Source organism: Pseudophryne corroboree, chromosome 5 (genome assembly GCF_028390025.1).
Source record: "Pseudophryne corroboree isolate aPseCor3 chromosome 5, aPseCor3.hap2, whole genome shotgun sequence".
Taxonomy (NCBI): Eukaryota; Metazoa; Chordata; class Amphibia; order Anura; family Myobatrachidae; genus Pseudophryne; species Pseudophryne corroboree.
Genome location: NC_086448.1, coordinates 626,307,798 through 626,379,886, shown reverse-complemented (window position 1 = coordinate 626,379,886; position 72,089 = coordinate 626,307,798).

The window sequence follows — 72,089 nt, the reverse complement described above, 5'->3', positions numbered from 1 at the left end:
ATCCATGCTCCGGCCATTAACAGATGCAGCAGGGGATCCACTAGTAGGCAAACTAGGAGCAGTCTTTGCAGGATCAGGGAACACTGGTGTAGATAAACCAGCTGTTGTAGATAGGTCAGTAATTGTAGTTAAACCACAGGCTTTAGACACACTGCTGGGGCTTTCCACAGTGACCTCCATAGCAGACTGCATGCAGGATGATTTTACAGCAGACTGGGACACTGGACTTGAATCCCCAGCACCAGAGCCTTTGCACAGTATAGGTTCCCCTGGGTGAGGCTCCATAACCGGGGGAAACTGCTTCTCCTTACCCCTGGGAGGCTCCATCCCAGCTGGGAAGGGCTCCAGGGATCTTGGGTGTAATCCGACACTCGAGTGGAACTCAGGAGCTCACACACACACACGTCTGACCAGGCCCATCTAGGAGTGGCACTGCAGTGTCAGACAGGATGGCAGATTTAAAAAATAGTCCCCAAACAGCACATGATGCAAAGAAAAAAAGAGGTGCAATGAGGTAGCTGTGTGACTAAGCTAAGCGACCCAAGTGGCTGACACAAACACCTGGCCCATCTAGGAGTGGCATTGCAGTGTCAGACAGGATGGCAGATTTAAAAAATAGTCCCCAAACAGCACATGATGCAAAGAAAACAAGAGGTGCAATGAGGTAGCTGTGTGACTAAGCTAAGCGACCCAAGTGGCCGACACAAACACCTGGCCCATCTAGGAGTGGCACTGCAGTGTCAGACAGGATGGCAGATTTAAAAAATAGTCCCCAAACAGCACATGATGCAAAGAAAAAAAGAGGTGCAATGAGGTAGCTGTGTGACTAAGCTAAGCGACCCAAGTGGCCAACACAAACACCTGGCCCGTCTAGGAGTGGCACTGCAGTGTCAGACAGGATGGCAGATTTAAAAAATAGTCCCCAAACAGCACATGATGCAAAGAAAAAAAGAGGTGCAATGAGGTAGCTGTGTGACTAAGCTAAGCGACCCAAGTGGCCGACACAAACACCTGGCCCATCTAGGAGTGGCACTGCAGTGTCAGACAGGATGGCAGATTTAAAAAATAGTCCCCAAACAGTACATGATGCAAAGAAAAAAAGAGGTGCAATGAGGTAGCTGTGTGACTAAGCTAAGCGACCCAAGTGGCCAACACAAACACCTGGCCCGTCTAGGAGTGGCACTGCAGTGTCAGACAGGATGGCAGATTTAAAAAATAGTCCCCAAACAGCACATGATGCAAAGAAAAAAAGAGGTGCAATGAGGTAGCTGTGTGACTAAGCTAAGCGACCCAAGTGGCCGACACAAACACCTGGCCCATCTAGAAGTGGCACTGCAGTGTCAGACAGGATGGCAGATTTAAAAAATAGTCCCCAAACAGCACATGATGCAAAGAAAAAAAGAGGTGCAATGAGGTAGCTGTGTGACTAAGCTAAGCGACCCAAGTGGCTGACACAAACACCTGGCCCATCTAGGAGTGGCATTGCAGTGTCAGACAGGATGGCAGATTTAAAAAATAGTCCCCAAACAGCACATGATGCAAAGAAAACAAGAGGTGCAATGAGGTAGCTGTGTGACTAAGCTAAGCGACCCAAGTGGCCGACACAAACACCTGGCCCATCTAGGAGTGGCACTGCAGTGTCAGACAGGATGGCAGATTTAAAAAATAGTCCCCAAACAGCACATGATGCAAAGAAAAAAAGAGGTGCAATGAGGTAGCTGTGTGACTAAGCTAAGCGACCCAAGTGGCGACACAAACACCTGGCCCATCTAGGAGTGGTACTGCAATGTCAGACAGGATGGCAGATTTAAAAAATAGTCCCCAAACAGCACATGATGCAAAGAAAAATAGAGGTGCAATGAGGTAGCTGTGTGACTAAGCTAAGCGACCCAAGTGGCCGACACAAACACCTGGCCCATCTAGAAGTGGCACTGCAGTGTCAGACAGGATGGCAGATTTAAAAAATAGTCCCCAAACAGCACATGATGCAAAGAAAAAAAGAGGTGCAATGAGGAAGATGTGTGACTAAGCTAAGCGACCCAAGTGGCGACACAAACACCTGGCCCATCTAGGAGTGGCACTGCAGTGTCAGACAGGATGGCAGATTTAAAAAATAGTCCCCAAACAGCACATGATGCAAAGAAAAAAAGAGGTGCAATGAGGTAGCTGTGTGACTAAGCTAAGCGACCCAAGTGGCCAACACAAACACCTGGCCCGTCTAGGAGTGGCACTGCAGTGTCAGACAGGATGGCAGATTTAAAAAATAGTCCCCAAACAGCACATGATGCAAAGAAAAAAAGAGGTGCAATGAGGTAGCTGTGTGACTAAGCTAAGCGACCCAAGTGGCGACACAAACACCTGGCCCATCTAGGAGTGGCACTGCAGTGTCAGACAGGATGGCAGATTTAAAAAATAGTCCCCAAACAGCACATGATGCAAAGAAAAATAGAGGTGCAATGAGGTAGCTGTGTGACTAAGATAAGCGACCCAAGTGGCCGACACAAACACCTGGCCCATCTAGAAGTGGCACTGCAGTGTCAGACAGGATGGCAGATTTTAAAAATAGTCCGCAAACAGCACATGATGCAAAGAAAACAAGAGGTGCAATGAGGTAGCTGTGTGACTAAGCTAAGCGACCCAAGTGGCCGACACAAACACCTGGCCCATCTAGGAGTGGCACTGCAGTGTCAGACAGGATGGCAGATTTAAAAAATAGTCCCCAAACAGCACATGATGCAAAGAAAAAAAGAGGTGCAATGAGGTAGCTGTGTGACTAAGCTAAGCGACCCAAGTGGCGACACAAACACCTGGCCCATCTAGGAGTGGTACTGCAATGTCAGACAGGATGGCAGATTTAAAAAATAGTCCCCAAACAGCACATGATGCAAAGAAAAATAGAGGTGCAATGAGGTAGCTGTGTGACTAAGCTAAGCGACCCAAGTGGCCGACACAAACACCTGGCCCATCTAGAAGTGGCACTGCAGTGTCAGACAGGATGGCAGATTTAAAAAATAGTCCCCAAACAGCACATGATGCAAAGAAAAAAAGAGGTGCAATGAGGAAGATGTGTGACTAAGCTAAGCGACCCAAGTGGCGACACAAACACCTGGCCCATCTAGGAGTGGCACTGCAGTGTCAGACAGGATGGCAGATTTAAAAAATAGTCCCCAAACAGCACATGATGCAAAGAAAAAAAGAGATGCAATGAGGTAGCTGTGTGACTAAGCTAAGCGACCCAAGTGGCCAACACAAACACCTGGCCCGTCTAGGAGTGGCACTGCAGTGTCAGACAGGATGGCAGATTTAAAAAATAGTCCCCAAACAGCACATGATGCAAAGAAAAAAAGAGGTGCAATGAGGTAGCTGTGTGACTAAGCTAAGCGACCCAAGTGGCCGACACAAACACCTGGCCCATCTAGGAGTGGCACTGCAGTGTCAGACAGGATGGCAGATTTAAAAAATAGTCCCCAAACAGCACATGATGCAAAGAAAAAAAGAGGTGCAATGAGGTAGCTGTGTGACTAAGCTAAGCGACCCAAGTGGCTGACACAAAAACCTGGCCCATCTAGGAGTGGCATTGCAGTGTCAGACAGGATGGCAGATTTAAAAAATAGTCCCCAAACAGCACATGATGCAAAGAAAACAAGAGGTGCAATGAGGTAGCTGTGTGACTAAGCTAAGCGACCCAAGTGGCCGACACAAACACCTGGCCCATCTAGGAGTGGCACTGCAGTGTCAGACAGGATGGCAGATTTAAAAAATAGTCCCCAAACAGCACATGATGCAAAGAAAAAAAAGAGGTGCAATGAGGTAGCTGTGTGACTAAGCTAAGCGACCCAAGTGGCGACACAAACACCTGGCCCATCTAGGAGTGGCACTGCAGTGTCAGACAGGATGGCAGATTTAAAAAATAGTCCCCAAACAGCACATGATGCAAAGAAAAATAGAGGTGCAATGAGGTAGCTGTGTGACTAAGATAAGCGACCCAAGTGGCCGACACAAACACCTGGCCCATCTAGAAGTGGCACTGCAGTGTCAGACAGGATGGCAGATTTTAAAAATAGTCCGCAAACAGCACATGATGCAAAGAAAAAAAGAGGTGCAATGAGGTAGCTGTGTGACTAAGCTAAGCGACCCAAGTGGCCGACACAAACACCTGGCCCATCTAGGAGTGGCACTGCAGTGTCAGACAGGATGGCAGATTTAAAAAATAGTCCCCAAACAGCACATGATGCAAAGAAAAAAAGAGGTGCAATGAGGTAGCTGTGTGACTAAGCTAAGCGACCCAAGTGGCGACACAAACACCTGGCCCATCTAGGAGTGGCACTGCAGTGTCAGACAGGATGGCAGATTTAAAAAATAGTCCCCAAACAGCACATGATGCAAAGAAAACAAGAGGTGCAATGAGGTAGCTGTGTGACTAAGCTAAGCGACCCAAGTGGCGACACAAACACCTGGCCCATCTAGGAGTGGCACTGCAGTGTCAGACAGGAAGGCAGATTTAAAAAATAGTCCCCAAACAGCACATGATGCAAAGAAAAAAAGAGGTGCAATGAGGTAGCTGTGTGACTAAGCTAAGCGACCCAAGTGGCCGACACAAACACCTGGCCCATCTAGGAGTGGCACTGCAGTTTTCTATCGAGAGGATTAGTGCTTCCATCCTCATGTGAATCTGAACCACTAGCCATGAACATAGGCCAGGGCCTCAGCCGTTCCTTGCCACTCCGTGTCGTAAATGGCATTTTGGCAAGTTTACGCTTCTCATCAGATGCTTTTAATTTTGATTTTTGGGTCATTTTACTGAACTTTTGTAGTATACTTGACGACACAGGGGTAGAGCAGTGGACTACTGTACCGTACTGCTATATATATACTGGTGGTCAGCAAAATTCTGCACTGTCCTCCTACTATATACTGCGCACAACTAAAATGCAGCACAGGTATGGATGCACAGTATACTTGACGACACAGAGGTAGAGCAGTGGACTACTGTACCGTACTGCTATATATATACTGGTGGTCAGCAAAATTCTGCACTGTCCTCCTACTATATACTGCGCACAACTAAAATGCAGCACAGGTATGGAAGCATAGTATACTTGATGACACAGAGGTAGAGCAGTGGACTACTGTACCGTACTGCTATATATATACTGGTGGTCAGCAAAATTCTGCACTGTCCTCCTACTATATACTGCGCACAACTAAAATGCAGCACAGGTATGGATGCATAGTATACTTGACGACACAGAGGTAGAGCAGTGGACTACTGTACCGTACTGCTATATATATACTGGTGGTCAGCAAAATTCTGCACTGTCCTCCTACTATATACTGCGCACAACTAAAATACAGCACAGGTATGGATGCATAGTATACTTGATGACACAGAGGTAGAGCAGTGGACTACTGTACCATACTGCTATATATATATATACTGGTGGTCAGCAAAATTCTGCACTGTCCTCCTACTATATACTGTGCACAACTAAAATGCAGCACAGCTATGGATGCATAGTATACTTGATGACACAGAGGTAGAGCAGTGGACTACTGTACCGTACTGGAAAAAGGATTTGGTAGAATGAAGGAGGCGCTCCTGGTGATTGAATGTACCTGCTGCCTTTCCCTTGCACCACTGGATTAATCCCAAATATAATCCAAAGTGGTAAAACTGAACAAGTGGTGTGGGTGCAGGGAGTGGGTGCTGGAAAAGGGGTAGGGAGTAAAGCTGATGATTCAGCTGGGGAGTTATGGTTTTTTAGAGTGATGAAGAAGGATACTTTATACCTACACTTTTTATTGTAAGTTAGGTACGCTGAAAATTCCAGTATTATTTTCTAAAGAAACCTTTACATGCTTTCAACCTCACTCACCTTTGTAAGTGAGGTACGATTATTCTACCTGAGACCCCTCTCCACTTGTTTTTAAAAAAAGTGCTTATTATCCCCATTGAGGCTCCCCAAAACCCAAAATTTGCCATTTTGTGTTTTTCATAATACCACGCCATATGACTGCATTATTCCTGGAGAAAAAAATCATCCTTCTCTCAGAAATCAGAAATCCACTGAAAACACCCAAGATAAGTATCCTTCTTCATCACTCTAAAAAACCATAACTCCCCAGCTGAATCATCAGCTTTACTCCCTACCCCTTTTCCAGCGCCCACTCCCTGCACCCACACCACTTGTTCAGTTCTACTGTACCGTACTGCTATATATACACTGGGGGTCAGCAAAATTCTGCACTGTCCTCCTACTATATACTACAATGCAGCACAGATATGGAGCGTTTTTCAGTCAGAGAACGTAGATATTTTCAGCACACTGAGCACAGATATTTGCAAGCACACTGAGCACAGATTTTTTACAGCACACTGAGCACAGATATTTGCAGCACACTGAACACAGAAACTGAGAGAACGCAGCCACGTCCTCTCGCTATCATCTCCAATGCACGAGTGAAAATGGCGGCGACGCGCGGCTCTTTATATGCAATACGAATCTCGCAAGAATACGACAGCGGGATGATTACGTTCGGGCGCGCTCGGGTTAACCGAGCAAGGCGGGAAGATCTGAGGCTGCCTCGGAACCGTGTAAAATGGGAGAAGTTCGGGGGGTTCGGATCCCGAGGAACCGAACCCGCTCATCACTAATCCTTAGTCAATCAAAATATGGAGATTCCAGTAAAAAAAATGTTTTATCAATCTTTTCTGACTCTGAGAATTCATTATACATTCCTTTACTTCATACTTAATAACTAGGTGATTCACCGTGCCCTATGGGAGCTCTTCACACTGTCATAAGGGGCTACGCCCCCTTAACCCTTGCACGCCCTAGTGGCATGCAATATTTTTATTATATGTAGTATTACCTCCAATCATAATTGTGTGAGTGGTTAAAGATTGCACGGACAAAGGGTGTACAATGGTTTAGGGGCCGTAGCCCCTTGCCACAGCGTGAACAGCACACGCAGGGCCTGATGAATCACCTAGTAGGTGCTGTAGTTGGGGGAGTGGCAGGTGCGGGGCAGACGTGGATAGGGAATGGGTCTGGGGGTGCCGCAAGTGGGGGAGTGGCGGTTGCAGGGGTGCCGCAGGTGAGAGAGGGGTTGGTATGGTGGTGCCGCAGGTGGGGGAGGGGCGGTGCGTGGGTGCCATGGGTGGGGGAGGGGGTCTGGAACCATGCAGGTGGCGGAGGAGCGGTTGCAGGGGAACCACAGGTGGGGGAGGGGTGGGTGCGGGTGGGGGAGGGGCGAGTGTGGGGGAGGGGTTCCAGAGCCATTGCAGGTGATGGAAGGTGTGTGTGGGAGTGCCATGGATGGGGCCCGGAGGTAGTGCGAGTGGGGAGAAGGGTGGGTAATGCTTCTCTTGCATCTCCTCCTGGATGCAACTAAGCTGCTGTCCTCCCTTTGCAAGTGGCTCTCCCAGAGACACACTGCAGCCAAGCTGCCAGTCACTATTGTTAGCACCGGTGTCCCAATGCCCCGCATTACAGGGAAGAAGATGCACTCAATAAACTACAGCTCCCAGCAGCCCTTAGTGCCGGAATGCTTCGGTGCTAAGGGCTGCTGGGAGCTGTAGTTTACTTAGTGCGTGTACTTCCCTGTAATGCTGCGCATTGGGACACCGGCACTAACAATAGTGACTGGCTGGCAGAACTGACTGACTCGCTCAATCAGTGTAAAAGGTGAGAGTGCTGTGCAGTATTAGTGACACTGCACACCCACTGCACAGCACTATCACCTTTTACATTGATTTAGCGTCCAGACATTACCCTCCGCGATATCACCCACTCTATCCATTACATTAACCATCTCTGGACTTCTAGGCCGGCAGCCCAGATGCTGTGTTATGGAGTCAGGGCCTCTGGGGATCTGGGCGTGGCTGTGGTGGGGAGGCACTTCTGTGACATCACGCGCACTGAAGGCTTCGGGGCTCAGAGAGTATGCAGCACAGGGAGGGCTATGAAAGCCTTCCGCTGTGCCGATTTCATACACATCTATGCCATACCTAAACGGGACTGTCCCGCGAAAATCGGGACAGTTGGGAGGTATGCTATGCCGGTGACCACAGCAGCTCTTGTTCCACCTGCGCTGCAGCTAGGGAGTGGGGATTGTTGATGCCGGAGGGGGCAGGCGGACTGGCAGCAGGACATAGGACGCTGCAGTAAAAATATTGTTTTTCCCTCTCTACAGCGCAGAGACTTGCTGCAGATGCAGTGGCATACCCTCCAGCTGTACCTTTTTGGCAAGTACAGTACCTTTTTTTATGGTCTGTACCGATTTTTGGCTCTCCAAACTTCCATTGAAAGTATAGGAAAAGGGATGTGGCCACGCCCCTTTACCAGTGGCCACGCCCCCTTTTCGAAGTTGAAGCAATTTTTATGTGTAAATTGTTGGAGGGTATGTTGCTGCAGACAGAGCCGGATTAAGGGGGGGATCCTGGGGGTAAGTACCCCAGGCCCCCCTTTCTAAAAGGGCCCCCTGCCATTGGCCAAAGGTCGGATCTTTACCGATCCGATCTGCAGCGCTCCAGGATCCCCTCAGCACTGGCAGGCATACTCGTAGTCGCCGGCGCCGCATAGAAGTCAGGACAGGACAGGCTGAGTGCAGCAGGAGGCGGAGGAAGTGGCCAGCCTGCTGTGCTTATAGATACTGCTCCTGTCCCTGCTGTAGCTCCGCAGGACGCCCACGTGCGATGCGCCCAGCACTCATATCTACTGCTGCCGGCCTCCCACGGTGCTTCTTGTTCTTTTTCCTGCTGCCGCCGGGCTCTCACATGGGGTGCACGGTGCACCCGGTTCCTGCCGCCACTGGAGCCACACAGTGAACTTACTGGTAGGCTTTAATATTAAATCAAAAACATCATATATGTTCCTCTCCCATCCTGCACCCCCCCCTATCACCCTGCATCTTCTCCCAACCTGCACCCCCCCTCTCACCCTGCGTTCTCTCTCACCCTGCACACCCCACTATCACCCTGCACACCCCGCTATCACCCTGCATCCTCTCCCACCCTGCACACCCCCCTGTCACCCTGCGTCATCTCCCACCCTGCACACACCCCTCTCACCCTGTGTCATCTCCCACCCTGCACAACCCCCTCTCACCCTGCGTCCTCTCCCACACTGCACACCCCCCTCTCACCTTGCACACACCCCTCTCACCCTGCATCCTCTCCCACCCTGCACACCCCCCTCTCACGCTGTGTCCTCTCCCACCCCTCTATCACCCTGCGTCCTCTCCCACCCTGCACACCCCCCCTCTCACCCTGTGTCCTCTCTCACCGTGCACACCCCATCTCTCCCCCTGCGTCCTCTCTCACCCTGCACACCCCCTCTCTCCCCCTGCGTCCTCTCCCACCCTGCGTCCTCTCCCACCCTGCACACCCCCCTCTCACCCTGTGTCCTCTCCCACCCTGCACACCCCCCTCTCACCCTGTGTCCTCTCTCACCCTGCACACCCCCTCTCTCCCCCTGCGTCCTCTCTCACCCTGCACACCCCCTCTCTCCCCCTGCGTCCTCTCCCACCCTGCACACCCCCCTCTCACGCTGTGTCCTCTCCCACCCCTCTATCACCCTGCGTCCTCTCCCACCTTGCACACCTCCCTCTCACCCTGTGTCCTCTCCCACCCTGCACACACCTCTCTCACCCTGCACAACCCCTTCTCACCTGGTGCCCCTCTCCCATTCTCTTCCTCTTTCCCTCTCCCCAATATGTCCTATTCACACCCTGCATCTCCCCTCTCACCTGGTGCCCCTCTCCCACCCTGCAACCCTCTCCCACCCAGTGTCCCTATCCCCAATATGTTCCTCTCCCACCCAGTCTCCCAATCCCCCACAATATGTCCCTCTCCCACCCAGTGTCCCTATCCCCAATATGTCCTCCCACCCTGTATCCCCCATCTTAGCCAATGCCCCCTTCCCCCTCAGTCCTTCCTCTGCCATGTGTCCTCCCTCTCATCCAGTGCCTCTTAAGGACACGCCCCTTTTTCAGAGCGCACCCCTTTGATGTGCGCAACAGTACACCCTGGAGAGGACACTATACCCCAAACATTTTTCCATACCCTCACTTCAAAATTCCCACTTCGACCACTGTATATGTGTGTGTGTATTATATATATATATATATATATATATATATATATATAATTCATCTGCCTGCCTCTTTATTAGGGGCCCCATTGTCTGAAGTGATCCCCCCCCCCCCCTCCCACCCCATAGCCTTAATCCGGCTCTGGCTGCAGATGCAGTGGACCTATTTTGGGTTGTGGATCTGGAGCTGCAGCTCCATCAGCCCCATTGTTAATCCTGCTCTGGGAACACATAGCAGCCAAAGGGCAGAGCCTCCCATTGGATGTAACCTGTGTGGGAGGGTGTTTCTTGCCCAATCAGCTGTGGACTGGGTGTGACAGATCTGCCGCTAACCCAATGAGAGCTCCTAGCCACGCCCAGCGTTATACACACAGTCAGAGTCACAAATCTGGGCTATTATATAGGAGATTTTTTTGGTGCAAAATAAGTGGGTTCAATTAGCATTATAAACCCAACGAAGATGAGTTATCATGTTCCTTTTTTGTTTAAATTGAACCTTAAAGTATACTTTAAAAGGCTATGAAAGAAAAATAATGTGAATTTGATTGCCTGTATTAGTATTTAAATGTTTAATTATAATTATCTCGTTAAAAACAAAAATTACCATTAGGTATAAATTTGCCTGCCAGGGGAGTATTTTAATTTGTATATTTTTATGTATATGTGCCGATTTCTAATTACATGTAGGGTGAGTATTCAGTTAGCTGTGATAACTCGGTTTTTTTGCTTGAGAACCCCCTGAGACACCCCTTCCTCCCCTAATGACTAAGTAGGCACTTAGACATTTTTAATTATTTTTAGCTGGCCATTAATGACTATGTAATTTTTGGGGTGAAAAAGTGCAAAGTGACGGAATTCATGTTCAAGGTATGGGACAGGTATATTGGGGTGCTTTATGAGTGGGACAAATGTTTTTAGGCTTGCAGATGGGAGTAGTCAGTCTTTTTCCATTTTTTTTTGTTTCCTAAAATGGCTGAAATATATACTTATACCAATTTTTAATTATGTACCCCGAATTTAATGAGAGCACATATTTTGCTGAAAAAATAGTTTTTAGAATTTGTCATTTAAAAAAAATGCATATAAAAGCCATTTGATTAATTTTAAGTACCCCAAATCTATTTAATATAACCTCTGATACATGTCTATACTGTTATCCTATTATCCTATTTTAGTTTGCCATTTTTGGGGGGTACAAGCTTATTTCCCCATTTTCACCTGCAGTTTTTACAGCAAGAATTTTCATGCAAATCGTGTTTTCACCATTTTTTAATTCACACCTATTTAATTCTAAAATCGCAAAAACAGGATTTTTATCGTGAAAAGTGTATGTGAAAATGGGGAAATCATTCTGTTCCCCGCAAAATCGCAAACTAACACAGGATAATAGTATAGAGGAGTATTAGAAGTCATATTAAATAGATATGGGGTACTTAAATTGAGTCAAATGGCTTTTATATGCATTTACATTTTTTTTTTAATTAGAAAAGCTGCCCCCCCAGCAAAATAAGTGCTCTCCTTAAATTCGGGGTTCATAAAAATGGGTATAAGTTTATCTTTGGGTCATTTTAGGAGACTTTAAAAAAAAGATGAAAAAGACTACTCCCACCTGCAAGCCTAAAACATTTGTCCCACTCATAAAGCACCAGAATATACCTGTCCCATACCTTGATCCCCGAATTCCATCACTTTGCACAGCAAAAATTAATTTAAAAAGTGCCGTTTTAGTCATTAGGGGAGGGAGGGGTGTCCCAGAGAGTTCTGGACCAAATCCTGACATTTCCTAAAAAGTAAAACAGATTTGAACTACCTTAAAATAGAGATTTACACCAACTTTGCACTTGCTCAGAGTACAAAATTATCGACAATACACTATGGCGGCTAGTGAGTAGGGGTCTATCACAATTTGCACTGAAATCACAGTTTTTCACGCAAAAAACAGGTTATTGCAGCTAACTGAGGGGGTAATTCAGATCTGATCATAGATGTGCTAAATTTAGCCCATCTACGATCATTTACTCTGACATGCGGGGGGACGTGCAGCACAGGGCTAGTCCGCCCCGCATGTCAGGCCCTACCCCTTCCGCATAGGTGCAAAAGCATTGCATGGCAGCAATGTTTTTGCACCTGGTGAGTAGCTCCTTGTCAGCACAGATCCTGGGTGGCAGCAGCTGTGTGTGACCCCTGCAATGGTACGGACACGCCTGCGCTGTCCGGACTGCGCCCACCAACGGCATTCTAACACCGTCGGCATGACCCCTCCCGCCCCACAATTGCCTCTGCCTGCCAATCAGGCAGAGGCAATATCAGCCCTGGGATGCTTTTAGCATCTCACAGGACTCCAGTGGGTGAGCACGCGCGGTGGGCGCATTCCACAAAAGGATTCAGAATGCGATCGCTGCCGCTGCAGCGATCCAGTCTGAATTAGCCCCTGAATACTCCCCTACATGTAATTAGAAATCTTCACAAATACATAGAAATATACAAATGAAAATACTCCCCTGGCAGGCAAAATTATACCTAATGGTAATTTTCATTTCTCATACGTCCCAGAGGATGCTGGGGTCCACTTCAGTACCATGGGGTATAGACGGTTCTGCAGGAGCCATGGGCACTTTAGGAGTTTTTCAGAGTGTGAACTGGCTCCTCCCTCTATGCCCCTCCTCCAGACCTCAGTTTAGAAAATGTGCCCAGGCAGACTGGCCGCACTCTAGTGGAGCTCTACTGAGTTTCACTAAAAAGAATTTATGTTAGGTTTTTTTATTTTCAGGGAGGCTGCTGGCAACAGTCTCCCTGCTTCGTGGGACTTAGGGGGAAGAAGTAGGAACCAACTTCCTGAATAGTTTCATGGCTCTGCTTCTTGCTGACAGGACACCATTAGCTCCTGAAGGGTACTGAACACTAGCTGTGGCTATACGCTCACTCCCACAGCACGCCGTCACCCCCCTTACAGATATATAGAAACAGGTGATCTCAGCTTGCGTTTACAACAAAACAGTGACTGCCAGTGATATCAATACAGAGCCTTCACCAAAGAGCCCAAAATACATACATGAATTGGAAAGTGATATCACACGGCGCTACCATTCAGGAAATGAATATAAATATTAGTGATGAGCACCGGAAATTTTTCGGGTTTTGTGTTTTGGTTTTGGGTTCGGTTCCGCGGCCGTGTTTTGGGTTCGAACGCGTTTTGGCAAAACCTCACCGAATTTTTTTTGTCGGATTCGGGTGTGTTTTGGATTCGGGTGTTTTTTTCAAAAAACCCTAAAAAACAGCTTAAAGCATAGAATTTGGGGGTCATTTTGATCCCAAAGTATTATTAACCTCAATAACCATAATTTCCACTCATTTTCAGTCTATTCTGAACACCTCACACCTCACAATATTATTTTTAGTCCTAAAATTTGCACCGAGGTCGCTGGATGACTAAGCTCAGCGACCCAAGTGGCCGACACAAACACCTGGCCCATCTAGGAGTGGCACTGCAGTGTCACGCAGGATGGCCCTTCCAAAAAACACCCCCCAAACAGCACATGACGCAAAGAAGAAAAAAAAGAGGCGCAATGAGGTAGCTGTGTGAGTAAGCTAAGCGACCCTAGTGGCCGACACAAACACCTGGCCCATCTAGGAGTGGCACTGCAGTGTCACGCAGGATGGCCCTTCCAAAAAACACCCCCCAAACAGCACATGACGCAAAGAAAAAAAGAGGCGCAATGAGGTAGCTGTGTGACTAAGATAAGCGACCCAAGTGGCCGACACAAACACCTGGCCCATCTAGGAGTGGCACTGCAGTGTCACGCAGGATGGCCCTTCCAAAAACTACTCCCCAAACAGCACATGACGCAAAGAAAAATGAAAGAAAAAAGAGGTGCAAGATGGATTTGTCCTTGGGCCCTCCCACCCACCCTTATGTTGTATAAACAGGACATGCACACTTTAACCAACCCATCATTTCAGTGACAGGGTCTGCCACACGGCTGTGACTGAAATGACGGGTTGGTTTGGACTCCCACCAAAAAAGAAGCAATTAATCTCTCCTTGCACAAACTGGCTCTACAGAGGCAAGATGTCCACCTCATCATCATCCTCCGATATATCACCGTGTACATCCCCCTCCTCACAGATTATCAATTCGTCCCCACTGGAATCCACCATCTCAGCTCCCTGTGTACTTTGTGGAGGCAATTGCTGCTGGTGAATGTCTCCACGGAGGAATTGATTATAATTCATTTTAATGAACATCATCTTCTCCACATTTTCTGGATGTAACCTCGTACGCCGATTGCTGACAAGGTGAGCGGCGGCACTAAACACTCTTTTGGAGTACACACTTGTGGGAGGGCAACTTAGGTAGAATAAAGCCAGTTTGTGCAAGGGCCTCCAAATTGCCTCTTTTTCCTGCCAGTATAAGTACGGACTGTCTGACGTGCCTACTTGGATGCGGTCACTCATATAATCCTCCACCATTCTTTCAATGGGGAGAGAATCATATGCAGTGACAGTAGACGACATGTCCGTAATCGTTGTCAGGTCCTTCAGTCTGGACCAGATGTCAGCATCAGCAGTCGCTCCAGACTGCCCTGCATCACCGCCAGCGGGTGGGCTCGGAATTCTGAGCCTTTTCCTCGCACCCCCAGTTGCGGGAGAATGTGAAGGAGGAGATGTTGACAGGTCGCGGTCCGCTTGACTTGACAATTTTCTCACCAGCAGTTCTTTGAACCCCTGCAGACTTGTGTCTGCCGGAAAGAGAGATCCAAGGTAGGTTTTAAATCTAGGATTGAGCACGGTGGCCAAAATGTAGTGCTCTGATTTCAACAGATTGACCACCCGTGAATCCTTGTTAAGCGAATTAAGGGCTCCATCCACAAGTCCCACATGCCTAGCGGAATCGCTCTGTGTTAGCTCCTCCTTCAATGTCTCCAGCTTCTTCTGCAAAAGCCTGATGAGGGGAATGACCTGACTCAGGCTGGCAGTGTCTGAACTGACTTCACGTGTGGCAAGTTCAAAAGGTTGCAGAACCTTGCACAACGTTGAAATCATTCTCCACTGTGCTTGAGACAGGTGCATTCCACCTCCTATATCGTGCTCAGTTGTATAGGCTTGAATGGCCTTTTGCTGCTCCTCCAACCTCTGAAGCATATAGAGGGTTGAATTCCACCTCGTTACCACTTCTTGCTTCAGATGATGGCAGGGCAGGTTCAGGCGTTTTTGGTGGTGCTCCAGTCTTCTGTACGTGGTGCCTGTACGCCGAAAGTGTGCCGCAATTCTTCTGGCCACCGACAGCATCTCTTGCACGCCCCTCTCGTTTTTTAAATAATTCTGCACCACCAAATTCAAGGTATGTGCAAAACATGGGACGTGCTGGAATTTGCCCAGATTTAATGCACACACAATATTGCTGGCGTTGTCCGATGCCACAAATCCACAGGAGAGTCCAATTGGGGTAAGCCATTCTGCGATGATCTTCCTCAGTTGCCGTAAGAGGTTTTCAGCTGTGTGCGTATTCTGGAAAGCGGTGATACAAAGCGTAGCCTGCCTAGGAAAGAGTTGGCGTTTGCGAGATGCTGCTACTGGTGCCGCCGCTGCTGTTCTTGCGGCGGGATTCAATACATCTACCCAGTGGGCTGTCACAGTCATATAGTCCTGAGTCTGCCCTGCTCCACTTGTCCACATGTCCGTGGTTAAGTGGACATTGGGTACAACTGCATTTTTTAGGACACTGGTGAGTCTTTTTCTGAGGTCTGTGTACATTTTCGGTTTCGCCTGCCTAGAGAAATGGAACCTAGATGGTATTTGGTACCGGGGACACAGTACCTCAAACAAGTCTATAGTTGGCTCTGCAGTAATGATGGATACCGGAACCACGGTTCTCACCGCCCAGGATGCCAAGGCCTCAGTTATCCGCTTTGCAGCAGGATGACTGCTGTGATATTTCATCTTCCTCGCAAAGGACTGTTGGACAGTCAATTGCTTGGTGGAAGTAGTAAAAGTGGTCTTACGACTTCCCCTCTGGGATGACCATCGACTCCCAGCAGCAACAACAGCAGCGCCAGCAGCAGTAGGCGTTACATGCAAGGATGCATCGGAGGAATCCCAGGCAGGAGAGGACTTGTCAGAATTGCCAGTGACATGGCCTGCAGGACTATTGGCATTCCTGGGCAAGGAGGAAATTGACACTGAGGGAGTTGGTGGGGTGGTTTGCGTGAGCTTGGTTACAAGAGGAAGGGATTTACTGGTCAGTGGACTGCTTCCGCTGTCGCCCAAAGTTTTTGAACTTGTCACTGACTTATGATGAATGCGCTGCAGGTGACGTATAAGGGAGGATGTTCCGAGGTGGTTAACGACCTTACCCCTACTTATTACAGCTTGACAAAGGCAACACACGGCTTGACAAATGTTGTCCGCATTTCTGTTGAAATACTTCCACACCGAAGAGCTGATTTTTTTGGTATTTTCACCAGGCATGTCAATGGCCATATTCCTCCCACGGACAACAGGTGTCTCCCCGGGTGCCTGACTTAAACAAACCACCTCACCATCAGAATCCTCCTGGTCAATTTCCTCCCCAGCGCCAGCAACACCCATATCCTCCTCATCCTGGTGTACTTCAACACTGACATCTTCAATCTGACTATCAGGAACTGGACTGCGGGTGCTCCTTCCAGCACTTGCAGGGAGCGTGCAAATGGTGGAAGGCGCATGCTCTTCACGTCCAGTGTTGGGAAGGTCAGGCATCGCAACCGACACAATTGGACTCTCCTTGTGGATTTGTGATTTCGAAGAACGCACAGTTCTTTGCTGTGCTTTTGCCAGCTTAAGTCTTTTCATTTTTCTAGCGAGAGGCTGAGTGCTTCCATCCTCATGTGAAGCTGAACCACTAGCCATGAACATAGGCCAGGGCCTCAGCCGTTCCTTGCCACTCCGTGTGGTAAATGGCATATTGGCAAGTTTACGCTTCTCCTTCGACGATTTTATTTTAGATTTTTGAGTCCTTTTTTTACTGATATTTGGTGTTTTGGATTTTACATGCTCTGTACTATGATATTGGGAATCGGCCTTGGCAGACGACGTTGATGGCATTTCATCATCTCGGCCATGACTAGTGGCAGCAGCTTCAGCACGAGGTGGAAGTGGATCTTGATCTTTCCCTATTTTTGGAACCTCAACATTTTTGTTCTCCATATTTTAATAGGCACAACTAAAAGGCACCTCAGGTAAACAATGGAGATGGATGGATACTAGTATACTTATGGATGACGAGCGACTGCCAAAACAGAGGTAGCTACAGCCGTGGACTACCGTACTGCGACTGCTAGTATAGACTGGATGATAATGATATAAAAAATATATATATATCACTACTGCAGGACAGGTATATATTGTATAATGACGGACCTGCTGGACACTGTCAGCACTGCAGACTCCTAAACTACTAGTATGAAGAAGATAGAAAAAAAAAAACCACCACAGGTAGGTAAACAATTATGGACGAGCGACTGCCAGTGCCGACACAGAGGTAGCTACAGCCGTGGACTACCGTACTGCGTCTGCTAGTATAGACTGGATGATAATGATATAAAAAATATATATATATATCACTACTGCAGGACAGGTATATATTGTAATGACGGACCTGCTGGACACTGTCAGCACTGCAGACTCCTAAACTACTAGTATGAAGAAGATAGAAAAAAAAAACCCACCACAGGTAGGTATACAATTATGGACGAGCGACTGCCAGTGCCGACACAGAGGTAGCTACAGCCGTGGACTACCGTACTGCGTCTGCTAGTATAGACTGGATGATAATGATATAAAAAATATATATATATCACTACTGCAGGACAGGTATATATTGTATAATGACGGACCTGCTGGACACTGTCAGCACTGCAGACTCCTAAACTACTAGTATGAAGAAGATAGAAAAAAAAAAACCCACCACAGGTAGGTATACAATTATGGACGAGCGACTGCCGACACAGAGGTAGCTACAGCCGTGGACTACCGTACTGCATCTGCTAGTATAGACTTGATGATAATGATATAAAAAATATATATATATATCACTACTGCAGGACAGGTATATATTGTATAATGACGGACCTGCTGGACACTGTCAGCACTGCAGACTCCTAAACTACTAGTATGAAGAAGATAGAAAAAAAAAACCCACCACAGGTAGGTATACAATTATGGACGAGCGACTGCCGACACAGAGGTAGCTACAGCCGTGGACTACCGTACTGCGTCTGCTAGTATAGACTGGATGATAATGATATAAAAAATATATATATATCACTACTGCAGGACAGGTATATATTGTATAATGACGGACCTGCTGGACACTGTCAGCACTGCAGACTCCTAAACTACTAGTATGAAGAAGATAGAAAAAAAAAAACCACCACAGGTAGGTATACAATTATGGACGAGCGACTGCCGACACAGAGGTAGCTACAGCCGTGGACTACCGTACTGAGTCTGCTAGTATAGACTGGATGATAATGATATAAAAAATATATATATATCACTACTGCAGGACAGGTATATATTGTATAATGACGGACCTGCTGGACACTGTCAGCACTGCAGACTCCTAAACTACTAGTATGAAGAAGATAGAAAAAAAAAAAAACCACCACAGGTAGGTATACAATTATGGACGAGCGACTGCCGACACAGAGGTAGCTACAGCCGTGGACTACCGTACTGCGTCTGCTAGTATAGACTGGATGATAATGATATAAAAATATATATATATCACTACTGCAGGACAGGTATATATTGTATAATGACGGACCTGCTGGACACTGTCAGCACTGCAGACTCCTAAACTACTAGTATGAAGAAGATAGAAGAAAAAAAAAAACCACCACAGGTAGGTATACAATTATGGACGAGCGACTGCCGACACAGAGGTAGCTACAGCCGTGGACTACCGTACTGCGTCTGCTAGTATAGACTGGATGATAATGATATAAAAAATATATATATATCACTACTGCAGGACAGGTATATATTGTATAATGACGGACCTGCTGGACACTGTCAGCACTGCAGACTCCTAAACTACTAGTATGAAGAAGATAGAAAAAAAAAACCCACCACAGGTAGGTATACAATTATGGACGAGCGACTGCCAGTGCCGACACAGAGGTAGCTACAGCCGTGGACTACCGTACTGCGTCTGCTAGTATAGACTGGATGATAATGATATAAAAAATATATATATATCACTACTGCAGGACAGGTATATATTATATAATGACGGACCTGCTGGACACTGTCAGCACTGCAGACTCCTAAACTACTAGTATGAAGAAGATAGAAATATAATGAATGACGGACCTGCTGGACACTGTCAGCAGAATGCGTTTATAGAATAAAAAAAAAAAACACCACACGAGTGTTTAACTTTTTCAGGCAGACAATATACTGGTGGTCACTGCTGGTCAGTCACACTGGCACTCTGGCAGCAAAAGTGTGCACTGTTAAATATGTACTCCTGCTATAACTGCTCCCCAGTCTCCCCCACAATTAAGCTGTGTGAGCAGTGAGCACTACTCAGCACAGTCAGATATACATAGATGATATTATCATGCAGCACACTGAGGCTGAGCACAGATATGGTATGTGACTGTGTATCGTTTTTTTTCAGGCAGAGAACGGATTATATTAAATAATAAATAAAACTGGTGGTCACTAGTATAACTATCAGCAAAACTCTGCACTCTCTGAGTACTCCTAATGCTCCAGTAAATCAAGTGTCTCACTCTCTATCTAAACGGAGAGGACGCCAGCCACGTCCTCTCCCTATCAGTCTCAATGTACGTGTGAAAATGGCGGTGACGCGCGGCTCCTTATATAGAATCCGAGTCTCGCGATAGAATACGAGCCTCGCGAGAATCCGACAGCGGGATGATGACGTTCGGGCGCGCTCGGGTTAGCCGAGCAAGGCGGGAAGATCCGAGTCTGCCTCGGACCCGTGTAAAAAGGCTGAAGTTCGGGGGGGTTCGGTTTCCGAGAAACCGAACCCGCTCATCACTAATAAATATACAACCATTTACATAGATATAATCATATCTTTAAGCCTCCAAGGTCTGAAATTCAGTACAATAGACAGAGTAAGAAAATAATGAGTTTTATTGGTCCCACTCACAGTTGAGCAAAAGATTATTTGCATGTCATCCTCATATGGCATATATCTTCAATCTTTAGATCGTCCTCTTTAGAACTGAAACTTTAAACGAGTAAATAGTGCAATACTGTTTTTTATAAAACCCTGTATTTAATATCAAAATGCACTCACATAGATAAAAACAAATCAGACATATCACCAATATGGGGCACCAAATGATCCAAATTGACACTAGATGTATAAGGTCACAAGAAAGTCCCTCTAAGGCTCCGGACACCATAGAAAGAAAGTCCCACTGGATACCGCTGGTGCTGCCACTGGATAAGTCCAAAGAAGAATCCCTGCTGCTTTAACGCGTTTTCGGACACCAATGTCCTTCCTTACAGAGCCAGAAGTCAGAAGACAGGTGAGTGTACTGAAGAGAGGATCTTCAGTCATCGTGATGGCTAAAAGGTACCACGCAGCGGGTGGGAACGCTGCGCGCCATGCTACCCATTACACAGGCACAGCAGGGGGGGGGGGGGGGCCCTGGGCAGCATGAAACCTACTCAAAACTGGCTAAAAGGGGACATAAGGTGCTGAGGCACAGTCCTAGCCCCCGCCAGTATAAAAAATAGTGTTGAAATTGCTGAGGAGAAACGCACCATTACGGGGGCGGGGCTACGTTCTCAGTCAGCCAGCACACTGCTCAGCGCAATTTTCTCCACACAGGCTGCAGGAGAAGAAACGCTGGTCCTCCTCCACTACTGGACCAAGTATCAGGGTGTAAATAAAGGGGGGGGGGGGGGGGCACAGTGCATTTGGTGCTGTATTTGTATAATTTGACATTATAAAAGCGCTACAGGTCTCTGTGGACATTTTAGATTACACAGGGATTTTATATTGGCGCTGAGTTGTGAACTGGCAAATCCTTTCTGTGTCCTTCTGATAGATTTTACTGTGGGTCTGTCCCCTATTAGCCCCGGAGTGTCTGTGGTGTGTTTGTGCACGTGTGTGACATGTCTGAGGCAGGGAGCTCTTCCCCTGAAGGAGCCATTTTAGGGACACAGAGTTGTAATGTGGTGGTGCTGCTGGCACACCACGAGCCTGAATGGGTGAAGGAATTACGTGATAGTGTTAAACATATCAGTAAGAGATTGGATAAGTCTGAGTCTCATGCAGAAACCTGGAGAAAATCAGTCGAAGATGTGTTTTTTCTCTGACGTCCTAGTGGATGCTGGGAACTCCGTAAGGACCATGGGGAATAGACGGGCTCCGCAGGAGACTGGGCACTCTAAAAGAAAGATTAGGTACTATCTGGTGTGCACTGGCTCCTCCCTCTATGCCCCTCCTCCAGACCTCAGTTAGAATCTGTGCCCGGCCAGAGCTGGGTGCTCCTAGTGGGCTCTCCTGAGCTTGCTAGAAAAGAAAGTATTTGTTAGGTTTTTTATTTTCAGTGAGATCTGCTGGCAACAGACTCACTGCTACGTGGGACTGAGGGGAGAGAAGCAAACCTACCTGCTTGCAGCTAGCTTGTGCTTCTTAGGCTACTGGACACCATTAGCTCCAGAGGGTTCGAACACAGGGCCTGACCTCGATCGTCCGTTCCCGGAGCCGCGCCGCCGTCCCCCTTGCAGAGCCAGAAGACAGAAGAGAAGCGATGAAATCGGCGGCAGAAGACTCCTGTCTTCATTAAGGTAGCGCACAGCACCGCAGCTGTGCGCCATTGCTCCCACAGCACACCACACACTCCGGTCACTGTAGGGTGCAGGGCGCTGGGGGGGGGGGGGCGCCCTGGGCAGCAATTATAATACCTTTTGGCACTTAAATACACATAATACAGTCTGAAAACTGTATATGTGTAAAAACCGCGCCATTAAGTTACATAAAACGCCGGACAGAAGCCCGCCGCTGAGGGGGCGGGGCCTTCTTCCTCAGCACACCAGCGCCATTTTCCCTTTACAGCTCCGCTGGTAGCAGCTCCCCAGGCTCTCCCCTGCAGTATCCTGATACAAGAAGGGTAAAAAAGAGAGGGGGGCACATAAATTTAGGCGCAAATAAGATATTTAAGCAGCTATTGGGTAAATCACTTTTTATAGTGTAAATCCCTGTGTTATATAGCGCTGTGGTGTGTGCTGGCATACTCTCTCTCTGTCTACCCAAAGGACTTTGTGGGGTCCTGTCCTCAGTCTGAGCATTCCCTGTGTGTGTGCGGTGTGTCGGTACGACTGTGTCGACATGTTTGATGAGGAGGGTTACGTGGAGGCGGAGCAGGGGCAGATAAGTGTGGTGTCGCCCCCGACGGGGCCGACACCTGATTGGATGGATATGTGGAAGGTCTTAACCGACAGTGTCAACTCCTTACATAAAAGGTTCGATGACGCAGCAGCCTTGGGACAGCCGGGGTCTCAGCCCGCACCTGCCCAGGCGACTCAGAAGCCGTCAGGGGCTCATAAACGCCCGCTGGCCCAGATGGTAGACACAGATGTCGACACGGAGTCTGACTCCAGTGTAGATGAGGATGAGACAAATGTACAGTCTACAAAAGCCATCCGATGCATGATTACTGCAATGAAAGATGTATTGCACATTTCTGATATTAACCCGGTTACCACCAAGAGGGGTATTATGTTTGGGGAGAAAAAGCAGCCAGTGACTTTTCCCCCATCTGATGAATTAAATGATTTGTGTGAAGAAGCGTGGAGTTCCCCTGATAAGAAACTAGTGATTTCTAAGAGGTCACTGATGGCGTACCCTTTCCCGCCAACGGATAGGTTACGTTGGGAAACATCCCCTAGGGTGGACAAGGCGCTGACACGCTTATCTAAAAGGGTGGCACTGCCGTCTCAGGATACGGCCGCCCTAAAGGAGCCTGCGGATAGAAAGCAGGAAGCTATCCTGAAGTCTGTGTATACACACTCTGGTACTCTACTGAGACCTGCTATTGCTTCAGCCTGGATATGTAGTGCTGCAGCAGCATGGACTGATACCCTGTCAGACAACATTGATTCCCTCGACAGGGATACTGTTTTGCTAACCATCGAACATATAAAAGACGTCGTCTTATATATGCGGGATGCCCAGAGGGACATTTGCCTGCTGGCATCTAGAATTAATGCAATGTCCATTTCTGCCAGGAGAGTATTATGGACTCGGCGGTGGACAGGTGATGCTGATTCTAAAAAACACATGGAGGTTTTGCCTTATAAGGGTGAGGAATTGTTTGGGGACGGTCTCTCGGACCTCGTATCCACAGCAACTGCTGGGAAGTCGACTTTTTTACCTCAGGTTCCCTCACAGCCTAAGAAAGCACCGTATTATCAAGTGCAGTCCTTTCGGCCTCAGAAAGGCAAGCGTGTCAGAGGAGCATCCTTTCTGGCCAGAGACAAGGGTAGAGGAAAGAAGCTACACCAGGCAGCCAGTTCCCAGGAACAAAAATCCTCCCCTGCTTCCACTAAGTCCGACGCATGACGTTGGGGCTCCACAGGCGGAGCCAGGTGCGGTGGGGGCGCGTCTCCGAAACTTCAGCAACCAGTGGGTTCGCTCACAAGTAGATCTCTGGGCTGTACAAATTGTATCTCAGGGATACAAGCTGGAGTTCGAGGCGACTCCCCCTCGCCGTTACCTCAAATCAGCCTTGCCAGCTGCTCCCAGGGAAAGGGAGGTAGTACTGGCGGCAATTCACAAGCTGTACCTCCAGCAGGTGATAATCAAGGTCCCCCTCCTTCAACAGGGCAGGGGTTACTATTCCACAATGTTTGTGGTACCGAAACCGGACGGTTCGGTGAGACCCATTCTGAATTTAAAATCCTTGAACACTTATATAAAGAAGTTCAAGTTCAAAATGGAATCGCTCAGGGCGGTTATTGCAAGCCTGGAAGAGGGGGATTTTATGGTGTCGCTGGACATCAAGGATGCTTACTTGCATGTCCCCATTTACCCACCTCACCAGGAATACCTCAGGTTTGTGGTACAGGACTGTCATTACCAATTCCAGATGTTGCCGTTTGGTCTCTCCACGGCACCGAGAATATTTACCAAGGTAATGGCCGAAATGATGATACTCCTTCGGAAGAAGGGAGTTATAATTATCCCGTACTTGGACGATCTCCTCATGAAGGTGAGGTCCAGAGAGCAGTTGTTGGTCAGCGTAGCACTCTCTCAGGAAGTGTTGCAACAGCACGGCTGGATTCTGAATATCCCAAAGTCGCAGCTGATTCCTGCGACGCGTCTGCTTTTCCTGGGCATGATTCTGGACACAGAACAGAAGAAGGTGTTTCTCCCGGTGGAGAAGGCCCAGGAATTGTCATCTCTGGTCAGGGACCTCCTGAAACCAAAACAGGTGTCGGTGCATCACTGGGAAAGATGGTGGCTTCTTACGAAGCAATTCCCTTCGGCAGGTTCCATGCAAGGATCTTTCAGTGGGATCTGTTGGACAAATGGTCCGGATCGCATCTTCAGATGCATCGGTTGATCACCCTGTCCCCAAGGGCCAGGGTGTCTCTGCTGTGGTGGCTGCAGAGTGCTCATCTTCTCGAGGGCCGCAGGTTCGGCATACAGGACTGGGTCCTGGTGACCACGGATGCAAGCCTCCGAGGATGGGGGGCAGTCACTCAGGGAAGAAACTTCCAAGGACAGTGGTCAAGTCTGGAGACTTCACTACACATAAATATACTGGAACTAAGGGCCATTTACAACGCCCTGAGTCAAGCAGAGCCCCTGCTTCAAAACCACCCAGTACTGAGCCACGGGTGGACATGATGGCGTCCCGCCTCAACAAAAAGCTAAAAAAATATTGCGCCAGGTCAAGGGACCCTCAGGCGATAGCTGTGGACGCACTAGTGACACCATGGGTGTACCGGTCGGTTTATGTGTTCCCTCCTCTTCCTCTCATACCCAAGGTACTGAGGATAGTAAGAAAGAGAGGAGTAAGAACTATACTCATCGTTCCGGATTGAAGAACTTGGTACCCAGAACTACAAGAAATGATCTCAGAGGACCCATGGCCTCTGCCTCTCAGACTGTTATGATACCAGTACGTCTGACCAGAGGTGATCTTATGACGGAGGTCAGAGTACTGGAATGGAATGCTGGTTACGGGAGCAGGAAAGCCTAGTAACCCCTGGCGCCCTAACTCCGTTGTCTCGCCCGTGTTATCAGAAATCCCCTGCGAGACTATGGTTGCTTGAGCCCATGGCAGCCGCGTTTGAAGGGCGGATTATGTCTGCCCAACTCCGATGCCCCCTCAGGTCTTAATGGGAGACAAAGGGAAATCCGAGACAGGGTGATAACAAGGGGCCCTCTGACTAAGCAACCAGGCCAGGGGCTACAAGCTAACTAACTTAAACCAGAAGTATGTGCGGACAAACCGCCAGGGAAAAGGACAACCAAAAATCCACGAATCCGTTACTCCTATCCAGCACCGCTGGATACCAGAGTGGATTTGTGGGAGCGGAATCCTCCGCAAAAGCTCCGAAACACAATATAACCAAATAATAAATAGTAAGCGGTCAAGCCGCAACACACGGCTACGCCGCGACTCACGAACACCACAGGATGTTAAAGGTGCTCGGTCAGGACTCCAGGAAAAGATGACAACTTCCGAGTATTGGACCACTGAGGACAGGAACGACCGGATAGACAGGACTGGAAAACTCTCTGCAACAGACACAGCAAACAGGAAGCTATTACCGGCGTCTGTGAGAAGTCCAGAGAGTGCTTTTAACTGGGAGCTCTCCAATCAGGAGCCAGACAGGGTAATTAACAATCATGCCGTGCAGCTGCATGCTGCACGGCCAGGATACCAATGAGGTGATTAATCTAGACCCAGCAACGGGGAACGCGGTCCGACAGTGGCGTCCCCGTTGCTAGGGTCTGAGCGGCTCCGTGCGCCCGGCGTCTAGCGTTGCTAGGGAGCCGGCGGCTGTCCGCATGCGGCGTCCCTAGTTGCTAGGCGCCGGGCCGCACTGACGGGCGGACCCTCGGCGCCTAACAGTACCCCCCCCCTTGAGGAGGGGTCAAGGAACCCCTAAGGCCAGGTTTCTGAGGAAATTCTCGAAAAAATGCCTTTTTGAGCCTCGGGGCATGGAGATCCTCATCCAGGACCCAAGACCTTTCTTCTGGACCATAACCTCTCCAATGTACCAAAAAATAAAGCCGACCCCGGGACAACTTGGAATCGAGAACCTTCTCCACCAAGAACTCCTGCTGACCCTGTACATCTATTGGTGATTTCCCCTGAGAGATCTTCCGAGGAAATCTACTGGAAGAAACGTATGGTTTCAACAGGGAGCAATGGAAAGTATTTCCGATCCGGAGAGTTCTTGGTAAACGTAACCGGAAAGCAACTGGATTGATTTTTTTTATAATATGAAATGGTCCAATAAATTTAGGGCCCAATCTGGCTGAGGTTTGTCGAAGTCTAATGTTGCGAGTCGACAACCACACCCTATCTCCAACTTTAAAAGTGCATGGCCGCCGGAGCTTCTTCGGTTCCATACAAAATCCCCGAGGGGAAATAATGTACCCTAAAAAGGATACCTCCGTGACATGAAATTCACACTTCTCCAGCTTGGCATATAGGTGATTTTCACGTAATTTTTTTAGAACCTGACGCACCTGGGTAACGTGTTGTTCAATAGAGTCAGAATATATCAAGATATCGTCTAAATAGACTACTACGAATCTTCCAAGAAAATCACGGAGCACATCGTTAATGAGATCCTGGAAAACTGCCGGAGCGTTAGACAGGCCGAATGGCATAACCAGATACTCATAGTGACCCGACTGAGTACTGAATGCCGTTTTCCACTCATCCCCTGACTTGATTCGGATGAGGTTATATGCTCCTCTCAGGTCAATCTTAGAAAAAATCACAGCCGAACGTAGCTGATCAAAGAGGACAGAAATCAGCGGCAAAGGGTAAGTATTTTTTACTGAGATTTTATTCAAGGCTCTAAAGTCAATGCAAGGTCTGAGTGATCCATCCTTCTTCTCCACAAAGAAGAAGCCTGCACTTAAAGGGGATTTAGACGGCCTGATAAATCCTTTCCCTAGGCTTTCTTTAACATATTCATTCATGGCCACAGTTTCTGGTCCGGACAATGCATATAACCTTCCCTTAGGCAAAGTGGCACCAGGAATTAGCTCAATAGCACAATCATAAGGCCGATGGGGAGGCAGAATGTCCGCATTGCCCTTGGAAAATACATCAACAAAATCCTGGTATTCCACAGGAATGGGTGCGGGAATGACAGCAGCTATTCTGATGGGAAGCGTAATACATTCCTTATTACAGATGGTACCCCACTGTGAGATCTCCCCCGACTGCCAATCAATGATGGGATTATGAAAGGCCAGCCAAGGGTGACCCAGAACCACTGGAACTGCTGGGCAATGGGTAAGGAAAAATTAAATTTTTTCGGAATGAAGAGCTCCTACCGAAAATAGTACAGGAGGTGTACAGAGAGAAATAACCCCATTGGACAAGGGACTCCCATCTAAACCATGCATGGTGATACACCTACCCAAGGCTAACTGAGGAATACCTAAGGCCTTGGCCCACGTTAAGTCCATAAAGTTCCCTGCAGCTCCACTGTCAACAAAAGCCGACACCGAGGAACAGAGGCTGCCAAAGGAAACTTTAGCTGGGACTAACAGTGAATTATTTGAGGAGATAAGCTGCAGACCAAAGTGAACCCCCTCACAATTCACTTGGTCGAGGCATTTCCCGACTTGTTCGGACAATTACGGGCAAAATGTCCCTTACTCCCACAGTACAAACAAAGACCAGAATTTTGCCTTCTGGTTCTTTCTTCAGGAGACAGCTTGGAGAGACCTATCTGCATGGGCTCCTCTATGTCCACAGGAATGGAAAAAACACCAGGAGTAGACCCGACAGATGCTCCTTTTTCAGCCCTCCGCTCTCTGAGACGACGATCAATCTTAATAGAAAGCTCCATGAGTTTATCAAGAGTCTCAGGAGCGGGATACTGAAGGAGACTGTCTTTTATAGACTCAGATAAGCCGAGGCGAAACTGACTGCGCAGGGCTGGGTCATTCCATCCACAGTCGTTCGACCAACGGCGAAACTCCGTACAATAAATCTCTGCGGGATTCTTACCCTGTCTGAGAGCACGCAAATGACTCTCGGCGGATGCCTCTCTATCAGGGTCATCATACAATAGCCCTAAAGACCCCAGAAAGGCGTCTACAGACAACAATGCCGGATCGTCAGTTCTTAAACCAAAAGCCCAGGTCTGGGGATCCCCCTGAAGTAAAGAAATAATAATTCCGACCCGCTGAGATTCCGTACCTGAGGAGACTGGTCTTAAACGAAAATAAAGTTTACAAGACTCTTTAAAATTAAAAAACTGCTTTCTATCCCCAGAAAAACGGTCAGGCAAATGCATTTTTGGTTCAGGAACGACCCTCGGGGAAGTCCGTAACAGATCTTCCTGTGACCTCACCCGAAGGGATAGATCCTGAACCATCTGAGTAAGTTCTTGAATCTGACTAACTAGAAGCTGGCCAGGATTTGGCCCTACACCAGTGGGATTCATGAGGCCGACAAATCTTCCAAACTGAAATAAGGGAAAAAATCAAACCCTGTTTAATTTTAAATTTTAGTCTGGCCGGTAATAATGTTATGATACCAGTACGTCTGACCAGAGGTGATCTTTTGACGGAGGTCAGAGTACTGGAATGGAATGCTGGTTACGGGAGCAGGAAAGCCTAGTAACCCCTGGCGCCCTAACTCCGTTGTCTCGCCCGTGTTATCAGAAATCCCCTGCGAGACTATGGTTGCTTGAGCCCATGGCAGCCGCGTTTGAAGGGCGGATTATGTCTGCCCAACTCCGATGCCCCCTCAGGTCTTAATGGGAGACAAAGGGAAATCCGAGACAGGGTGATAACAAGGGGCCCTCTGACTAAGCAACCAGGCCAGGGGCTACAAGCTAACTAACTTAAACCAGAAGTATGTGCGGACAAACCGCCAGGGAAAAGGACAACCAAAAATCCACGAATCCGTTACTCCTATCCAGCACCGCTGGATACCAGAGTGGATTTGTGGGAGCGGAATCCTCCGCAAAAGCTCCGAAACACAATATAACCAAATAATAAATAGTAAGCGGTCAAGCCGCAACACACGGCTACGCCGCGACTCACGAACACCACAGGATGTTAAAGGTGCTCGGTCAGGACTCCAGGAAAAGATGACAACTTCCGAGTATTGGACCACTGAGGACAGGAACGACCGGATAGACAGGACTGGAAAACTCTCTGCAACAGACACAGCAAACAGGAAGCTATTACCGGCGTCTGTGAGAAGTCCAGAGAGTGCTTTTAACTGGGAGCTCTCCAATCAGGAGCCAGACAGGGTAATTAACAATCATGCCGTGCAGCTGCATGCTGCACGGCCAGGATACCAATGAGGTGATTAATCTAGACCCAGCAACGGGGAACGCGGTCCGACAGTGGCGTCCCCGTTGCTAGGGTCTGAGCGGCTCCGTGCGCCCGGCGTCTAGCGTTGCTAGGGAGCCGGCGGCTGTCCGCATGCGGCGTCCCTAGTTGCTAGGCGCCGGGCCGCACTGACGGGCGGACCCTCGGCGCCTAACACAGACAGGACCTGTTACAGCAGGGGCCCTGTCTGTTCCAAGACTTACTGCGGCTGCGTGTGACGGCATGCGGTTGAACGCCGGATCCTAACTGAAAAGGGCATTCCAGATGAAGTGATTCCTACGCTGATAAAAGCTAGGAAGGATGTGACAGCAAAGCATTATCACCGCATATGGCGGAAATATGTCGCTTGGTGTGATGCCTGGAAGGCCCCAACAGAGGAATTCCAGCTGGGTCGATTTCTGCACTTCCTACAGTCAGGGGTGACTATGGGCCTAAAATTGGGGTCCATAACGGTCCAGATTTCAGCCCTATTTATTTTCTTTCAAAAAGAACTGGCTTCACTGCCTGAAGTTCAGACGTTTGTAAAGGGAGTGCTGCATATTCAGCCCCCTTTTGTGCCTCCAGTGGCACCTTGGGATCTTAACGTTGTGTTGGATTTCCTGAAATCACACTGGTTTGAGCCACTTAGGACCGTGGAGCTAAAGTATCTCACGTGGAAGGTGGTCATGCTGTTGGCCTTAGCTTCAGCTAGGCGTGTGTCAGAATTGGCGGCTTTGTCATGTAAAAGCCCGTATCTGATCTTCCATATGGACTGGGCAGAATTGAGGACTCGTCCACAATTTCTCCCAAAGGTGGTATCAGCGTTTCATTTGAACCAACCTATTGTGGTGCCTGCGGCTACTCGGGACTTGGAGGATTCCAAGTTGCTGGACGTAGTCCGGGCTTTGAAAATTTATGTTTCCAGGACGGCTGAAGTCAGGAAAACTGACTCGCTATTTATCCTGCATGCACCCAACAAGCTGGGTGCTCCTGCTTCAAAGCAAACTATTGCTCGCTGGATCTGTTGCACGATTCAGCTGGCACATTCTGCGGCTGGACTGCCGCATCCTAAATCAGTGAAAGCCCATTCCACAAGGAAGGTGGGCTCTTCTTGGGCGGCTGCCCGAGGGGTCTCGGCTTTACAGCTTTGCCGAGCTGCTACTTGGTCGGGTTCAAACACATCTGCTACATTCTACAAGTTTGATACCCTGGCTGAGGAGGACCTTGAGTTTGCTCATTCGGTGCTGCAGAGTCATCCGCACTCTCCCGCCCGTTTGGGAGCTTTGGTATAATCCCCATGGTCCTTACGGAGTTCCCAGCATCCACTAGGACGTCAGAGAAAATAAGAATTTACTCACCGGTAATTCTATTTCTCGTAGTCCGTAGTGGATGCTGGGCGCCCGTCCCAAGTGCGGACTCTCTGCAATACATGTATATAGTTATTGCTTCACTAAAGGGTTATTGTTATGAGCCATCCGTAAAAGGAGGCTCAGTTGTTGTTCATACTGTTAACTGGGTATGGTTATCACAAGTTGTACAGTGTGATTGGTGTGGCTGGTATGAGTCTTACCCTGGATTCTAAATCCTTTCCTTGTTGTGTCAGCTCTTCCGGGCACAGTTTCCCTAACTGAGGTCTGGAGGAGGGGCATAGAGGGAGGAGCCAGTGCACACCAGATAGTACCTAATCTTTCTTTTAGAGTGCCCAGTCTCCTGCGGAGCCCGTCTATTCCCCATGGTCCTTACGGAGTTCCCAGCATCCACTACGGACTACGAGAAATAGAATTACCGGTGAGTAAATTCTTATTTTAATAGTTCTGCTTATTCATCCACAGGGGACCCCTCTGGGTCACATAAAAGACCATTTGCACAAATAGTACAAACTGATACCGACACGGACTCTGATTCCTGTGTCGACACTAGTGATTCCAGAGGAATAGATCCAAAATTAGCGAAGAACATTCAGTACATGATTGTTGCTATAAAGGAGGTCTTAGAAGTTACAGAAGCCCCTCCTTTACCTCAGGAGAAGGCTTACTTTTATAAGGAAAAGAAAATTAATGTAATTTTTCCTCCATCTCATGAGCTGAACACTCTCTTTGAGGGAGTCTGGGTAAACCCTGAAAAGAAATTTCAGATTCCTGAAAGAATTCAGGTAGCTTATCCTTTCCCGGAAGAGGACAGGAAAAGGTGGGAGTCACCCCCCGTTTTAGACAGCGCCCTGTCACGTTTAACAAAAAAGGTGATGCTCCCTGCGCCTGGGACGGCTTCCCTAAGGAACTGGCAGACCGCAAGTTAGAGACTACGTTAAAATCTATTTATGTGGCCAATGGGACACTACTCAGACCTACCATTGCCTGTGTGTGGGTGAGTAGTGCTATTGAAAAATGGTCAGAAAACTTGTCATCAGAGATTGACAAAGATTGATAAAGATTGATAAAGACGAGATTCTCCTAACATTGGGTCATATCAGAGACGCTGCTGCATATATGCTAGAGGCCATGAAAGATATTGGACTTTTGGGATCAAAAGCTGCTACCATGGCTATTTCAGCAAGGAGGGCGTTGTGGATTCGCCAATGGAATGCTGACGCAGATTCCAAAAGAAATATGGAGGCTCTCCCGTATAAATGTGAGGCCTTGTTTGGAGATGGGCTGGATGCTTTAGTCTCTGCGGCTACCGCAGGTAAGTCGACATTCTTGCCGTATGCTCCTGCGCCGGTGAAAAAGACACATCACTCTCAGATGCAGTCCTTTCGGCCCAATAAATACAAAAAGGGTAAAGGTTCCCCTTTCTTTGCGGGTAGAGGAAGGGGAAAAGGAAAATCTCCAGCGTCTCTGAGATCACAGGAGCAGAAATCAACCCCTGCTTCTGCCAAATCTTCAGCATGACGCTGGGGCTCCATTGCGAGGGTCCGCTCTGGTGGGGGCACGTCTGAAACTTTTCAGTCAGGTCTGGGTTCAATCTGGCCTGGACCCGTGGATCTTACAAATTGTATCCTACGGGTACAAACTAGAGTTTCAAGACGTTCCCCCAGGCCGATTTTTCAAATCGGCCTTACCAGCTTCTCTTCCAGACAGGGAAGTAGTAGCAGCAGCAATACAAAAATTGTGTCAGGATCAAGTCATTGTCCTGGTTCCCTTGTCACAACAAGGAGAAGGGTTTTATTCAAGCCTATTTGTAGTTCCGAAGCCGGATGGATCGGTCAGACCAATCCTAAACTTGAAAAATCTGAATCTCTACCTGCAAAGGTTCAAGTTCAAGATGAAATCTCTGAGGGCAGTGATTTCCAGTCTGGAGCAGGGGGAATTCATGGTGTCAGTGGACATAAAAGATGCCTACTTACATGTTCCCATTTATCCTCCGCATCAAACTTATCTGAGATTCTCACTGCAGGATTGTCATAACCAATTTCAGTCGTTGCCATTTGGACTTTCCACGGCTCTGAGGGTGTTCACCAAGGTAATAGCAGAGATGATGGTCCTCCTTCGACAGAAAGGAGTCAATATAATTCCGTACCTGGACGATCTCCTGTTAAAAGCGAGGTCCAGAGAAAAGCTGGTGCAAAATATTGCACTCTCCCTGACAATACTTCAACATTACGGTTGGATCATAAATTTTCCAAAGTCACAATTGGAACCGACGACAAGATTGTCCTTTCTGGGGATGATACTGGACACAGAAGTACAGAGTGTATTTCTTCCAGTAGAAAAGGCTCTGGAAATCCAGAGAATGGTCAAACAAGTCCTGAAACTAACAAGAGTGTCGATTCATCAATGCATTCGGCTGTTGGGAAAGATGGTAGCAGCCTACGAGGCCATACAGTTTGGCCGATTCCATGCCAGAGTATTCCAGTGGGACCTGTTGGACAAGTGGTCCGGATCCCATCTACACATGCATCAGAGGATAATCCTGTCATCCAAAGCTAGAATTTCGCTCCTGTGGTGGCTACACAGTTCTCACCTACTAGAGGGACGCAGATTTGGGATTCAGGACTGGATCCAGGTGACCACGGATGCAAGTCTCCGAGGCTGGGGAGCTGTCACACAGGGGGAAAGCTTCCAGGGAAGATGGTCAAGTCAAGAAACTTGTCTTCACATAAATGTTCTGGAGTTGAGAGCCATTTACAACGGCCTTCTACAAGCGGTGCATCTTCAAGATCAACCCGTGCAGATCCAGTCGGACAATGTAACAGCAGTCGCGTACATAAACCATCAGGGCAGAACGAAAAGCAGAGTGGCAATGGCAGAGGTGTCAAAGATCCTCCGCTGGGCAGATAGACATGCAAGAGCTCTGTCTGCAATTTTCATTCCGGGTGTGGACAACTGGGAAGCAGACTTCCTCAGCAGACACGATCTCCATCCAGGAGAATGGGGCCTCCACCAAGAAGTATTCGCAGAGGTGACAGGTCTTTGGGGAATTCCTCAAATAGACATTATGGCGTCTCGTTGCAACAAGAAGCTTCAGAGATATTGTTCCAGGTCGAGAGACCCTCAAGCAATAGCAGTGGATGCACTGGTGGCCCAGTGGGTGTTTCAGTCAGTGTATGTCTTCCCTCCACTTCCACTGATACAAAAAGTTCTCAAAATAATAAAGAAGAACAGGAGTTCTGGCAATCCTCATTGTCCCAGACTGGCCAAGGAGGGCTTGGTATCCAGATCTTCAGGAGTAGCTCATAGAAGATCCTCGGCCTCTTCCTCTCTGCGAGGACCTGCTGCAGCAGGGGCCATGCGTGTATCAAGACTTACCGCGGCTACGTTTGATGGCATGACTGTTGAGCGCCGGATCCTAGCCCGAAAGGGTATTCCCAAAGAAGTCATTCCCACTCTTATTCAGGCCAGGAAAGGAGTAACGTCTAAAGATTACCACCATATTTGGAGAAAATATGTGTCTTGGTGTGAAACCAAGAAGGCTCCAACGGAAGAGTTTCAGTTAGGACGTTTTCTCCATTTTTCTCCAGGCGGGTGTGGATGCAGGCCTACGATTGGGTTCAAGCAAGGTCCAGATTTCAACTTTGTCCGTCTTTCAGAAACAATTGGCCTCCCTTCCAGAAGTTCAGACATTCGTGAAAGGGGTGCTACACATCCAACCTCCATTTGTGCCTCTTGTGGCACCATGGGATCTTAAAGTGATGTTACGATTCCTTCAATCGGATTGGTTTGAACCTCTACAGGAGATAGAGCTAAAATTTCTCACTTGGAAAGTTGTCATGCTGTTGGCCTTGGCATCCGCATGACGGGTGTCTGAGTTAGGGGCCTTGTCTCACAAGAGCCCTTACTTGGTTTTCCATGAAGATAGGGCTGAGTTACGAACTCGTCAGCAATTTCTTCCAAAAGTGGTTTCTTCTTTCCATATAAACCAACCTTTTGTGGTGCCAGTGGCTACTGACACCTTCGCTGCTTCAAAGTCTCTGGATGTGGTCAGGGCTTTGAAAATCTATATCACCAGAACGGCTCGGATAAGAAAAACAGAGGCGCTGTTTATCCTGTATGCTCCCAACAAGATTGGGTGTCCTGCTTCTAAGCAGACTATTGCGCGCTGGATCAGAGGTACGATTCAGCACGCTCATTCCACGGCAGGATTGCTGGTACCGAATTTGGTGACTGCCCATTCTACTAGAAAGGTGGGCTCATCCTGGACGGCTGCCCGGGGGGTCTCGGCATTACAGCTATGCCGAGCAGCTACTTGGTCAGGGGCAAACATGTTTGCTAAGTTTTACAAGTTTGACACGTTGGCCAATGAGGACCTACAGTTTGTTCAATCAGTGCCGCAGGGTCATCCGCACTCTCCCGTCTGTACTGGAGCTTTGGTATAACCCCATGGTACTGAAGTGGACCCCAGCATCCTCTAGGACGTATGAGAAAACAGGATTTTAATACCTACCGGTAAATCCTTTTCTCCTAGTCCGTAGAGGATGCTGGGCACCAAGCCCAGTGCGTACTTTACCTGCAGTTGTTAATTTATTACAAATGTTTCAGCGCGGTTGCTGTAATGTTCATGCCCGTTGGCATGTATTGTGTTGAATGCCATGTGTGCGGCATGGTTGAAGTGTGAGCTGGTATGAATCTCACCATTAACTAAAAAAGTAAATCCTTTCCTCGAAATGTCCGTCTCCCTGGGCACAGTTCCTATACTGAGGTCTGGAGGAGGGGCTTAGAGGGAGGAGCCAGTTCACACTCTGAAAAAGTCTTAAAGTGCCCACGGCTCCTGCGGAACTGTCTGTACCCCATGGTACTGAAGTGGACCCCAGCATCCACTATGGACTAGGAGAAAAGGATTTACCGGTAGGTATTAAAATCCTGTTTTTTAACAAGAGAATTATAATTAAACATTAAAATACTCATACGGGCAATCAAAATCCCATTATTTTTCTTTCATAGCCTTCTAAAGTATACTTTAGGGTTAATTTTAAACAAAAAAAGGACACGATAACTCATCTGCCTTAGGTTGATTATGCTAATTAAATTCCCTTTTTTTGGCACAAAAAAAATTATTAAGTATGAAGTAAAGGAATGTATAATGAACTCTCGGAGTCAGACAAGATTGATAAATAATTTTTACTGGAATCTCCATACTTTGATTGACAAAGGATCAAAATTTCAAAGTGATACGTGGAAAAGGCACTGAGATGTGTTTTTTTTTCCAGATACACCTCAGAACAAATAAAGCATCAGTAGTGGCATTTCTGAACAATTTTTCAAACTTTGACCCCCTATATCTCGAAAACTGTGAGGCCCAGAGAAGAAAAAATTGGCATGGGTTAGTTGCTATGTGGTATTATCAAGTGTACAAAGAATCATGAAAATCTGGGTCGTTGGGTGTCATGCCTGGGTGAACTGATATGTAATGACCGAAGAGCCAAATTACGGTAAGTAGGAAATATCCCATGCTTCCTAAATCATCAGGAGTGGTAGCCTTTCCTACCATTGATTTATACCAATTTGCCTATATCATAAATTAACTACGGGATTGGATGTCTCCCATGGTTCACAAACCTTGGGGTTGTAAGTTGGAGACAGACCACCATGGACTTTTTCCTTTCCGTGACCTCTTGTGGCTCTTCAGTGATGGTAAGTTGTTTCGTAAGTCTACCTGTAAATCAACAATCGCTACCCTTATTGCATGTGCCAAATTTTTTACAGCCTTGAGGCCATTTCCACTGCCTTCTACTAATTCCTACCTATGCCTTCTTGATTCCAAATTGGAGTTTGACTGTATGGTATCAAAGGGGCTTGTCGTGTGATGCTGTTTGATATCTTTTGCTCAGCTCTGTGACTGCTTCCATTTACCTTCCAGAGACTTTTCTAAATATCTCCAGGTTAGACATTGGATCTAGTGTTATTCATCATAGGTGTTGCACCACTGGGTCTTCCTGCTACACATTGTGGTAGTATAACATTGTGGCATAACCTTCTTATATCTGAGATTGTACAGATGTCCTGTCGTACATCTAGCCTCAATACGCCATGCAGTGGACCGAGTGGTGTAGCATAGTGACTTTTTCTTTAAATTTATGTCTTGTTAGCCCTGAAACAACACTTAATATGTTCCAGAGACACAGTGCTGTGACTTTAACCACACAGTGATTAGTTTAAAATATCTCTGTCAGGAATCTGCATTTTGCATCACGTCACTTACTGGTGCTCTGATGTGCTGGCCTCCGGAGGTCACATCCTCAGCCTGGCAGAATGTTCCATGATTGCCTGCAATGTGCAGAGACTCTCTCCAGTGTGTACCCCGCTTGCCATACAGCATGTACCCCAATGTATTCCCACCATCTCCAGAGTACGTATGCCGCCATGACACCTGCAGTCAGCTGACTTGGTGATATCCTCTCCTGAGCACTGGAGTGCTCACATGACTTGATTCTACAATCCCTGCTGACCAGGGGGCATATAGCCAGAGTTCCTGCTCAGTATCATTGCCTTGAACAACGCATTACATCCTGTGAACAAGCGTCTCATGGCTCCAGTCTCCTGTCTACAGAGACTCTCCTGTGTCAGTGCTCCGTGGAACTACAGGCACCAGCCACCCAGTTCAGTTGCAGCTCCATCTGCATTCTGCTCCAGCATTCACTAGCAGTCTCCTGAGACTCTCCTATGTCAGTGCTCTGTGGAACTACAGGCACCAGCCATCCAGTTCAGTTGCAGCTCCATCTGCATTCTGCTCCAGCATTCACTAGCAGTTTCCTGAGACTCTCCTGTGTCAGTGCTCCGTGGAACTACAGGTACCAGCCATCCAGTTTGTCTTCGGCTTCAGTTAAACTCTGCTCCTACAATCACTTGCAGTAAGAGACTCTGTCCATGTGCTGCATATCATACTCACCTGTTTGTTATTACTCTGCATCAGCACTGTGCTATTCAACCTGTACTAAAGGTTCCAGCTTAAAGTTCAGCTGTCTCCTGCAATCAGAGCCGGCCCTAACCAATATGATGCCCTAGGCAAGATTTTGGCTGGTGCCCCCTAGCACCACCGCTGGTTCTGCCTCTGACCTTGCACATCTTTCCCAGCACCATTACCCCTCACCCATAGCAGTCCTTGTACCCCCTATATTTTAAATAGGAACAGTTCGCACATTTGACGCACAGCCCAAAAAGGGGCATCTTCTTGCTGGGAAGGGACACGGCCACACAATAGTAACCCCAATTCCAATTACGCCACACAGTACTGCAACTTTATTCACATTTTATTTTGCAATAGTGTCCATAATTCATATTACATCCCACAGTAGTATCACTTTACCTTATAAACGTTATTCCTCACAGTAGAGCCCCTTATTCACATTACATCACACTGAATTGCTCCTTATTCACATTACACCACACCTTATTGCTCTTTATTCACATTAGATGACACAGTAGTGCCCTTTCTATTTGCAACGCCACATAGTTGAGCACCTTATACACATAATGCCACACATTAGTAATGCATTTATACACAATTCCACACAGTAATGCCCCTTACACATATGAGACACATTAATGTCCTTATAAACATAATGCACCTTACACATTATGACAACCTTTATTAATGCCCTTTTACACATAATGTCCCTTACACACATGCCGCACATTATTAATGCCCTTATACACATAATGACTCACATAGTGCCCCCTACACATTTGCTGCACATTATTAGTGCCCCTATACACATAATGACACACATACATTAGTACCCTGTTACACATATGCCGCACATTATCAATGCCCTTATACACATAATGACACATAGTGGCCCTTTACACATATGTTGCACATTATTAATGCATTTTTACATGACACACATAATGCTCCTTACACATATTCTGAACACTACTGCACAACCAACCCACTCACATGCACACAGCACTCCCACTTCCACTAACACTGTGACCTCTACCTCTGCTTGGATACAGATGTGTCCTCACAAATCTTGCATCAATGCTAACGTCGAGCACTTTTTTTTTATAAAAAAAAAGGCATCTTCTTTGCATTGCTATGTGGCTAGGATGCACAAGCAGCTTCTGCTGATTAAACTGATATGCAGCATGCCAATATACTGTGTGAGACTGTGGCTGTATCTGCATATGAAACGCTACATACAGAATATAGGCATGTTGCATATCATTTTAATCAGCAGAAGCTGATGATGCCCCTAGGCATATCAAATGCCCTAGGCAATTGCCTAGTTTGCCTATGCCTATGACCGGCTCTGCCTGCAATAACCTAACCTGGTTCTATTGTTGTATCCAAGCATTGCCTATTGACTGTGTAGCTCTGTTGCAAGTTCCTATCGGTTTCCAGGCCAATCATTTGCATTATCAATTGCTTGTATAATCCTGTTGCAAGTTACCATCGGTTTCCAGGCTGATCATCTGCATTACCAATTGCCTATACAATTCCTGTTTAAAGTTACCATCGGTTTCCAGGCCGATCATCTGCATTACCAATTGCCTATACAATTCCTGTTTCAAATTACCATCGGTTTCCAGGCCAATCATCGATATTGCCAAGTATCTGTGTAAAGCTCTGTTTCAAGTCATCATCGGCCTCCAGGCAGACCATGGTTTATTTCAAGTTGTCACCATCGGTTCCCAGGCCGATAGTCATCTGTTCCTGATCACCATCGGCTCCCAGGCCAACCATCGATAGTTACTGTTCCCCATCGTTTCCTAGGCCAATAGTCATCTGTTCCTGTTCCCCATCGGTTCCTAGGCCAATAGTCATCTGTTCCTGTTCCCCATCGGTTCCTAGGCCAATAGTCATCTGTTCCTGTTCCCCATCGGTTCCTAGGCCAATAGTCATCTGTTCCTGTTCCCCATGGTGTCAGGTCTCTGGGTTTGTCTGTCCCCGGCGGGGGCGCTAGTGGGTCAGTGTTGGTGCGATGTACAAAGCGGGGAGGCAATATGAAAGTCCGGTGCATAAGCGCTGATGTTTATTACACAGGGATCACAGAGTAGATGCTATAGCAGTGAATGACAAACTGAAACCAGGCAATAAAGTAACAGTGATTGGTAATTGAATCCAAAACAACTGAAAAGTCTCTTGCAACAGAAATATATAGTGACTTGATGCTGAATGTGAATGAAATAAACAGAACTCCGGTAAGACTTGAAAAACACACAGTTTCTGTATAACAAAGTCCTTATGGCCACACTAGGCCCAAGCAGGAGACAGTCTCTATGCAATGAGATGATATAACTTGCAGAGATGCACAGATGATATGCAAATAGCAGTGCACAGGTAGTAATGAATGAAACACCTGAGGAGAGTCTCTTACTGCTTGATGAGCTGGTAACTGGCTGTGGATGAAGTCTGAAGAAAACAGGAGAGCTGAAGTGAGATGAGATGACAGGAGGTAACCACGGGGGATCGCTGGAAACAGGAACACAGGAGTCCGGAGAACAAGGCACACCATATGTGACTCGTTGTCTGAGGCAATGTGAGTGAGCCACGGACTGGGAGTTATACCCATGGCTCTGCAGTGATTGGTCACTGAACTCTGGGTGGAGACACAGTGCTGGATTGCACACCAGGATCAGCTGAGTGCAGGAGTCATGGCAACGACCACACAGGCAGGACGCCGGCACACAGCAGAATGCACACAGGACCAGACTCAGGGGTACTCAGCAATGCGGAAGATGACGCTTGCGGTCCATACACCCATGCAGCCGCAACTGGGGCCATGACCTCCGGAGGCCTGCACACCAGCGCGCTGGTAGGTGAGACGTAGCAGAGCGCCGATTCCTGACACATGGGTTCCCAGGCCGCTAGTCATCTGTTCCTGTTCATCATCAGTTTCCAGGCCGATAGTCATCTGTTCCTGTTCATCACCGGTTCCCAGACCAATCATTGGTAACTCCAAGTCACTATCGGTTCCCAGACCGGTCATCAGTTGCTCCTAGTTACCATCGGTATACCCAGATCGAACTATCTCTAAGTGACTGTTTATTTCAGAGACTCTATCAGCTTGCATGCTGAATCATACGTTTACATTTACATTGCTCCAGTTACTTATATTTCCTGTGTGTACTCAATAAATACCATTTGCGCACATGCGCAGGAACTTACTTCAGCCTAGTTTTCTCCATTGCACCACCACTGACCCACTAGTGACCCCTCCAGGAACATACAGACACAGACCTCACAATCTACAAAGTCGCAAATAAATCACATTGGAACTTGGCATGAAAATAAGAAGCTGTGGACACTGCATCATGGCACTCACAGTGGCGTCACTTAACCCCCAGTAAATTCGGTGCAGCGGTCGCTAAAAGCCGGGGTTGTAGACACCTTAAAGGGGGCATGGCTACTCGTCCCGACCCCTGTTTCCATCACTCAGAGTGGGGAAGGTCCGGGAGATGCAGGCTGCCCCAGGAGACTTCTTTGTCTGCAGCGCTGGGTTGTACGCGGTGCCAGGAGCATTTTAAATTATAGTACAGCACCCGGCTTCTGTCACTGAGCAGAAGCCAGCACCACTGGCACTTCATGTACACATACAGACTCATTTGCATCCAGTTGTACAAGTTTCTCATTAATCAGTGCAGTCTTGTGAAGCAGTTTTGTTGGAAGGAGATAAGTAACCTTGTTACATTTAATGTAGTTAAATGTAATCACCTGCCAGATACAGAGGAGGACAGCTATACAGGGATGAATTGTGAGCTACACCCATCTAGACCTTTTATAGTGTTAATTGAAAGCTGTCATGCACTTTTTATAGTGCGTGACGGCACTATAAATGCCCATTTATAGTGTTAATGGAAAGCACTAGGTAAAATTGAAAAACACAAAAAACAAAAAAGAAATATGCCCGTACTTGCTTACCCATATTATACATAGTACCAGCTGCATTGCAATATTAGCGCCATATATATGTACAGCCATGGCCTAAAGTTTTGAGACTGAAACAAGTATTAGTTTTCACAAAGTTTGCAGCTTCAGTTCAGTTTTTAGACCTTTTTGTCAGATGTTACTATGGTATACTGAGGTAAAATTACAAGCATTTCACAAGTGTCAAAGGCGTTTATTGACAATTACATTAAGTTTATGCAAAGAGTCAATATTTGCAGTGTTGACCCGTCTTTTTCAAGACCTCTGCAATTCGCCCTGGCATGCTGTCAGTCAACTTCTGGGCCACATACTGACTGATGGCCGCCCATTCTTGCCTAATCAATGCTTCGAGTTTGTGGGTTTTTGTTTGTTCACCTGCCTCTTGAGGATTGACCACAAGTTCTCAATGCGATTAAGGTCTGGGGAGTTTATGTCGTGAACCGCCGTGGCCTGTAACTTCTGCAACGTCCAGTCATCAAAAAGCAACCAGATGCCTGCGAACTTCCGATCCACGACTGCAGGCTCCTTGGCAACCTGGGACTCTAGCCAATGCGGTGGTTGGGGTTGTTAGGGAGACAGGAGACCTGTGGACATGCAACGGAACAGCTGCACAGAGGTTTCAATTAAGAGAGGCTTGGCTGCACAGAGGTTTCAATTAAGAGAGGCTTGGTTGTGCTCTGTGTGTAATTGGCTCATGCTCTCTTTATATCCTGTGCCTGGATCTCATTCCTTGCTGGTCATAGTGTTTGGTTGCAGCGGGAGCCCTTGTTTCTCAGAATTAGTACTAGCTGGTGGAAACCTCTCTTTGCTTTAGTAAAGACCTTCTTTCACTGTATTCTTGTGTCCAGCCCCGGGTCAGCCCCATTACCAGTTGTCAAGTCTGTGATCTTATTTCTTATTGTACTTCTATCCATTGGCTTTTCCTCTATTATATATTCCACCTATGTACACATTGCCCTGCGTGATTTATGTACTCAATCTAACAGAAGCCTTCTCTGTGATTTTAAGGGGTCAATATTTCTGTGCTCTTGTTTATTCTCATTCTCATAATTATATTTCTGCAGCGGGGTACACTGGTATTCTACAGGGAATAACATCAGGGTGTAGAGTTGGATCTTGATCCGAGGCACCAACAGGCTAAAGCTTTGACTGTTCCCAGGGTGCACTGCACCGCCTCCTCTATTTCCCCGCCTCCAGGCACTGGAGCTCAGTTTGTAAGTTGGTGAATGCAGTGCAGGCAGCTAACAGGGAGGGCTGTGCTAGGCAGCCCTGAAAAGAGCTTTTCTGAAGAAAGAAAACTTCAAGGGTCGCAGCACAGGCACTTGGTGCTATATGTCATTCTCCCTCACCTCCCCCAGCGGCGCTGTATACTCCCGCGCAATGGTTGACGGGTACTTACAGCAGAGGCGCTACGGTCTTATCAGGCACACACAAACCGCCGCTGCTTTCCAAGATCGCATGGCCGCATGTTAAAGTAGGAGGTAAGAGGGTCCCCCAGGCGGGACTCGCCAAAATCGCAATCTGGGACACGGTCTCCGGAGATGGACTGCGCCACTTGCGTGGACACTGTGGCTGTACAGGTACCCCACTATATCCACCAGGGCAAGAAGCGCAGGTCGGATTTACTAAAATCCGCTTTCCATAGGCTCCATAGTACCTGGTGGTGAAGTCCAGCATAGGGGAAAGAGTGCTGACCTGTAGCCCCTCCGCCAGCCCCAGGTGCCATCTACAGCAGATTCTCTCGCCCTGGAGCTGCAGCTCTCTCACTCTCTCTCTCACTCCCTGTCAGCATTTGGGCGCCATTACACAGAGCTGCGCTGATTCTGGGACTGCTGGTCACTGTCTCCTCTGTAAAGCCGCCTGCCTAATCAGTGCTGTAAATTTACAGGACACTTAAGTGTTCTACATGTCATTTAGGCAGTGTTAGTGAAGAACAAGTGCATACCTACGGGAATATTTAGTATAAGTATTCTGTGTTATACATCCAGTGTTTAATGTGCATTTTTATATCTATATACATACATAGCTTTACTTAGTATTGCTAGTCCAGTGCAGTTTTATTGTTGTGTGTAATAATTCCTGCATTGTACATGTGACTGTGTGTGCCTATAGCTGCTGTGTGGTTCCTATTCCATGTATCTCACACATATTGCTATCCCTATATTCTGTACCCTGAAGGGGGCTAAGTGCATCAGGGTCTCATATATAGTATTTCACAGGATATACTGTTTGGTATTTTTCACTGTGTATTTCAGTCACCATATACCACTTAAATCCTCTGTTTGTGATTTGCATTTGCAATCAAACTCCTGTGTCTTGCTATATTGTACTGTTACGCCCTAGGGCTACATTTTCCAATAATGTCTGCATCACAGGGCGGGACATTCATGGCTGATCCTGCGTCCTGCAGTGCTGACGCCACGGATTTATCTGAGGAAAACATTCTAGCTGAGGGTACAGGTACTGGGGGTTCTGTACCCCTCGGTCAACCTGCAGCACCGGTGGCACACCAAGACCCACCTTGGGCTGCTTTTTCCAGTTTACTGACTACGCTAGTAACGAGACTTGCGCCCCCTGTGGGACCTCCTGTGTCTTTACAATCACATATTATCCCAGTTGTAAATCCACCATGGGTGGATACTCTAACTCAGTTACAGCAGTTAAATCAGTCTTTGGTTAAACAAAAGCCTGACCCTTGCCCTCCTAGGACCAAAGGTCATCTAAGCAGGCAATTTCTTTCTCACAATCCACTCATATTTCGGATACTTCATCTGATGAAGATGCGGTATATTCTGATCCATCAGACACTGATGCAGATGCTTCTGATTGGGAATCGACAACACACGTTGATGTTTCTGACCTCTTGGAGGCTATCAAACTGATTCTTCAGATCGATTATGAAACTGACCCGCCAGATACGTCTAAGACACCTGATAAGTTCAAACGTCAGAAGGTTACTAAATTAGTCTTGCCACATTCTGTCCATCTGGTTGACATACGTTAGGAATCCTGGGAGTCTCCAGGAAAAAAATTCTCCCTGTCTAAAAAGATGCTAACTCGTTATCCCCTCGCTGCAGAGTTAAGTAAGAATTGGGAAACACCACCTCTGGTGGACTCACATGTTGCACGTCTTGTGGTATCTTCTACTCTGCCTGTCACTACCTCCACCTCTCTGAAAGAACCGACGGATAGGCGTGTGGAGGGTTGTTCGAAGTCTATTTACACTCTTGCGTGTGCTGTACATAGACCTACTATAGCAGCCTCTTGGGCTGCAAAAGCTATTGAAGCCAGGGTTCAAGAAGTTGAGGTGGAGCTATCTCGTGAATTTTTCTGACAATGCCAGACAGTGTATTTCATATATCACCAAAGCCTCTCATTACATTCAGGAGGCGGGTTCTGATGCCGGCGTGCTGGTGGCCAAGGCATCTACTACGTCCATTCTGGCTCACTCTGCCTCACTCACACCTGCCTGCTACCATTCCTGAGCAAGTTCTGTACTGGTGGGGCCCCGATCCTGCAGCTGAATCAACTTTAGGTGACGGTCCTGGTGCTTGCTGGACAATCTTGGGTGACCTGAAGCCTTCTTCACAACTATTGAACCTCTTTCCTTGAAGTTCTTGATGATCTGATAAATGGTTGATTTAGGTGCAATCTTTCTAGCAGCAATATACCTTGCAGGTAACCATGGTTAGCAGAGGAAGAACAATTAGTTCAAGCACCAATCTCCTTTTAAAGCTTCTAGTGTTATTCTTACTCAATCAGCATGACAGAGTGATCTCCAGCCTTGTCCTTGTCCACACTCACCTGTGTGTACGAGAGAATCACTGACAAGATGTCAGCTGGTCTTTTTGTGGCAGGGCTGAAATGCAGTGGAAATGTTGTTATGGGGATTCATTTCATTGTCATGGCAAAGAGGTATTTTGCAATTCATCTGATTACTCTTCGTGGCATTCTAGAGTATGTGCAAATTGTCATCATAAACACTGAGGCAGCAGACTTTGTGAAAATTAATACTTGTGTCATTCTCAAAACTTTTGGCCATGGCTGTATACAAAACAGAAAGACTTGCTATCGGTTCTAACAATAATGGACCTTATTCAGCTTCAGTTGCAGTTTTGCTAATTCAGCAAAACTGCAACTGCTAGCACTCGCATGCTGGGGGCCACCCAGCATGCTAATGGCCGCCAGTGATGCAATCACAATTCCGTAGTTATGCCCTGACCAGAGGCAGTTGTAGGTGTGATCTAGCAAAGTGGCTGCCTGGGGCACTGTGGCCGGGGGGCGCGGCCACAGTCACCACACCATGCCGCTGGTCGCCCAATGCTGCCTGTCCCCGCTACTGACTTCCACCCCAGCTGCCAGTGCCATGACACTGCCTTCACATCGCTGGCTGCCCCTCCACTTCTGACTTCAGTGAAGTGAGGTATGAACTGATTATGAGCTGGGAGACAAACTGTAGTGCAGCAGCCAGACCAGAGAGCTGGTGACAAGCTAGGGACAGTGGCAGTAATGTGTGTAAGGTTCTCTACCTGGCACAATGTGTATAAGAGGCTCTACCTGGTGTAATGTTTGTAAAGGGCTCTGTTGTACTACGGTGTAATGCATGTAAGGGGCTCCAACATGACATACTGTCTTTAAGGGGTATTACTGTGTGATGTAATATGAATTGGTACTATTCTGTGACCACGCCCCTTCCCCATGAAGCTATGCCCTTATATTTTTGATGCGCTCCTTCAGCTGCACTGTCCCTGTTTTGAATTATGGGAAAGGGGGGAGCCGAAGGAAAAGTTCACCCTGGCCACTACAAGGTCTAGAACCGGCCCTCACCAGCATATATGTTCAGCACACCGTTACAGTATATTGCTTTTAAATGTACTCAGATACAAAGGCAGACATCTATGTAGAGAATGGCTTATGAGCTAAACCCAACTAAGGTGGTCATTCCGAGTTGATCGCAGCAGCAATTTTGTTAGCAGTTGGGCAAAACCACGTGCACTGCAGGAGGGGCAGATATAACATGTGCAGAGAGAGTTAGATGTGGGTGGGTTACTTTGTTTCTGTGCAGGGTAAATACTGGCTGCTTTATTTTTACACTGCAATTTAGATTGCAGATTGAACACACCACACCCAAATTTAACTCTCTCTGCACATGTTATATCTGCCTCACCTGCAGTGCACATGGTTTTGCCCAACTGCTAACAAAGGGGGTAATTCTGAGTTGATCGCAGCAGGAATTTTGTTAGCAGTTGGGCAAAACCATGTGCACTGCAGGAGGGGCAGATATAACATGTGCAGAGAGAGTTAGATGTGAGTGGGTTATTTTGTTTCTGTGCAGGGTAAATACTGGCTGCTTTATTTTTACACTGCAATTTAGATTGCAGATTGAACACACCACACCCAAATTTAACTCTCTATGCACATGTTATATCTGCCTCCCCTGCAGTGCACATGGTTTTGCCCAACTGCTAACAAAGGGGGTAATTCTGAGTTGATCGCAGCAGGAATTTTGTTAGCAGTTGGGCAAAACCATGTGCACTGCAGGGGAGGCAGATATAAACATGTGCAGAGAGAGTTAGATTTGGGTGGGTTATTTTGTTTCTGTGCAGGGTAAATACTGGCTGCTTTATTTGTACACTGCAATTTAGATTGCAGATTGAACACACCCCACCCAAATCTCTCTCTGCACATGTTATATCTGTCCCCCCTGCAGTGCACATGGTTTTGCCCAACTGCTAACAATGGGGGTCATTCCGAGTTGTTCGCTCGTTATTTTTTTCTCGGAACGGAGCGATTAGTCGCTAATGCGCATGCGCAATGTCCGCAGTGCGACTGCGCCAAGTAAATTTGCTATGCAGTTAGGTTTTTTACTCACGGCATTACAAGGTTTTTTCTTCGTTCTGGTGATCGTAATGTGATTGACAGGAAGTGGGTGTTTCTGGGCGGAAACTGGCCGTTTTATGGGTGTGTGCGAAAAAACGCTACCGTTTCTGGGAAAAACACGGGAGTGGCTGGAGAAACGGAGGAGTGTCTGGGCGAACGCTGGGTGTGTTTATGACGTCAAACCAGGAACGACAAGCACTGAACTGATCGCAGATGCCGAGTAAGTGTGGAGCTACTCAGAAACTGCTAAGAAGTTTCTATTCGCAATTTTGCTAATCTTTCGTTCGCAATTTTGATAAACTAAGATTCACTTCCAGTAGGCAGCGGCTTAGCGTGTACAAAGCTGCTAAAAGCAGCTAGCGAGCGAACAACTCGGAATGAGGGCCAAAGTTCCTGCTGCGATCAACTCAGAATTACCCCCTAACTCTTTAGTAGCCTTAATTGAAAGCTGCCATGATAGCACTAGGCATAAAATAGAAAATAAATATGCCATATTAATATACATGGTACCAGCTGCGTGCCAATATTAATGCCATATATGTGTACAAAACAAAGACTTTTCTTATAGGCGCTAACAATAATATACTGCAAATCTTTGTTCATGTAGAAATAAAATAGTGAAGGTTTTGTCATATTTTGATCAAAACATTTAAGCTTGCAGCCTACATCAAGAGACCCATATTTTCTGCAAGTCCCTACACTAGAATATATGATAAGCAGCACACCATTGCATTGCAGATAAAAGTAATCACCTCCCAGATACAGATAGGGAACATTTATACAGTGCTGGCTTGCTCATCAGAGTTTGGGAACTTCTAAGACAGAGGGGGTAATTCCAAGTTGATCGCAGCAGGAAAATTTGTAGCAGTTGGGCAAAACCATGTGCACTGCAGGGGAGGCAGAGAGAGTTAGATTTGGGTGTGGTGAGTTCAATCTGCAATCTAATTTGCAGTGTAAAAATACAGCAGCCAGTATTTACCCTGCACAGAAACAATATAATCCACCCAAATCTAACTCTCTCCGCAAATGTTATATCTGCCCCCCCCCCCCCCCCCCCTGTAGTGCACATGGTTTTGCCCAACTGCTAAAAATTTTCCTGCTGCGATCAACTTGGAATTACCCCCAAAGCTTGCCAAACCAGTCCTTCAGATCTACCAACAGTTCACATATTCCAGACCATCTAGCTAGTGCACAGGTGTAGTCATTACTAATTAAGATGTGCTGCATTCATTCCTAACTGACAATTGTACAGATCTCCCGGACGCCTGGAAAACATGAACTGTTGGTAGATCTCGAGGACCGGTTTGGCCAGCCCTGTTCTAAGAGATTTTCCTATTGTGTTGAAATCATGTGACCATGTCTTTGCTGTAATCAGCCTATGCTGCACTCTCTTCCCCCTCTCCAGGCATAAACAGATGCAAGGGATGTGTAAAATCTACATGCAGATTTACTGTATATGTACGTGTTGTTGGTGCACATGTGCAGTACGAAAATGCATATTTCACACAACTTTACACTGCTTTCTTTATGTCTTCATAGTAGTGACAAAGAAATATATGCAGAAATGGCTTCTTTAAATAAAATGTCACTTCAGGTATAACATTGATGGATTATTAGAATTTACAGGATAAGTTTCCTAGTTGTACTCTTAGGATGTGCTGAAACTATCTGCATTTAACGTTATGAATATTATACATTTTTTCCAGTCAGAAACTACTGGAAGAATTTCCATTGTGGAAAAAGTGGTTTGTAAACCCCCAGAAAAAAAAGAGGAAAGTTTTATATGAAGGAGATTTGATGCCAGCTATCAGACTCTCGGATTTGTATGCAAGGCTGATATTTATTTCTATTAGAATCTGCTTACTACAGAGGGAAGCTTGGAACGTCTGCTTCAATATTGCCTTGTTTACTGAACTGTGAAGGTAGAATTTCTTATTGATGCCTTAATTTACTTTGAATTAATGAAAGGTACGCTTATAAATACTCCACAGATCACCATAACAGTGACTTATGGTGAAATCTCCCTACAACATGCAGTATAGACGTAGACATGTTTACTGACATAACACGATGGGACTGTTACATGCATGGAAATAACTGCACATATTCCCCCGTATGCAGAGTTATACATATATGTGCAAACGGACAGCCAGTCTCCATTACCTTGGTTTGATAGCAGTCATAATTAGAGATGTGCACCGGACATTTTTCGGGTTTTGTGTTTTGGTTTTGGATTCGGTTCCGCGGCCGTGTTTTGGATTCGGACGCGTTTTGGCAAAACCTCCCTGAATTTTTTTTGTCGGATTCGGGTGTGTTTTGGATTTGGGTGTTTTTTTTCATAAAAACCCTCAAAAACATCTTAAATCATAGAATTTGGGGGTCATTTTGATCCCATAGTATTATTAACCTCAATAACCATAATTTCCACTCATTTCCAGTCTATTCTGAACACCTCACACCTCACAATATTATTTTTAGTCCTAAAATTTGCACAAGGTCACTGGATGACTAAGCTAAGCGACCCAAGTGGCCGGCACAAACACCTGGCTCATCTAGGAGTGGCACTGCAGTGTCAGACCGGATGGCACTTAAAAAAATTGGCCCCAAACATCACATGATGCAAAGATAAATTAAAGAAAAAAAAAGGTGCAAGATGGAATTGTCCTTGGGCCCTGGGCCCTCCCACCCACCCTTATGTTGTATAAACAGGACATGCACACTTTAACAAACCCATCATTTCAGTGACAGGGTCTGCCACACGACTGTGGCTGAAAGGATTGGTTGGTTTGGGCCCCCACCAAAAAAGAAGCAATCAATCTCTCCTTGCACAAACTGGCTCTACAGAGGCAAGATGTCCACCTCCTCCTCATCGTCCGATTCATCACCCTTTTCACTGTGTACATCCCCCTCCTCACAGATTATTAATTCGTCCCCACTGGAATCCACCATCTCAGGTCCCTGTGTACTTTCTGGAGGCAATTGCTGGTAAAGGTCTTCCCGGAGGAATTTATAATTCATTTTGATGAACCTCATCTTCTCCACATTTTGTGGAAGTAACCTCCTACGCCGATCGCTGACAAGGTGACCGGCTGCACTAAACACTCTTTCGGAGTACACACTGGAGGGGGGGGGGGGGCAACCTAGATAAAATAAAGCCAATTTGTGCAAGGGCCTCCAAATTGCCTCTTTTTCCTGCCAGTATACGTACGGACTGCCTTACGTGCCTACTTGGATGCGGTCACTCATATAATCCTCCACCATTCTTTCAATGGTGACAGAATTATATGCAGTGACAGTAGACAACATGTCAGTAATCGTTGGCAGGTCCTTCAGTCCGGACCAGATGTCGGTACTCGCTCTAGACTGCCCTGCATCACCGCCAGCGGGTGGGCTCGGAATTCTTAACCTTTTCCTCGCAGCCCCAGTTGTGGAAGAATGTGAAGGAGGAGCTGTTGACGGGTCACGTTCCGATTGACTTGACAAGTGTCTCACCAGCAGGTCTTTGAACATCTGCAGACTTGTGTCTGCCAGAAAGAGAGATACAACGTAGGCTTTAAACCTAGGATCGAGCTCGGTGGCCAAAATGTAGTTCTCTGATTTCAACAGATTGACCACCCGTGAATCCTGGTTAAGCGAATTAAGGGCTCCAGCCACAAGTCTCAGATGCCTAGCGGAATCGCTCCGTTTTAGCTCCTCCTTCAATCTCTCCAGCTTCTTCTACAAAAGCCTGATGAGGGGAATGACCTGACTCAGGCTTGCAGTGTCTGAAATTACTTCACGTGTGGCAAGTTCAAAGGGTTGCAGAACCTTGCACAACGTTGAAATCATTCTCCACTGCACTTGAGTCAGGTGTATTCCCCCTCCTTTGCCTATATCGTAGGTAGATGTATAGGCTTGAATGGCCTTTTGCTGCTCCTCCATCCTCTGAAGCATATAGAGGGTTGAATTCCACCTCGTTACCACCTCTTGCTTCAGCTGATGGCGGGGCAGGTTCAGGAGTGTTTGCTGGTGCTCCAGTCTTTGGCACACGGTGGCTGAATTCCGAAAGTGGCCCGCAATTCTGCGGGCCACAGACAGCATCTCTTGCACGCCCCTGTCATTTTTAAAAAAATTCTGCACCACCAAATTCAATGTATGTGCAAAACATGGTACGTGCTGGAATTTGCCCACATATAATGCACGCACAATATTGTTGGCATTGTCCGATGTCACAAATCCCCAGGAGAGTCCAATTGGGGTAAGCCATTCTGCGATGTTGTTCCTCAGTTTCCGTAAGAGGTTGTCAGCTGTGTGCCTCTTATGAAAAGCAGTGATACAAAGCGTAGCCTGCCTAGGAACGATTTGGCGTTTGCGAGATGCTGCTACTGGTGCCGCCGCTGCTGTTCTTGCTGCGGGAGGCAATACATCTACCCAGTGGGCTGTCACAGTCATATAGTCCTGAGTCTGCCCTGCTCCACTTGTCCACATGTACGTGGTTAAGTGGACATTGGGTACAACTGCATTTTTTAGGACACTTGTGACTCTTTTTCTGACGCCTGTGTACATTCTCGGTATCGCCTGCCTAGAGAAATGGAACCTAGATGGTATTTGGTACCGGGGACACAGTACCTCAAGCAATTCTCTAATTCCCTGTGAATTAACGGTGGATACCGGACACACGTTTAACACCAACGCAGCTGCCAAGACCTGAGTTATCCGCTTTGCAGCAGGATGACTGCTGTGATTTTTCATCTTCCTCGCAAAGGACTGTTGGACAGTCAATTGCTTACTGGAAGTAGTACAAGTGGTCTTCCGACTTCCCCTCTGGGATGACAATCGACTCCCAGCAGCAACAACACCAGCGCCAGCAGCAGTAGGCGTTACACTCAAGGATGCATTGGAGGAATCCCAGGCAGGAGAGGACTCGTCAGACTTGCCAGTGACATGGCCTGCAGGACTATTGGTTTTCCTGTCTAATGAGGAAATTGACCCTGAGGGAGTTGGTGGTGTGGTTTGCAGGAGCTTGGTTACAAGAGGAAGGGATTTAGTTGTCAGTGGATTGCTTCTGCTGTTGTTAGGGTCTCCTGCTCTGTGCTGCCACGTCGTCATGGCAACCGGGAGACAAGTGCTAGCGGAGTAACCTGAGCGTAGCTGATACTCCGGTTCGGGTCTTTTGCTGTGCAGTGGTTACAGGCTCTGTGCACGGCAGGGGATCCGGTGCTGGTTTTGTGAGGTCTGAGTGGGGCGTGGACAGCACCTGCTATATAAACCCTCTTCTCAGGTTAGGCAGAGGCTGCTGAATATGTTATGCACACCAGTGCCAGCAGGAATGTACTGGTGTCTGAACGGAGAGGGATGCAAAACAAATGAACTCACAGACAGACTGGGGAATATGACATTACATACATAGAAGGTGATAGGGTAACAAAATAAACACACAGTGAACAGAGAAGCCCAAAGGCTAAGAAACTGGGTGTCTCCCTAGTATTAGGAATGCTCAGATGGAAAGAAGCGAGATGTTGTGATTTAATACGTAGAGAACCCGAAATGCTGTTGCTAAGGGCAACAGCAAAACCCTAAAGGGTTACCAACGGGTGTGGCAGTAAACTCCTTGTCCACTACGACCAAGTGGGGTTTATTCCAGGCCGCCAGGCTGGTCAGAGATGGAATAATAGACACAAGGAGAGTCTCCACAATCCTAGTCCTCACTTGCAGTGCACTGGTTCAGCTTACTGCCACTAAACTGACACCTGAACACCTTGCACAGTGAGAAAGGATTTTGGCAGGCAAGTCTGAGAATACAGCCGCAAACTTGCTAGGTTCACAGAGTAGCAAAAGAACCCCAGCAGGTTAAACGACTGACTCCAGTCTTACTGCTAGGTCTGGATTGGCAGAGTGTAATACCAAATCCCAAGGCCTATTTGCAGTAAGCAACAAACAAATACAAAGTTTACACAGTACTAGCTAGCTTTCAGGAACTGACTAACCAACAAAGATTCAGCAGCATCTGCCTAACCTGAGAAGAGGGTTTATATAGCAGGTGCTGTCCACGCCCCACTCAGACCTCACAGACTGTGAGCACAAAAACCAGCACCGGATCCCCTGCCGTGCACAGAGCCTGTAACCACTGCACAGCAAAAGACCCGAACCGGAGTATCAGCTATGCTCAGGTTACTCCGCTAGCACTTGTCTCCCGGTTGCCATGATGACGTGGCAGCACGGAGCAGGAGACCCTAACAGTACCCCCCCTCTGACGAGGGGTCAAAGAACCCCTACCACCGGGTTTATCGGGGAACTGCGAGAAGAAAGAGCGTAACAGTCTGGGGGCATGAAGATCACAACTGCGCACCCACGACCGCTCCTCCGGGCCATACCCCTTCCAGTGCACCAAAAATGACAGCCGACCCCGAACCATCTTGGAGTCAAGAATCCTTTCAACAACAAACTCCCTCTGGCCACGTATCAGAAGAGGGGAAGGTCTTCCACTGGAAGAAGGATTACTAATCGCCCGTTTTAAAAGGGAACAATGAAATGTTTTATTGATACCCAAAGAATGGGGTAGATCTAACTGAAATGCCACCGGATTGATAACCCTAGTGATCTTATAAGGACCGATGAACCGGGGGCCTAACTTATGAGATGGCTGTCTCAACTTCAAATTCTTGGTAGACAACCAGACGAAGTCTCCTAATTTGAAGCTGCAGGGTCTTTTCCGCTTATCAAAAACCCTTTTGGTCACTAATGACACAGACACAAGGGCTTTCTTCACTTTCCTCCAAATACCTCTAAGGACCGAAACCACAGAGGAACCACCAGGCGTGGAGTCCTAGGGGTCAAAAGAATTGGCCTTAGGATGATGCCCATACACACAAAGGAAGGGAGAGATCCCTGTAGCAGAGTGAGCCGCGTTGTTATAGGCAAACTCCGCCATGGACAGATGAGCAACCCATTCAGTCTGACACTTGGAGACATAACACCTGAGGAACTGCTCCAAGGACTGGTTCACCCTTTCAGTCTGCCCATTAGACTGCGGATGGTAGCCTGACGACAAGCTGACAGAAATCTGGAGATCGGAACAAAATGCCCTCCAGAATTTGGCCACAAACTGGGATCCGCGGTCAGAGACCACATCAAGTGGCAACCCGTGGAGGCGCACAACATGCAGCATAAATAATTCAGACAGGCGTCTGGCCGATGGCAGCCCAACCAATGGAACGAAGTGCGCCATCTTCGAAAACCTGTCAACGACAACCCAGATGGCTGTCATCCCCGAGGATTTGGGCAAGTCCACCACAAAATCCATTGAAATGTGGGTCCATGGCTTAGATGGAATAGAGAGTGGATGTAATGGGCCAACAGGAACCCCTCTAGGAGTCTTATTTCGGGCACAGATGTCACATGCCCGAACCCACTGATCCACATCCCTAGCCATCGAGGGCCACCACACCGCCCTAGATAGCAACTCCCGAGTTCTGGCAATACCCGGGTGACCTGCCGACTTCTTGGCATGTAATTCAAGGAACACTCACTGTCTTAACCTAGGAGGCACAAACAAAAGACCTACCGGAAGGTCTGGAGGAGCCTGCTCCTGTGCTCTAAGGACTAATGACAAGAGGTCCTGGGTAATGCCCACTTTAATACATGATGGGGACACAATGGGCAATGGCTCCTCGGTGGTCTCCTGGATTGGAGCAAAACTCTGCGAGAGCGCATCAGCCTTGATGTTTTTTGACCCAGGGCGATATGTTATCAAAAAATTAAAGCGAGCAAAAAACAAAGCCCATCGTGCCTGCCTGGCATTGAGGCGCTTCGCTGACTCTAAATATGCCAAATTCTTATGGTCGGTGAGAATTGAGACCACAAACTTAGCCCCCTCAAGCCAGTGTCTCCACTCCTCGAGTGCATCCTTAATAGCCAACAATTCCCGGTTACCCACGTCATAATTCATCTCGGCAGGCGAAAATTTACGGGAAAAGTAAGCACAGGGATGAAGGCGATTATCAGACACCCCCATCTGAGAGAGCACTGCCCCAATACCCATCTCAGAGGCATCCACCTCCACCACAAAAGGACCCTCTGGATCTGGGTGTCGCAGCACCTTGGCCGAGACAAATGCCCTTTTGAGACGGGCAAAAGCCGCTTTGGCCTCACAAGACCAGTGAGCAACATCCGCCCCTTTCTTAGTGAGTGCCACCAAGGGCGCCACTATAGACGAAAATCCAGCGATAAATCGTCTATAAAAATTCGCAAAGCCCAGAAAACGCTGAAGCGCCTTCAAACTAGTGGGCTGCACCCAATCCAGGACTGCCTGTACCTTGGAACCCTCCATTTGGAAACCTTCTGGGGAGATAATATATCCTAGAAATGCGATTTGCTGAACTTCAAATTCACACTTCTCCAGCTTCGCCCCAAGCCGGTGGTCTCTGAGTTTCTGGAGGACTAAGCGTACATGCTTCCGATGTTCCTCCAGGGAATGGGAGAAGATTAGGATGTCATCTAAGTATACAACTAAGAATCTATCCAAATATTCCCTGAGCACATCGTTCATGAAGTCCTGGAAGACTGCCGGGGCATTACAGAGCCCAAAAGGCATCACCAAATATTCATAATGCCCTGAGTGGGTATTAAAGGCAGTCTTCCACTCATCCCCCTCTCTTATTCGGATTAGATTGTACGCACCGCGTAGGTCAATCTTAGAAAAAATGGTGGCAGTACGAACCTGGTCAAACAAGACCGAAATGAGAGGCAGTGGGTATGAGTTTTTAATCGTGATACGGTTCAATTCCCTGAAGTCGATGCAGGGTCGCAACGAACCGTCCTTTTTACCCACGAAGAAGAACCCCGACCCAACTGGAGACTGTGAAGGTCTGATAAATCCCTTAGCCAAGTTCTCCTGAATGTACTTTGCCATAGCCTGAGTCTCAGGACGTGACAGGGAGTACAACCTGCTCTTGGGAAGCTTAGCATTCAGCAACAAATCAATGGCACAGTCATAGGGGCGATGGGGAGGTAGTACCTCTGCAACTCTTTTGGAGAACACGTCCGCAAAATCTGCATAACATCCTGGCAATCCTGGCAAACTTAGCTGCGAAAGCCTGACTGGAAGGCTCAAGCAACTCCTGAAACAATCAGTACCCCAACTAAGAATCTCCCCAGAGACCCAGTCGAATTGAGGATTGTGGGCCCTTAACCAGGGTAACCCCAACACCAATGGGGCAAAAGTACAGACAGTCACATAAAAGGACAATTTTTCAGAGTGTGATACCAAATCCCAAGGCCTATTTGCAGTAAGCAACAAACAAATACAAAGTTTACACAGTACTAGCTAGCTTTCAGGAACTGACTAACCAACAAAGATTCAGCAGCATCTGCCTAACCTGAGAAGAGGGTTTATATAGCAGGTGCTGTCCACGCCCCACTCAGACCTCACAGACTGTGAGCACAAAAACCAGCACCGGATCCCCTGCCGTGCACAGAGCCTGTAACCACTGCACAGCAAAAGACCCGAACCGGAGTATCAGCTACACTCAGGTTACCCCGCTAGCACTTGTCTCCCGGTTGCCATGACGACGTGGCAGCACAGAGCAGGAGACCCTAACAGCTGTCACACAAAGTTTTTGAACTTGTCAATGACTTCTGATGAATGCGCTCCAGGTGGCGTATAAGGGAGGATGTTCCTAAGTGGTTAACGGCCTTACCCCTACTTATTACAGCTTGACAAAGGCAACACACGGCTTGACACCTGTTGTCCGCATTTCTGTTAAAATAATTCCACACCGAAGAGGTGATTTTTTTTTTGTAATTTGACCAGGCATGTCAATGGCCATATTCGTCCCACGGACAACAGGTGTCTCCCCGGGTGCCTGACTTAAACAAACCACCTCACCATCAGAATCCTCCTTGTCAATTTCCTCCCCAGCGCCAGCAACACCCATATCCTCATCCTGGTGTACTTCAACAGTGACATCTTCAATTTGACTATCATTAACTGGATTGCGGGTGCTCCTTCCAGTACTTGCAGGGGGCGTGCAAATGGTGGAAGGCGCCACCTCTTCCCGTCCAGTGTTGGGAAGGTCAGGCATCGCAACCGACACAATTGGACTCTCCTTGGGGATTTGTGATTTAGAAGAAAGCACAGTTCTTTGCTGTGCTTTTGCCAGCTTAAGTCTTTTCATTTTTCTAGCGGGAGGATGAGTGCTTCCATCCTCATGTGAAGCTGAACCACTAGCAATGAACATAGGCCAGGGCCTCAGCCGTTCCTTGCCACTCCGTGTCGTAAATGGCATATTGGCAAGTTTACGCTTCTCCTCAGACGCTTTTAATTTAGATTTTTGGGTCATTTTACTGAACTTTTGTTTTTTGGATTTTACATGCTCTCTACTATGACATTGGGCATCGGCCTTGACAGACGATGTTGATGGCATTTCATCGTCTCGGCCATGACTAGTGGCAGCAACTTCAGCACGAGGTGGAAGTGGATCTTGATCTTTCCCTATTTTAACCTCCACATTTTTGTTCTCCATTTTTTAATGTGTGGAATTATATGCCAGTAATGTATCAATAGCAATGGCCTACTGTACTGTACTATATATGTATACTGTTGGTCACCAAAATGCTGCACTGTAATACTATATATACTGCTCACAAAAATGCCGCACAGATATGGAATGGATACGTGCAGTGACACAGAGCTGCAAGATACGGCAATGGCCTACTGTACACAACTATATACTGTTGGGTCACCAAAATGCTGCACTGTAATACTATATATACTGCTCACAAAAATGCAGCACAGATATGGAATGGATACGTGCAGTGACACAGAGCTGCAAGATACAGCAATGGCCTACTGTACACAACTATATACTGTTGGGTCACCAAAATGCTGCACTGTAATACTATATATACTGCTCACAAAAATGCCGCACAGATATGGAATGGATACGTGCAGTGACACAGAGCTGCAAGATACAGCAATGGCCTACTGTACACAACTATATACTGTTGGGTCACCAAAATGCTGCACTGTAACACTATATAATACTGCTCACAAAAGTGCAGCACAGATATGGAATGGATACTTGCAGTGACACAGAGCTGCAAGATACAGCAATGGCCTTCTGTACTGTACTACTATAATTATTATATACTGGTGGTCCCCAGTCCCCACAATGCAGGACACTGATCAGATATTTGAAGCACACTGAGCACAGATATGGAGGGTTTACAGGCAAAGAACGTAGATATTTTCAGTACACTGAGCACAGATTATTTGCAGCACACTGAGCACAGATATTTGCAGCACACTGAGCACAGATTACAGAGCTTTTCAGGGAGAGAACGCAGCCACGTCCTCTCCGTTAAATCACCAAAGCACGAGTGAAAATGGCGGCGACGCATGGCTCCTTATATAGAATACGAATCTCTCGAGAATCCGACAGCGGGATGATGACGTTCGGGCGCGTTCTGGTTAACTGAGCAAGGCGGGAAGATCCGAGGCTGCCTCGGGCCCGTGTAAAATAGGTGAAGTTCGGGGGGGTTCGGATCTCGAGGAACCGAACCCGCTCATCTCTAGTCATAATCATTATTGTGCATTTGCACCAGCTTTTTACTAGATGTAAATGTTTTGTCTGAAAGCATTCGTAGGTGTGTTTGATTCAACTCTGCATTTCCTGCAATTCCATCTACAAGTCCTCTATGTGTCACAAGCCGGAGTCTGGCTGCCAGTTTGCAGCCATCCATGTCCCCTCTGGCTACCTGTGCCACTCCTAGTGGTTCCCGCTGTTCAGCATCATGGGCGCTGCCATCTTGGAGTTTATCACATGATCTGATTTGTCTAAACAGTTCACAGCAACTCCGGTGACATGTTTCACCCAGCCTACTAGTGCTCAGAGCGTTAAATCAGTAACTACTGAGAGCACATTACAAGTACAACATCTGTCTCAGAGGATCAGTACCCTGGCTTCGGGGTCAGAACCTGCTCCAGATTTGCTTCTCGGTGTTCTACCTCAGTGTGTTCCAGCAAAGATGCTTCAGTATGACGTAGGTCACTACAGGACTGAAGCAGGAAGCTCCGCAGAAACAACCAGTGGTAGGACCGAGATGGGAGATAACTTCTATGCCCATGTAATCGTGAACGGGGAACCTTCACACTAGAGATGAGCGGGTTCGGTTCCTCTGAATCCGAACCCGCCCGAACTTCATGTTTTTTTACACGGGTCCGAGCGACTCGGATCTTCCCGCCTTGCTCGGTTAACCCGAGCGCGCCCGAACGTCATCATCACGCTGTCGGATTCTCGCGAGGCTCGGATTCTATCGCGAGACTCGGATTCTATATAAGGAGCCGCGCGTCGCCGCCATTTTCACACGTGCATTGAGATTGATAGGGAGAGAACGTGGCTGGCGTCCTCTCCGTTTAGAAATAGATAGGAGAGTGAGAGTGAGACACTTCATTTACTGGAGCTTAGGAGGAGTACTCAGAGAGTGCAGAATTTTGCTGATAGTAGTTAGTTAGTTATACTAGTGACTGACCAGTGAGACCACCAGTGCAGTTTTATTATTATTTAATATAATCCGTTCTCTGCCTGAAAAAAACGATACACAGTGACTCAGTCACATACCATATCTGTGCTCAGCCCAGTGTGCTGCATCATCTATGTATAATATCTGACTGTGCTCACACAGCTTAATTGTGGGGGAGACTGGGGAGCAGTTATAGGTTATAGCAGGAGCCAGGAGTACATATTAAACAGTGCACACTTTTGCTGCCAGAGTGCCACTGCCAGTGTGACTGACCAGTGACCTGACCACACTGACCACCAGTATATTGTGATTGTCTGCCTGAAAAAGTTAAACACTCGTCGTGTGACTTGTGTGGTGTTTTTTTATTCTAAAAAAACTCATTCTGCTGACAGACAGTGTCCAGCAGGTCCGTCATTATATAATATATACCTGTCCGGCTGCAGTAGTGATATATATATATTTTTTATATCATTATTTATCATCCAGTCTATACTAGCAGCAGACACAGTACGGTAGTTCATGGCTGTAGCTACCTCTGTGTCGGCACTCGGCAGTCCATCCATAATTGTATACCACCTACCCGTGGTTTTTTTTTTCTTTCTTCTTTATACATACTACATCTCATTATCAACCAGTCTATATTAGCAGCAGACACAGTACAGTACGGTAGTCCATGGCTGTAGCTACCTCTCTGTCGGCACTCGGCAGTCCATCCATAATTGTATACCACCTACCCGTGGTTTTTTTTTCCTTTCTTCTTTATACATACTACATCTCATTATCAACCAGTCTATATTAGCAGCAGACACAGTACAGTACGGTAGTCCACGGCTGTAGCTACCTCTGTGTCGGCACTCGGCAGTCCATCCATAATTGTATACCACCTACCCGTGGTTTTTGTTTTCTTTCTTCTTTATACATACTACATCTCATTATCATCCAGTCTATATTAGCAGCAGACACAGTACAGTACGGTAGTCCACGGCTGTAGCTATCTCTGTGTCGGCACTCGGCAGTCCATCCATAATTGTATACCACCTACCCGTGGTTTTTTTTTTCTTTCTTCTTTATACATACTACATCTCATTATCAACCAGTCTATATTAGCAGCAGACACAGTACGGTAGTTCACGGCTGTAGCTACCTCTGTGTCGGCACTCGGCAGTCCATCCATAATTGTATACCACCTACCCGTGTTTTTTTTTCTTCTTTCTTCTTTATACATACTACATCTCATTATCAACCAGTCTATATTAGCAGCAGACACAGTACAGTATGGTAGTCCACGGCTGTAGCTACCTCTGTGTCGGCACTCGGCAGTCCATCCATAATTGTATACCACCTACCCGTGGTTTTTTTTTTCTTTCTTCTTTATACATACTACATCTCATTATCAACCAGTCTATATTAGCAGCAGACACAGTACGGTAGTTCACGGCTGTAGCTACCTCTGTGTCGGCACTCGGCAGTCCATCCATAATTGTATACCACCTACCCGTGGTTTTTTTTTCTTTCTTCTTTATACATACTACATCTCATTATCAACCAGTCTATATTAGCAGCAGACACAGTACGGTAGTTCACGGCTGTAGCTACCTCTGTGTCGGCACTCGGCTGTCCATCCATAATTGTATACCACCTACCCGTGGTTTTTTTTTTCTTTCTTCTTTATACATACTACATCTCATTATCAACCAGTCTATATTAGCAGCAGACACAGTACAGTATGGTAGTCCACGGCTGTAGCTACCTCTGTGTCGGCACTCGGCAGTCCATCCATAATTGTATACCACCTACCCGTGTTTTTTTTTTCTTTCTTCTTTATACATACTACATCTCATTATCATCCAGTCTATATTAGCAGCAGACACAGTACAGTACGGTAGTCCACGGCTGTAGCTATCTCTGTGTCGGCAGTCCATCCATAATTGTATACCACCTACCCGTGGTTTTTTTTTCTTTCTTCTTTATACATACTACATCTCATTATCAACCAGTCTATATTAGCAGCAGACACAGTACAGTACGGTAGTCCACGGCTGTAGCTACCTCTGTGTCGGCACTCGGCAGTCCATCCATAATTGTATACCACCTACCCGTGGTTTTTTTCTTCTTTCTTCTTTATACATACTACATCTCATTATCAACCAGTCTATATTAGCAGCAGACACAGTACGGTAGTTCACGGCTGTAGCTACCTCTGTGTCGGCACTCGGCAGTCCATCCATAATTGTATACCACCTACCCGTGGTTTTTTTTTTCTTTCTTCTTTATACATACTACATCTCATTATCAACCAGTCTATATTAGCAGCAGACACAGTACAGTACGGTAGTCCACGGCTGTAGCTACCTCTGTGTCGGCACTCGGCAGTCCATCCATAATTGTATACCACCTACCCGTGGTTTTTTTTTCTTTCTTCTTTATACATACTACATCTCATTATCAACCAGTCTATATTAGCAGCAGACACAGTACGGTAGTCCACGGCTGTAGCTACCTCTGTGTCGGCACTCGGCAGTCCATCCATAATTGTATACTAGTATCCATCCATCTCCATTGTTTACCTGAGGTGCCTTTTAGTTGTGCCTATTAAAATATGGAGAACAAAAATGTTGAGGTTCCAAAATTAGGGAAAGATCAAGATCCACTTCCACCTCGTGCTGAAGCTGCTGCCACTAGTCATGGCCGAGACGATGAAATGCCAGCAACGTCGTCTGCCAAGGCCGATGCCCAATGTCATAGTACAGAGCATGTCAAATCCAAAACACCAAATATCAGTAAAAAAAGGACTCCAAAACCTAAAATAAAATTGTCGGAGGAGAAGCGTAAACTTGCCAATATGCCATTTACCACACGGAGTGGCAAGGAACGGCTGAGGCCCTGGCCTATGTTCATGGCTAGTGGTTCAGCTTCACATGAGGATGGAAGCACTCAGCCTCTCGCTAGAAAACTGAAAAGACTCAAGCTGGCAAAAGCACCGCAAAGAACTGTGTGTTCTTCGAAATCCCAAATCCACAAGGAGAGTCCAATTGTGTCGGTTGCGATGCCTGACCTTCCCAACACTGGACGTGAAGAGCATGCGCCTTCCACCATTTGCACGCCCCCTGCAAGTGCTGGAAGGAGCACCCGCAGTCCAGTTCCTGATAGTCAGATTGAAGATGTCAGTGTTGAAGTACACCAGGATGAGGAGGATATGGGTGTTGCTGGCGCTGGGGAGGAAATTGACCAGGAGGATTCTGATGGTGAGGTGGTTTGTTTAAGTCAGGCACCCGGGGAGACACCTGTTGTCCGTGGGAGGAATATGGCCACTGACATGCCTGGTGAAAATACCAAAAAAATCAGCTCTTCGGTGTGGAAGTATTTCAACAGAAATGCGGACAACAGGTGTCAAGCCGTGTGTTGCCTTTGTCAAGCTGTAATAAGTAGGGGTAAGGACGTTAACCACCTCGGAACATCCTCCCTTATACGTCACCTGCAGCGCATTCATAATAAGTCAGTGACAAGTTCAAAAACTTTGGGCGACAGCGGAAGCAGTCCACTGACCAGTAAATCCCTTCCTCTTGTAACCAAGCTCACGCAAACCACCCCACCAACTCCCTCAGTGTCAATTTTCTCCTTCCCCAGGAATGCCAATAGTCCTGCAGGCCATGTCACTGGCAATTCTGACGAGTCCTCTCCTGCCTGGGATTCCTCCGATGCATCCTTGCGTGTAACGCCTACTGCTGCTGGCGCTGCTGTTGTTGCTGCTGGGAGTCGATGGTCATCCCAGAGGGGAAGTCGTAAGCCCACTTGTACTACTTCCAGTAAGCAATTGACTGTTCAACAGTCCTTTGCGAGGAAGATGAAATATCACAGCAGTCATCCTGCTGCAAAGCGGATAACTGAGGCCTTGACAACTATGTTGGTGTTAGACGTGCGTCCGGTATCCGCCGTTAGTTCACAGGGAACTAGACAATTTATTGAGGCAGTGTGCCCCCGTTACCAAATACCATCTAGGTTCCACTTCTCTAGGCAGGCGATACCGAGAATGTACACGGACGTCAGAAAAAGACTCACCAGTGTCCTAAAAAATGCAGTTGTACCCAATGTCCACTTAACCACGGACATGTGGACAAGTGTAGCAGGGCAGGGTCAGGACTATATGACTGTGACAGCCCACTGGGTAGATGTATGGACTCCCGCCGCAAGAACAGCAGCGGCGGCACCAGTAGCAGCATCTCGCAAACGCCAACTCTTTCCTAGGCAGGCTACGCTTTGTATCACCGGTTTCCAGAATACGCACACAGCTGAAAACCTCTTACGGCAACTGAGGAAGATCATCGCGGAATGGCTTACCCCAATTGGACTCTCCTGTGGATTTGTGGCATCGGACAATGCCAGCAATATTGTGTGTGCATTAAATATGGGCAAATTCCAGCACGTCCCATGTTTTGCACATACCTTGAATTTGGTGGTGCAGAATTTTTTAAAAAATGACAGGGGCGTGCAAGAGATGCTGTCGGTGGCCAGAAGAATTGCGGGACACTTTCGGCGTACAGGCACCACGTACAGAAGACTGGAGCACCACCAAAAACTACTGAACCTGCCCTGCCATCATCTGAAGCAAGAAGTGGTAACGAGGTGGAATTCAACCCTCTATATGCTTCAGAGGTTGGAGGAGCAGCAAAAGGCCATTCAAGCCTATACAATTGAGCACGATATAGGAGGTGGAATGCACCTGTCTCAAGCGCAGTGGAGAATGATTTCAACGTTGTGCAAGGTTCTGATGCCCTTTGAACTTGCCACACGTGAAGTCAGTTCAGACACTGCCAGCCTGAGTCAGGTCATTCTCCTCATCAGGCTTTTGCAGAAGAAGCTGGAGACATTGAAGGAGGAGCTAACACGGAGCGATTCCGCTAGGCATGTGGGACTTGTGGATGGAGCCCTTAATTCGCTTAACAAGGATTCACGGGTGGTCAATCTGTTGAAATCAGAGCACTACATTTTGGCCACCGTGCTCGATCCTAGATTTAAAGCCTACCTTGGATCTCTCTTTCCGGCAGACACAAGTCTGCTGGGGTGGAAAGACCTGCTGGTGAGAAAATTGTCAAGTCAAGCGGAACGCGACCTGTCAACATCTCCTCCTTCACATTCTCCCGCAACTGGGGGTGCGAGGAAAAGGCTCAGAATTCCGAGCCCACCCGCTGGCGGTGATGCAGGGCAGTCTGGAGCGACTGCTGATGCTGACATCTGGTCCGGACTGAAGGACCTGACAACGATTACGGACATGTCGTCTACTGTCACTGCATATGATTCTCTCAACATTGAAAGAATGGTGGAGGATTATATGAGTGACCGCATCCAAGTAGGCACGTCACACAGTCCGTACTTATACTGGCAGGAAAAAGAGGCAATTTGGAGGCCCTTGCACAAACTGGCTTTATTCTACCTAAGTTGCCCTCCCACAAGTGTGTACTCCGAAAGAGTGTTTAGTGCCGCCGCTCACCTTGTCAGCAATCGGCGTACGAGGTTACATCCAGAAAATGTGGAGAAGATGATGTTCATTAAAATGAATTATAATCAATTCCTCCGCGGAGACATTGACCAGCAGCAATTGCCTCCACAAAGTACACAGGGAGCTGAGATGGTGGATTCCAGTGGGGACGAATTGATAATCTGTGAGGAGGGGGATGTACACAGTGATATATCGGAGGATGATGATGAGGTGGACATCTTGCCTCTGTAGAGCCAGTTTGTGCAAGGAGAGATTAATTGCTTCTTTTTTGGTGGGGGTCCAAACCAACCCGTCATATCAGTCACAGTCGTGTGGCAGACCCTGTCACTGAAATGATGGGTTGGTTAAAGTGTGCATGTCCTGTTTATACAACATAAGGGTGGGTGGGAGGGCCCAAGGACAATTCCATCTTGCACCTCTTTTTTCTTTAATTTTTCTTTGCGTCATGTGCTGTTTGGGGAGTGTTTTTTGGAAGGGCCATCCTGCGTGACACTGCAGTGCCACTCCTAGATGGGCCCGGTGTTTGTGTCGGCCACTAGGGTCGCTTATCTTACTCACACAGCTACCTCATTGCGCCTCTTTTTTTCTTTGCGTCATGTGCTGTTTGGGGAGGGTTTTTTGGAAGGGACATCCTGTGTGACACTGCAGTGCCACTCCTAGATGGGCCCGGTGTTTGTGTCGGCCACTAGGGTCGCTTATCTTACTCACACAGCTACCTCATTGCGCCTCTTTTTTTCTTTGCGTCATGTGCTGTTTGGGGAGGGTTTTTTGGAAGGGACATCCTGCGTGACACTGCAGTGCCACTCCTAGATGGGCCCGGTGTTTGTGTCGGCCACTAGGGTCGCTTATCTTACTCACACAGCTACCTCATTGCGCCTCTTTTTTTCTTTGCGTCATGTGCTGTTTGGGGAGGGTTTTTTGGAAGGGACATCCTGCGTGACACTGCAGTGCCACTCCTAGATGGGCCAGGTGTTTGTGTCGGCCACTAGGGTCGCTTAGCTTAGTCATCCAGCGACCTCGGTGCAAATTTTAGGACTAAAAATAATATTGTGAGGTGTGAGGTATTCAGAATAGACTGAAAATGAGTGGAAATGATGGTTTTTGAGGTTAATAATACTTTGGGATCAAAATGACCCCCAAATTCTATGATTTAAGCTGTTTTTTAGGTTTTTTGAAAAAAACACCCGAATCCAAAACACACCCGAATCCGACAAAAAAAATTCGGTTAGGTTTTGCCAAAACGCGGTCGAACCCAAAACACGGCCGCGGAACCGAACCCAAAACCAAAACACAAAACCCGAAAAATTTCCGGCGCTCATCTCTACTTCACACCGGGCCCAGGAGTGATTCATGACCTAAAGCCGCGATGGCTCTTTATTTCTATTTCAACCTGCTTTTAGTACACTGGCGACCTATTTACTTTCTATGGCTATATACATTGTGATTCAGTACGCATTTTATATATAAGCTTTCACCAAATAGGCGATTTGTTTATTAATGTGTTGTGTGTGTGTGTGTGTGTGTGTGTTTTTTAAGTGTGTTCATATGTACAATAAAACAAGTCTTTTGTTAAAAGAAAATCATGCACTATTGGAGTCTTTTTCTATCTTTTCTCCCATTGGACATATCTATATTGGTGAGGAGAGGTATATATTTTCCTGCTACACGAAAAGGTTCATCTAATATGCTGTTAAAGACACCCAATTAAAGTAAGGGCAATACCTTAAGGGATCTTGAATCCCACTTCCATTACTCACTGTTCTTTAAAGGAAGCACTTTTCTATTCTCTCACATCGGATGTGATTGCTGTAAAGATAATATACATTGAATGCTTTACTGTTTTTTATCTCTATGCTTATGGACATCAGTGTGCTGAAATTGTGTGGATATTGAAGGGTCTAATTCTAACAGGACGTTAAAAGATTAATTAAGATGGGCTGCTGTTTTTAAGAACTTTGGGGTATATTTACTAAAATTCGTATTTTTCCGAATGAGGTTAAAGTTCAAACACGAATGACATCGAAAGTGTAAATTTGCAACTTTTTGAATTTATTACTACTAATTTACTAAGCTGTCGTATTTTGCATTTTCGTATTTACCGATGTCGATGTCATTCGTATTTTTTGGCAGTGTTTTACGGGAGTGAATTGTAAAACACTGCCGACTTTAACAATGAATCTCGGCCGGATCTGTGAGATCCATGCTGGGCTTCATTGTGCACCTTTCGTAAAAAAATAAAACATTGTTAAAAAATTTTTAAAAAAATGCGTGGGGTCCCCCCTCCTTAGCAAAACCAGCCTCGGGCTCTTTGAGACGGTCCTGGTTGAAAAAATATGGGGAAAAAAGTGACAGGGGTTCCCCCATATTTAAGCAACCAGCACCGGGCTCTGCGCCTGGTCCTGGTACCAAAAATACGGTGGACAAAAAGCGTAGGGGTCCCCCGTATTTCTGAAACCAGCACCGGGCTCCACTAGCCAGATACATAATGCCACAGCCGGGGGACACTTTTATATTGGTCCCTGCGGCCCTGGCATTACATACCCAACTAGTCACCCCTGGCCGGGGTACCCTGGAGGAGTGGGGACTCCTTCAATCAAGGGGTCCACCCCTCCAGCCACCCAAGGGCCAGGGGTGAAGCCCGAGGCTGTCCCCCCCATCCAAGGGCGGCGGATGGGGGGCTGATAGCCTTTTTGTCAAAATTTTAATATTGTTTTTAGTAGCAGTACTACAAGTTCCAGCAAGCCTCCCCCGCAAGCTGGTACTTGGAGAACCACAAGTACCAGCATGCGGAGGAAAACCGGGCCCGCTGGTACCTGTAGTACTACTACTAAAAAAATACCCCAATAAAAACAGGAGACACACACCTTGAAAGTAAAAGTTTATTACATACAGCCACACCTCCAAACATACATACTTACCTATGTTCACACGAGGGTCGGTCCTCTTCTCCATGTAGAATCCATGGGGTACATGTTGGGAAAATTATACTCACATAATCCAGTGTAGATCGGTCCTCTTCTGTTCTATTTGTAATCCACGTACTTTGCAAAATAAAAAAACGGACACCCGACCACGCACTGAAAGGGGCCCCATGTTTTCACATGGGACCCCTTTCCCCGACTGCCAGGAACCCCCCCCTGACTTCTGTCTAAGAGGGTTCCTTCTGCCAATCAGGGAGCGCCACGTCGTGGCACCCTCCTGATTGGCTGTGTGGTCCTGTAGTGTCTGTCAGGCAGCACACGGCAGTGATACAATGTAGCGCCTATGCGCTCCATTGTAACCAATGGTGGGAACTTTGTAGTCAGCGGTTGACCGAAAGTAACCTCACCGCTGACCTCAAAGTTCCCACCATTGGTTACAATGGAGCGCATAGGCGCTACATTGTATCACTGCCGTGTGCTGCCTGACAGAAACTACAGGAGCACACAGCCAATCAGGAGGGTGCCACGACGTGGCGCTCCCTGATTGGCTGAAGGAACCCTCTTAGACAGAAGTCAGGGGGGGTTCCTGGCAGTCGGGGAAAGGGGTCCCATGTGAAAACATGGGGCCCCTTTTAGTGCGTGGTCGGGTGTCCGTTTTTTTATTTTGCAAAGTACGTGGATTACAAATAGAACAGAAGAGGACCGATCTACACTGGATTATGTGAGTATAATTTTTCCAACAGGTACCCCATGGATTCTACATGTAGAAGAGGACCGACCCTCGTGTGAACATAGGCAAGTATGTATGTTTGGAGGTGTGGATGTATGTAATAAACTTTTACTTTCAAGGTGTGTGTCTCCTGTTTTTATTGGGGTATTTTTTTAGTTGTAGTACTACAGGTACCAGCGGGCCCGGTTTTCCTCCGCATGCTGGTACTTGTGGTTCTCCAAGTACCAGCTTGCGGGGGAGGCTTGCTGGGACTTGTAGTACTGCTACTAAAAACAATATTAAAATTTTGACAAAAAGGCTATCAGCCCCCCATCCGCCGCCCTTGGATGGGGGGGACAGCCTCGAGCTTCACCCCTGGCCCTTGGGTGGCTGGAGGGGGGGATTCCTTGATTGAAGGGGTCCCCACTCCTCCAGGGTACCCCGGCCAGGGGTGACTAGTTGGGTATGTAATGCCAGGGCCGCAGGGACCAATATAAAAGTGTCCCCCGGCTGTGGCATTATGTATCTGGCTAGTGGAGCCCGGTGCTGGTTTCAGAAATACGGGGGACCCCTACGCTTTTTGTCCCCCGTATTTTTGGAACCAGGACCAAGCGCAGAGCCCGGTGCTGGTTGCTTAAATATGGGGGAACCCCTGTCACTTTTTCCCCCATTTTTTTTCAACCAGCTCCGGCTCAAAGAGCCCGAGGCTGATTTTGCTTAGGAGGGGGGACCCTACGCATTTTTTTTAAACAAATTTAACACTTCCCCACCCCTTCCCACTGATAAACATGCACGGATCTCATGGATCCGTGCATGCCTATCAGAACACGGTAAAAAAAAGCAGGTCTGTTTTATTTTAGCACTTTTTTACGATTTGTATTTTTTCACGGCAATGTTTGGCTATTGCTGGCAGTGTTTGTGAATTACACTTTTTAGTAAATGACCGAGTTCTACCAAATTACAGGCGTATTTGACCGATGGTGTATTCATTCGTAATTTTTTTCTTTGAGTTCCAAAAAAATATACGAATGCCCTCATCACTGCCGTGATTTGAGTTTAGTAAATTCCCGAGATGACACTTTGAAGAAAAAACACCATCTCGGTTAAAATCGGGACCTTAGTAAATATACCCCTTTGTGTTGATTTCTGGACATTTCATTGGCTCTAGGGAACCTGCTCCAGTATTGCATTATATATCACTGCAGCCTGCTTCATTTGTGCTCCAGCACCACAGTCCCAGTGTTTCCTGCAGCCTGCTTTATTTGCGCTCCAGCACCCAGTCCCGGTGTTTCCTGCAGTCTGCTTCAGTTGTGCTCCAGCACCCAGTGTTTCCTGCAGCCTGCTTCATTTGTGCTCCAGCACCCAGTCCCGGTGTTTCCTGCAGCCTGCTTCATTTGTGCTCCAGCACCCAGTGTTTCCTGCAGCCTGCTTCATTTGTGCTCCAGCACCCAGTCCCAGTGTTTCCTGCAGCCTGCTTCATTTGTGCTCCAGCACCCAGTCCCAGTGTTTCCTGCAGTCTGCTTCAGTTGTGCTCCAGCACCCAGTGTTTCCTGCAGCCTGCTTCATTTGTGCTCCAGCACCCAGTCCCGGTGTTTCCTGCAGTCTGCTTCAGTTGTGCTCCTGGCACCTAGTTCCAGTGGACTCAAGCTGAGAGCAAAAATGTGCTAGTCCGATGCTAGAAGGGGCTGCAAGGGGGGCGAGTTCGGGTACCGTTGACGCCGTTTATACGCCATTAAAATGGAAACTTGAACCCCCAGCAAGTTGTTTGCAGTTAATAAGATTCCCCCCTATGAATTTAGCCTACACTTGAATGCCCCGATGTGGGGGTCATTCCGAGTTGATCGCTAGCTGCCGTTGTTTGCTGCGTAGCGATCAGTGAAAGAAATGGCTAATCTGTGCATACGTATGCACCACAATGCACATGCGCGTCGTACGGGTACAAAGTTCTTTGTAGTTTTGCTCTGGTTCTACGACGATCCCAAACGCACAGCCGATCGCAAGAGACTGACATGAAGTGGGCGTTTCTGGGTGCCTACTGACCGTTTTCAGAGAGTGCTTAGAAAAACGCAGGCGTGGCAGAAAAAATGAGGGTGGAGCTGGGCGTTAGCTGGGTGGGTGTGTGACATCAAAAGCCGTCCCTCCATTGTTAGAATCAACGCACACGAACAGTAACTACAGGGCTGGTCTTGTTTTGCACAAAATGATTTTGCAGGCGCTCTGCTGCACAAGCGATCGCACTTCTGCAAAGCGAAAATACACTCCCTGGTGGGCAGCGACTATGCGTTTGCACGGCTGCTAAAAACAGCTAGCACGCGATCAACTCGGAATGACCCCCATAGCCCAATTAGGCCCCTTCAGTTGCAAGTGGAGATGTGTCTGAATGTGAATGTCTCTGCATTGCCTGTACTGATGAATGCTTGTTTCCAGAGCATTTGCGGGGCAAAAATACATAAAACAAGCTCCGCAAACTGATGTGCATATAGGGGGTAATTCCAAGTTGATCGCAGCAGGATTTTTTTTAGCAGTTGGGCAAAACCATGGGGGTCATTCCGAGTTGTTCGCTCGGTAAATTTCTTCGCATTGCAGCGATTTTCCGCTTAGTGCGCATGCGCAATGTTCG